The sequence below is a fragment of the Heterodontus francisci genome, chromosome 29 (assembly GCF_036365525.1).
Source record: "Heterodontus francisci isolate sHetFra1 chromosome 29, sHetFra1.hap1, whole genome shotgun sequence".
Taxonomy (NCBI): Eukaryota; Metazoa; Chordata; class Chondrichthyes; order Heterodontiformes; family Heterodontidae; genus Heterodontus; species Heterodontus francisci.
The window spans coordinates 68,365,464-68,437,552 of NC_090399.1; positions in this window are offsets into that span (position 1 = coordinate 68,365,464).

Consider the following 72,089-nt stretch of genomic DNA (forward strand, 5'->3'; position numbering starts at 1 on the left):
CAGACTTTAACCCAACAGGGTGAGAGTGCACTCTTCATGTTATACAGACTTTAACCCAACAGGGTGAGAGTGCACTCTTCATGTTATACAGACTTTAACCCAACAGGGTGAGTGCACTCTTCATGTTATACAGACTTTAACCCAACAGGGTGAGAGTGCACTCTTCATGTTGTTCAGACTATAACCCAACAGGGTGAGAGTACACTCTCCATGTTATACAGACAATAACCCAACAGGGTGAGAGTGCACTCTCCATGTTATACAGACTATAACCCAACAGGGTGAGAGTGCGCTCTTCTTGTTGCACAGATAATAACCCAACAAGGAGGTGCTGATCTGCAATTATTTACTTTTGGAGACATGGGTGATTTGGATACCAGAATTCTTCAAAAAAATGCATGACTTTTTTTTTACCTCAGCATCTATTTCTCTATCTGAGATCAACAATTTTATTTGCATTTTATTTTTCCCCGATCTTCTTTTGCCTCAGATGTCAATGCTGCCAATGACCATTTCTTTAAATTAACAATTACTTTTAATATTCAACGGTAAAACTCATTTTTACAGACTTTCTTCTTTGCCTTTAAATGGTTCTTTACAAAATGTTTTTGGGCCAGTGTCAAGGTAAATTTCTGTTTCCTACAGTTAACTTGGTGGCGATTATAATATTGTTTCGAGGCAAGTGCTCGATACATCTCCAAATGTATCACTCAGTATCTGGTGGCCATGGCAGTGGGGGATCTAATGGCGGTTATCATCCATGTGATATTACACCGGATCAATACCATGTACTTTCCAATTCTCTTCCTGTTTATAACTCCTGTGTGAATGGTAACCCCCACATGTACTGTAGCTTTCGACTGTTATGTCAGGTTTACTGTTGCCTTCACTTTTGATCGCTTTGTAAAAATTTGCTGTCAGAAGCTACAATCATAATATAACACAGAGAAAACAGTGACAGTGGCTGTTGCCACTATGTATGTGGTGAGCTGTCTTAGGAGTATTCCCTTTTACTACTCATGTATTTATAATTGACAACGTGCCTTGGTATTGTGTTCCTACAGCTAATTATCTCACCTGCCCCTTGTGGAGGGCATGCATTTATATCAACAACATCATAACACCTCCATCACCAATCCTTTTAACTCTGTTGTTCGATGCTCCGACCGGCAGAGACATTATCTGAAGCAACATTGAGAATCAGAAGGATCCAAAGCTGAAGAATCAGAGGAAATGTATGATTTTGCTTTTCACTAATTCTGCCAAGTTCATACTATTGTGGATGATGAATGTTGCCCATTCAGTGTAATCGATAAATGCTGAAGTGTTTCAGGGAACATCAACACAAGCTCAAGGAACAACACCTCATTTACTGATTCGGCATGTGACTGCCTACCGGGCTGAACATTGAGTTCAATCATTTCAGAGCATGATGGGCCCCCTTTTTATTTTTAGTTATTTTTATTTTTAGTTATATTTTCTTTTCTCTTTTTCATTTTTATTTAGTTAATTTTGTTTTATTTTAGTTTGTTTACTTTGCTTCGACTGTGCTGAACCATTGTTTTTTTTTCTCATGTTTGTTCAATGTTCGGTCAATTAAGACCCTATCTGTAATAGCGCTTTGTCTTTCACCACACCTTCAGCATACCGTTTGCCTTTGCTCCATGACCTTCTGGTCAGTTATTCTCTTTGACCTTGCCCTATCAACACCTTCTCTTTTGTTATCTCTTGCCCCACCCCCTCTTTACTTTCTTAAAACCTTTAACATTTCTGAGATTTGCCAGTTCTGATGAAGGGTCACTCAACTGAAAAATTAACTCTGCTTGTCTCTACACAGATGCTGTCAGACCCGCTGAGTATTTCCAGCATTTGTAGCTTTTATTTTATATTACTCAACAAGTTGGGTTTATGTTGCAGCTTCTCAGTTCCTGCACAAACACTTGTATCTATGGACTGACACAAAGGAAATTCAGAGAGGAGCTGAAGAATGGGGTGAAATATTTGTTTACACTGAATGGGAAATTGTGTCAATAACAAGTATTGAATATTGACCTGGAGCAGGGCTTATAAGTCACTTGCATTTCTATTCATGAACTCCGTGTGGGCAGGTGAAGGACAATGAGAAGACTGAATATATTTAACAGGATTTTGGATAGTGATGTATATAATAACTATAATACTAAAGATACATTTTAATGTGGGGAAATGAAATAATATAACATGAAATGTCCCAATGTCAATTAAGCTGCGGGATTCGTGGAGTTAGAGCAAACGTACACCATTAATTTACATCAAATTGATTCCCCATGAAGGAGCAGTAACACTAAATCACATATTTTGCACCCTAAGAACAACCTCAGACAAGGATGTTCTGACAATCATTACAATTCACCATTGGATCAATGCATGACAATTGACGTTTCTTCAAGAACAAACTCACATGGTTAGAAACGATATAAATGCAGAAGAAAATGTTCCGCAAAGAGGCAAAAATGGATTCAACTTTTAGAGAAACATCTCGTCTTTATCGGTCCCTTTACTATCTCCGTCACTCATCGGTTGTCCTGCTCTGGCCTCGTATCTGCTGTCCCAAGTCATTGGGATGCATTCTTGAGTGTTTCCGCTCCTCAACTGGTTCATGCTGATCAGATGAATCAGCCTCACTCTCCTCGATGTGTCTATTTCTCCAGGGTCACCCTGGAAGGCACAGCTATTCCCCTGTGTCTCTTCTTCATGACCTACCACCTTTATACACCCCTCTCCCTTACATCCTCCTCCCGCATCTCCAACAACTTGTGAAAAACTCAGCAACGCCTTCGCCTCTAACTCTGAGAGCAACTGTTCACCTGCTCCTGTTGAAATCAACCTTCGATTGTCCGACAAAACATCCCTTTCTGTCCTGAACCAACTGCTTTCACCAATCTCCCTCCTGTCTCCCCTCAATCTCTATGTAAATTTGTCTAGTCCTTGAAAGCCACCTCCTGCAGCCTTGAGCTTATTTCCACTTGACTAATGACCGTTTCTGTTCCTTGACCCATATTAGTTAATATTTGACATATGGCCCAATTCTCACCTTCTTCCCCATCACTTTCAAAACCACAATTGTCACTCCTTCCTCAAATGTCAAGGTCCAATGAAGGTGTTCTCTGAAAGCTACAATCCCATCTCACACCTCCCTTTCCTTTCCAAATCCCTTCAGCATGTTGCTGCCTCCCAAATCCGAGCACAGCCTTCCGACAATATTGTATTTGTATCTCTTCAATCAGGTTTTCACCCCTGTCACAAATTCGAACGGTTCCAAACAAAGTGAAACATCACACCTTCTGTGACTGTTACTGTGGTGCACAATCTCTCCACAAGATCTCCTCAGTCTCTCTGTAATCTTTGACATGGTTGACCATACAGTTCTCCTTCAATGTCTCTGATCCATTCGCCAGATAACTGGTACTGTTCTCGTGTGGTTCTACTCTTACCTGCTGTCCAATAGTAACCACTTTTTGCCTTGGCACCTTCAAACATCTATTCTAACCCTCCAAATGTTCTTTCCCAACTCCATGCTGCCGTTTGAACATATTATCATAACACATCGGGTCAGCTTCCACATGTATACTGACGACACTTATTTCGACATTTCCTTTACCACACTTAACCCTTACACTGCCACTGAGTTTCACATTGATTGAATGATGTGCACTATTTATGATTCACAGTTTCCTCCAGTTAAACATTGGGAGGACGGGAGCCACCATCTTCATGTCCACAGCACAAACTCTGTACCTTCCACTCTCTACGACTACTCCTTGGCCTTTATCCCAGTTGGACGCATAATGTTTGCAACCTTGATTTCCTGCTCGACCACACGATGAGCATCGGGAACTCATAGTCTGTATTTAAAAAGTTCACCTATTCCCATAACTTCAAAGTCCTCCGTTCACTCTGCAGTGCATGTGCTGTTGAAACTCTCATCCATGTTCTTGTCATTTGAAACTCACTTTATCCAATATCCTCCTGCTTGAGATCCCATTTAGAAGATTAACAAACCTCAGCTCCACTAAAACTCTGCTGCTCACATCCTATCCCATTTAAAACTCCTCTGGTCAGAAAAGCAGATTCTTGTTGAACTACATTAGATCCGAGGCCTTCAAAACATCGAATTTAAAGTTCTGATCCTTGTGTATAGACCCTTCCATATGATGAAATCTTTCGATATCTATAACATTCTCCAGTCTGACTAAACCCCACCCTCCACTTATAACTCTCATTTGCTCTAACATCTATGTTAATTTTTTTATCATTTTGCCCAACACTTCATGATGCCTTTAATGATCAAAGAACAAAGAACAAAGAACAGTACAGCATAGGAACAGGCCATTCGGCCCTCCAAGCCTGTGCCAATATTGATGCCTGCCGAAACTAAAATCTTCTGCACTTCCGGGGTACATATCCATCTAATCCCATCCTATTCATGTATTTGTCAAGATGTCTCTTAAACGTCTCTATGGTACCTGCTTCCACCACCTCCCCTGGCAACAAGTTCCAGGCACTCACCACCCTCTGTGTAAAGAACTTTCCTCGCACATCCTCTCTAAACTTTGCCCCTCGCACCTTAAACCTATGTCCCCTCGTAACTGACTCTTCCACCTTGGGAAAAAGCTTCTGACTATCCACTCTGTCCATGCCGCTTATAACTTTGTAAACCTCTATCATGTCGCCCCTCCACCTCCGTCGTTCCAGTGAAAACAATCCGAGTCTATCCAACCTCTCCTCATAGCTAATGCCCTCCAGACCAGGCAACATCCTGGTAAACCTCTTCTGTACCCTCTCCAAAGTGTCCACATCCTTCTGGTAGCATGGCGACCAGAATTGCACGCAATATTCTAAGTGTGGCCGAACTAAGGTTCAGTGCAGCTGCAACATGACTTGCCTATTTTTCTACTCTATGCCTCGACAGATGAAGACAAGCATGCCATATGCTTTCTTGACTACCTTATCCACCTGCGTTGCCACTTTCAGTGACCTGTGGACCTGTCGGCCCAGATCTCTCTGCCTGTCAATACTCCTAAGGGTTCTGCCATTTACTGTATACTTCCCACCTGCATTAGACCTTCCAAAATGCATTACCTCACATTTCTCAGAATTAAACTCCATCTGCCATTCTTCCGCACAAGTCTCCAACCGATCTATATCCTGCTGTATCCTCTGACAATCCTCATCACTGTCCGCAACTCCACCAGCTTTTGTGTCGTCCGCAAACTTACTGATCAGACAGCTACATTTTCCTCCAAATCATTAATATATACTCCAAACAGTCTCAATGTTCTGCAATTTCTTTCTTAAAAGTTTCCTTCTCTCTGTCTGCCCTCTTTCCTCTAAAACTTGCATTAATATTCACTTTCAGATAAACTCTATCCTTACCATCAAGCCAGTTGATCCACACTGTTTCAGTGAGTAGTTCAGGAGATCATGCCAGAAGCAACACGAAGCATACCGAAAGTGAGGCACCAAACCTGTGAAGTTACAACACATGGTAAACAATGGAAGCAGCATGTTGTAGACCAGAGTTGTCCAACATTATCACATTGGGGGCAAGTTACAAATGTTGTGTTCCATAATGGGCCACTGAGACAATTTCAGAAAGGGAAAGGCATTAAACATTTATCTTCCTATTAATCAAAACAAAAACAAACGTACATTTTTCTGAAGATGTTTGAAGTGAGATGACTAATTTATTGACTAACTTTCTCATCGTTATTAGCTCACAGATTTAATGAGATACCTGGCATATTTGTGCTTGCACAGTAGTCAGTGTTTGCCTGCACACTTGACATAGCATTGTGGAGTGTCCAGATCAATGTCATTCTGTCAGGAGTGATCTTGATGACTCTCTCTCTCTCTCCCTCTCTCTCTCAAAAGAACAAAGAACAAAGAACAAAGATAATTACAGCACAGGAACAGGCCCTTCGGCCCTCCAAGCCTGCGCCGATCCAGATCCTCTCTCTAAACATGTCGCCTATTTTCTAAGGTTCTGTATCTCTTTTCTTCCTGCCCATTCATGTATCTGTCTAGATACATCTTAAAAGACTCCATCGTGCCCGCGTCTACCACCTCCGCTGGCAACGCGTTCCAGGTGCCCACCACCCTCTGCGTAAAGAACTTTCCACGCATATCCCCCCTAAACATTTCCCCTTTCACTTTGAACTCGTGTCCTCTCGTAATTGAAACCCCCACTCTGGGAAAAAGCCTCTTACTGTCCACCCTGTCTATACCTCTCATGATTTTGTACACCTCAATCAGGTCCCCCCTCAACCTCCGTCTTTCTAATGAAAATAATCCTAATCTGCTCAACCTCTCTTCATAGCTAGCGCCCTCCATACCAGGCAACATCCTGGTGAACCTCCTCTGCACCCTCTCCAAAGCATCCACATCCTTTTGATAATGTGGCGACCAGAACTGTACGCAGTAAACCAAATGTGGCCGAACCAAAGTCCTATACAACTGTAACATGACCTGCCAACTCTTGTACTCAATGCCCCGTCCGATGAAGGAAAGCATGCCGTATGCCTTCTTGACCACTCTATTTACCTGCGTTGCCACCTTCAGGGAACAGTGGACCTGAACACCCAAATCTCTCTGGACATCAATTTTCCCCAGGACTTTTCCATTTACTGTATAGTTCACTCTTGAATTGGATCTTCCAAAATGCATCACCTCGCATTTGCCCTGATTGAACTCCATCTGCCATTTCTCTGCCCAACTCTCTAATCTATCTATATTCTGCTGTATTCTCTGACAGTCCCCTTCACTATCTGCTACTCCACCAATCTTAGTGTCGTCTGCAAACTTGCTAATCAGACCACCTATACTTTCCTCCAAATCATTAATGTATATCACAAACAACAGTGGTCCCAGCACGGATCCCTGTGGAACACCACTGGTCACACGTCTCCATTTTGAGAAACTCCCCTCTACTGCTACTCTCTGTCTCCTGTTGCCCAGCCAGTTCTTTATCCATCTAGCTAGTACACCTTGGACCCCAAGCGCCTTCACTTTCTCCATCAGCCTGCCATGGGGAACCTTATCAAACGCCTTACTGAAGTCCATGTATATGACATCGACAGCCCTTCCCTCATCAATCAACTTTGTCACTTCCTCAAAGAATTCTATTAAGTTGGTAAGACATGACCTTCCCTGCACAAAACCATGTTGCCTATCACTGATGAGCCCATTTTCTTCCAAATGGGAATAGATCCTATCCCTCAGTATCTTCTCCAGCAGCTTCCCTACCACTGACGTCAGGCTCACCGGTCTATAATTACCTGGATTATCCCTGCTACCCTTCTTAAACAAGGGGACAACATTAGCAATTCTCCAGTCCTCCGGGACCTCACCCGTGTTTAAGGATGCTGCAAAGATATCTGTTAAGGCCCCAGCTATTTCCTCTCTCGCTTCCCTCTGTAACCTGGGATAGATCCCATCCGGACCTGGGGACTTGTCCACCTTAATGCCCTTTAGAATACCCAACACTTCCTCCCTCCTTATGCCGACTTGACCTAGAGTAATCAAACATCTGTTCCTAACCTCAACATCCGTCATGTCCCTCTCCTCGGTGAATACCGATGCAAAGTACTCGTTTAGAATCTCACCCATTTTCTCTGAGTCCAAGCATAACATTCCTCCTTTGTCCTTTAGTGGGCCAATCCTTTCTCTAGTTACCCTTTTTCTCCTTATATATGAATAAAAGGCTTTGGGATTTTCCTTAACCCTGTTTGCTAAAGATATTTCATGACCCCTTTTAGCCCTCTTAATTCCTCGTTTCAGATTGGTCCTACATTCCCGATATTCTTTCAAAGCTTCGTCTTTCATCAGCCGCCTAGACCTTATGTATGCTTCCTTTTTCCTCTTAGCTAGTCTCACAATTTCACCTGTCATCCATGGTTCCCTAATCTTGCCATTTCTATCCCTCATTTTCACAGGAACATGTCTCTCCTGAACGCTAATCAACCTCTCTTTAAAAGCCTCCCACATATCACATGTGGATTTACCTTCAAACAGCTGCTCCCAATCTACATTTCCCAGCTCCTGCCGAATTTTGGTATAGTTGGCCTTCCCCCAATTTAGCACTCTTCCTTTAGGACCACTCTCGTCTTTGTCCATGAGTATTTTAAAGCTTACGGAATTGTGATCACTATTCCCAAAGTAGTCCCTTACTGAAACTTCAACAACCTGGCCGGGCTCATTCCCCAACACCAGGTCCAGTATGGCCCCTTCCCGAGTTGGACTATTTACATACTGCTCCAGAAAACCTTCCTGGATGCTCCTTACAAATTCTGCTCCATCTGGACCTCTAACACTAAGCGAATCCCAGTCAATGTTGGGAAAATTAAAATCTCCTATCACCACCACCCTGTTGCTCCTACATCTTTCCATAATCTGTTTACATATTTGTACCTCTATCTCACGCTCGCTGTTGGGAGGCCTGTAGTACAGCCCCAACATTGCTACCGCACCCTTCCTATTTCTGAGTTCTGTCCATATTGCCTCACTGCTCGAGTCCTCCATAGTGCCCTCCTTCAGCACAGCTGTGATATACTCTTTGACCAGTAATGTAACTCCTCCACCCCTTTTACCTCCCTCTCTATCCCGCCTGAAGCATCGATATCCTGGGATATTTAGTTGCCAATCATGCCCTTCCCTCAACCAAGTCTCAGTAATAGCAATAACATCATACTCCCAGGTACTAATCCAAGCCCTAAGTTCATCTGCCTTACCTACTACACTTCTTGCATTAAAACAAATGCACCTCAGACCACCAGTCCCTTTATATTCATCATCTGCTCCCTGCCTGTTCTTCCCCTTAGTCACATTGACTTCATTATCTAGTTCCTTACAGTTCTCCCTCCCTCTATCTCTCTCTCTCTCTCTGTGTTCCCTCCCACTCTGTGTTGTTCTCTCCTCTCAGTGCTGTCCTCGCTCTCAGTGTCCCCACCCCATCCCACTTTCTCTCTCTGTCCCCCTTCTCTCTCTGCCCCCTTTCTCTCTCTATCTTTCCCTTTCTCTCCCCAATTGTCCCTCTTTCTCTCCCACTGTCCCCTTTCTCTCTTTCTCTCTGTTACCCCCTCTCTCTCCCCCTTCTCACTGTCCCACTTTCTCTCTCTGTCTCTCTGTTTATTCCTCTTTCTCTCCCTCTGTCCACCTTGTTCTCTTTCCGTCTCTGTTCCTCCTCTCTTTCCCCCTATCTCACTGTCCGTCTCTCACTCTCTCTCTCTCTGTTTCATCCACTCTCTATTCCCCCTCTCTTTGTCCCCCTTTCTTTCTCTCTGTCCTCCTATCTCTCTCTCTCTCTCTGACAATTGCAGACAGCATCAACACTCAGCAGATGGTTGCTCATTTTATTTTTAAAGATCGCAAATATGTTTCACAGATGTCAGTTCCTAACATTGGGAACAGTGGTTTCTGACCCTCGGACAGTTTCAGTGTTTTCCAGCAGGCTTTTAACAGAAGACAAAACTGGCCAGAAATCCCCAAATCTATCCAAAGTTCAGAAGCTGCTGTTCCCGATACAGCGGCTGTCAGCTGTGAAGCTGACTTGCCATCTTTTTGAAAGCTGGTCTGACAATGGGAAATTTCTCGTCTCCAGTTATGGAGCCCTGGCGAGGATGAGGAATGACTCCGGGTACAGTTTAAACCACGGGTCAGATGTAAACCTTTGGCGGGCCAGATGCTGTCTCATGGGCCATATGTTGGACAACCCTGCTACAGACAAAGCGAAACGATGCAAAAACTAATAGATCAGATCAAAGCTCTGTGATCCTGCTGTACCCATTCATGAAAGTATTTTGGAGAATTAAACAACTAATGGGAGGAGGAGGCTCCACTTCACTGATGACAGAGCACAGAACAAAGTAAGTTTCCCAACAATGTCCTGTGCAGAAAAAGCAGGACAAATCCATTCTGGTTAAAAACCACCTCATTAGTCTGTATACAATCTTCAACAAGTGATGGAAGTTGTCATCAACAGAGCAATCAAACATCGATTACTGAGCAAAACCCTGATCATTGATGCACAGTTTTGTTTCGGCCTCGATCACTCAGCTCCAGATATCTTATTCCAGGAATCTTTCCCAGATGCATTCTATAAACTCATCTTCTCGACGACCTTTACCAATGTGATTTGCCCAGTCTGAATAAAGATTCCATTTCCCCACAATTATTACATTGGTTTTGTTACAAGCTCCAATATTTCTTGTTTATTGCTTTGTGAATTGGTACAACTACTGTTTGGAGCCGATAAAAAACTCCCACCAGTGTTTTCCGACACATTATTCTGAACCAACATTCTTACTAACTACTGCTCTAATTCATCCTTTATTATCAGGGCTATTCCTCCTCCTTTTCCATTCCACCTGTCTTAATCAAATGATATGTATCCTGTTATATGTGTTTCCCAACCTTAGTCACCTTGTAGCCATGTGCCCAAACATGGGAAAGGAAACCTCCTGCTGATTTCCACCTACCGCCCTCCCTCAGCTGATGAATCAGCACTCCTCCATGTTGAGCATCACTCGGTGCAAGCACTGAGGGTGGCAAGGTCGCAAAATGTACTCTGGTTGGGGGACTTCAATGTCCATCACCAAGTGTGGTATGTTAGCACCACTACTGACCGAGCTGGCCAAGTCCTAAAGGACATAACTGCTAGACTGGGTCTGCAGCAGGTGGTGAGGGAACCAACAAGAGGGAAAAACATACTTGACCTCGTCCTCACCAATCTGCCTGCTACAGTTGCATCTGTCAATAAAAGCAAGAAATGTCACCCTCTCAAATTCTAAATATGTCTGACCAGCCAATCTCCATAATTTCCTAAACTTCTGAAGATAAACTTCAGGGAATAACTCAGATGCAGTGAGAATAGCCTTTTTTACCATCTAATAATCTGCAGAAACCACTTCAGGAAGCATGGAATAAATTTCAAGAGCTCTGCCTACCAGCTTACCCTGTGTAAGCAGTGTCCAGCTTCCTTTCAAAAGATATGAAAATGCCTCTACGTCCCTTTCCTCTAACTGAGGAAGAGCCTGTATATGTTTAAACAACTTTTCATTGAGTCCTGAGCTGAATTCAAATGCCTCATGACCTGAATTTTCCCTGGATTCAAGATTACCCTTTTGTGTTAATTCCATCTCTTTTAAATTAAATTCCCTTTCTTTTTCCCTGTCTTCCAATTCAAATTTTATTTTTGCTATTGCTGTTTCTATTTCTGCTTCAAGTTTTTTTTTGTTTCTAATTGAATCCTAACCAATACCACTGCATCACTCTCTGACCTACAAACCTTGTTGTTCCTCGTATTTCCTTTCATCATCGTCATCATTATCATCTTCTACTACTAATTCCAGATGTTAGACTATTATGTCAATGATCTCTGTTTTTTTGGCAAATTACTTTTGACTGTTGGATATGGGCATTAAAGATAGAAACCACATATGAGAACCATCGAGAATTGATTCTGTTAGAAGAGTTTAAAAACTCAATTCCTTCAGTAGTGAGAACTCATACAGATAACCTGAAAGTTTTGAAAGCTAGGCAAGCAGCAGAGATTGCTGATGATTTTGAGGTTGTGAATAAGCCAACCTAATTTGTCCATCACCACCATAAACCCGAGAAGGATAGAAAGGAGGAGAGTGAAAGGAAGGCAAGTAGCCGGGGACAAGAAGGAACAGCTGGGAATGCCCCAGGACAATGTCCCAAGACATAAAAGAAGGTGCTGAGGGTAGACGTGAGGCCCACAAGCCAAAGTGTCATCACTGTCACAAAATGGGTCATCTTCTTTCAGAGTGTTGAAAATTGCGAGGTTAATCCATAGGGCTTGTTGGGATATACAAATATAGTGCAGAGGAAAGGACTGATTGAGAGTATAACAGACCAGGCTTTCCTTTAACTACAGCTCTGAAACCAGATACTGAAGGAATAATGTGAAATATGGATAAAGGGAGCCCGTTGATATTCGGTACTTGAATTTTCAGAAGACATTTGACAAGGCACAGATGCGCAGTGGTTCGCACCACAGCCTCACAGCTCCAGCGACCCGGGTTCAATTCTGGGTAATGCCTGTGTGGAGTTTGCAATTTCTCCATGTGTCTGAGTGGGTTTCCCCCGGGTGCTCCGGTTTCCTCCCATAGCCAAAAGACTTGCAGGTTGATAGGTAAATTGGCCATTATCAATTGCCCCTAGTATAAGTAGGTGGTAAGGGAATATAGGGACAGGTGAAGATGTGGTAGGAATATGGGATTGGTGTAGTATTAGTATAAATGTGTGGTTAATGGTCGGCACAGACTCGGTGGGCCGAAGGGCCAGTTTCAGTGCTGTATCTCTAAATCTAAAAAAAAAAGGTAGCTCATAAACTGTTAGTGCACAAAGTAGGAGGTTCTGATGTAGTGTGGAAGCTGTTAGCATGCGTAGAAGATTAGCTGGCTGGCAGAAAACAGAGAGTATGCATAAATGGGTCCTTTTCTGATTGGCAGGATGTGACGAGTCGAGACCCACAGGGGTCTGTGCTGGAGCCTCAACTTTTTACAATTTATTTCAGTGACTTAGTTAGTTAGTTAGTTAGAGATACAGCACTGAAACAGGCCCTTCGGCTGCGCCACTGTGCCTTGTCAAATGACTTAGATGAGAGGAGAGATGGCATGGTAGCTAAATTTGCAGATGACACAAAGATAAGTAGGAAAGTATGTTGTGACGAGGACATAAGGAACTTGCAGAACGATTTAGATAGGTTGAGTGCGTGGGCAAAAATCTGGCAGATGGAGTATAATGTGGGAAAATGTGAAGTTGTTCACTTTGGCAGGAAGAATAAAAAAGCAGAGTATTACTGAAACAGAGGATGACTAGAACTCTGAGGAACAGAGGTATCTAGGTGTTCGAGTGCATGAGTTCACAAAAAAGTTAGTATGCAGGTACAGCAAGTAATAAAGAAGACGAATGGAATGCTATCCATTATTGTGATAGGAATCGAAACTAAAAGTAAGAATGCTATACTTCAGTTATAAAGGACATTGGTGAGACCAGACCTTGAATACTATGATCAGTTTTGGTCTCCTTATTTAAGGAAGGATGTGAATGCGTAGGACGCGGTCAGAGGAGGTTTGCTGGATTGAAATGTGGAATCAGTGGGTTTTTTAATGAAGAAAGGTTGGATAGACAGGGCTTGCATTCATTGGAGCTTCGAAGAGTGAGAGGAGATTTGATTGAAGTATGTAAGATCCTGAACGATCTTGACAAAGTGGATGTCGAAAGGATGTTTCCTCTTGTGGGTGAGTTCAGAACTTGGGGCACTGTTTTAAAATTAGGGGTCGCCCTTTTTCAAACAGAGATGAAGAAGTTTTGTTTTCTCTCAGAGCGTTCTGCGGCTTTGGAACACTATGCTTCAGAAGGTGGTGGCGGCAGGATCATGGAATATATTTAAGATGGGAGTAGATAGATTCTTATATAAAACCAAAATACTGCAGCTGCTGGAAATCTGAAATATAAACAAGAAATGCTGGAAAAACTCAGCAGGTCATCTGTGGAGAGAGAAGCAGAGTTAACGTTTCGGGTCAGTGACCCTTCATCATATCTGGCAAATATTAGAAATGTAAAAATTTTTAAGCAAGTAAAGAGGGGGGTGGGGCAAGAGATAACAAAAGTGAAAGTGTTGATAGGGCAAGGTCACAGAGAATAACTGACCAGAAGGTCATGGAGCAAAGGAAAATGGTATGTTAATAATGTGGTAAAAGACAAAGCATTATTACAGAGAGGGTATTAATGGACAGAGAACTGAACAACCTGGCACCAAGCACAAGCATGAATAAAAAGTGGGTAGGCACAGTAGAAACAAACTAAAATAAAATATATACATAAAAAAGAAAAAAAGAAAAAATAAAAATAAAAAGGGGGGCACGTCATGCACTGAAATTAACGCACTCAATGTTTCGTTTGACAGGCTGTAGTGTGCCTAATCGGTAAAAGAGATGCTGTTCCTCGAGCTTGCATTGATGTTCACTGGAGCACTGCAGCAATCCCAGGACAGAGATATGGGCATGAGAGCAGGGGGGAGTGTTGAAATGGCAAGCAACCGGAAGCTCAGGGTCATGCTTTCGTACTGAGCGGAGGTGTTCCACAAAGCAGTCTCCCAGTCTGCATTTGGTCTCCCCAATGTCGAGGAGACCACATTATGAGCAGCGAATACAGTATACAACATTGAAAGAAGTACAAGTAAATTGCTGCTTCACCTGAAAAGATAGATTCTTGTCAGACAAGGGAATCAAAGGTTATTGGGGGTAGATGGGAGTGTTCAATTCGGGACAAACAATCAGCCATGAACTTGTCGAATGGTGGAAAAGGCTAGAGGGGCCGAATGGCCTACTTCTGCTCCACATTCGTGCGTTAATACGCTTGCAATGGAGCAGCGGAGGGTACAGTGCAAATTGTTATGTGTGCATTTGTCAAGCCAATGCGAAGTAAAAATCTGAAGAAACATCAGTTTTCATTGGATCACAGGATGGTGAAATTTCTGTTACTTATTCTAATAGTCATCATACCACGACTGACAGACACCAACTGAATTGTTTCTTAGAAGACAGCCCAGAATGAGATTTTCATTGCCAAAGCTGCATTTAGCATCATCAGTAGAATAGAAGCAACCGAGACAGAAAGAGTCTGATGATTGGGGTATAATGAGAGAAAAAAAAATCTGAATTTGAACTAGAAGGTTAGAGTGAGGAATCATCATCACAACTGGTTGAAGTGGCTACCAGGAACAATGTTGAAAACCGTGTTACTCATACATATTTGCTCAAGATGTTTTGTTAATCTGGTACATTTAGGTTCATGAAAAATAAGGAAGTTGGAAAGAATGCAACATGTCTGATAATTCAGATAGTTTGGATACAAGTTGAGTATCAATACAAGTAACTCCAATACAAGTCACAAGAAAGTAGTGCAAGAGAAAGTTTGGTTTCAGACCCAAGTCCGAATCAGACAGACATGTCTGATGAAGTGAAAATTTCAATTCTAGCTCAAGGTGAAATTTATCCTTTGTTGGAGAAAACTTCTTCTCAAATTCAGTCCAACAGGCGTCAATCATTTTCCACAAGTTCTGAAAGTTTGGATCAGGAAAGGAGATATCCTCTTCGGAATAGAAAACAAATGGTTCAGTTTGATTTGTGAATAAAGCAAAACAAGAAATGTATTAAGATTGTGTGGATATCAAACATATTGTTGGTGTGGTATGTGTATTGATAAAAACAGAGTCAAATGAAACAGTTATACACTGAAATTATTGTCATGAGACATAATTATTGTCATATTTCACAACTAAGGCACTGGATAATGCAAAGGCTATGGGCCCTGACAATATTCCGGCAATAGTACTGAAAATTGTGCTCCAGAACTTGCCACGCCCCTAGCCAAGCTGTTCCAGTACAGCTACAACACTGGCATCTACCCTGCAATGTGGAAAATTGCCCAGGTATGTCCTGTACACAAAAAGCAGGACAAATCCAACCCGGCCAACTACCATCCCATTAGCCTCCTCTCAATCATCAGTAAAGTGATGGAAGGTGTCATCAACAGTGCCATCAAGCGGCACTTGCTAAGCGACAACCTGCTCAGTGATGCTCAGTTTGGGTTCCGCCAGGGCCACTCAGCTCCTGACCTCATTACAGTCTACCTTCAAACATGGACAAAAGAGCTAAACTCAAGAGGTGAGGTGAGAGTGACTGCGCTTGAGATCAAGGCAGCATTCGACCGAGTATGGCATCAAGGAGCCCTAGCAAAACTGAGGTCAATGGGAATCAGGGGAAAAACACTCCACTGGCTGGAGTCATACCTAGCGCAAAGGAATTGTTTGTGGTTGTTGGAGGTCAATCATCTGAGCTCCAGGACATCACTGCAGGAGTTCCTCAGGGTAGTGTCCTGGGCCCAACCATCTTCAGCTGCTTCATCAATGACCTTCCTTCAATCATAAGGTCAGAAGTGGGGATGTTCGCTGATGATTGTACAATGTTCAGCACCATTTGTGACTCCTCAGATACTGAAGCAGTCTGTGCAGAAATGCAGCAAGACCTGGACAATATCCAGGCTTGGGCTGATAAGTGGCAAGTAATATTCGCGCCACACAAGTGCCAGGCAATGATCATTTCCAACAAGAGAGAATCTAACCATCTCCCCTTGAAATTCAACGGCATTACCATCGCTGAAACCCCCACTATCAACATCCTAGGGGCTACCATTGACCAGAAACTGAACTGGAGTAGCCATATAAATACTGTGGCTCCAAGAGCAGGCCAGAGACTAGGAATCCTGAGACGAGCAACTCACCTCCTGACTCCCCAAAGCCTGTCCACCATCTACAAGACACAGGTCAGGAGTGTGATGGAATACTCTCCACTTGCCTGGATGGGTCCACCTCCAACAACACTCAAGAAGTTCGACACCATCCAGGACAAAGCAGCCCGCTTGATTGGCACCCCATCTTCAAACATTCACTCCCTCCACCACCGACGCACAGTGGCAGCAGTGTGTACCATCTACAAGATGCACTGCAGCAATGCACCAAGGCTCCTTAGACAGCACCTTCCAAACCCGCAACCTCGACCAACTAGAAGGACAAGGGCAGCACATACATGGGAACATCACCACCTACAAGTTCCCCTCCAAGTCACACACCATCCTGACTTGGAACCATATCGGCGTTCCTTCACTGTCGCTTGGTCAAAATCCTGGAACTCACTTCCGAACAGCACAGTGGGTATACCTACCCCACATGGACTGCAGCGGTTCAAGAAGGCAGCTCACCACCACCTTCTCGAGGGCAATTAGGGATGGGCAATAAATGCTGGCCTGGCTAGTGACGCCCACATCCCATGAAAGAATAAAAGAAAAACTGGACCATCTGTATTGTAAGTTCTGCATGAAGGAGGGAGAAGTGTCATCTCGCCATCTTGTGTCCATTCATGTGTATTTATGTCTATTAAACCAGTATCTTTTCCACCTCCATGTGGTACACCCAAGTGATGTTTTGTTAGCAAATATATGATAAATAGCATCTCTGAGCAAACCCAGGAGAAAATCAGCAGTTGCTGTGGAATATAGCCCAAACTGATGAAGTACGGGTCCCTGTTGATTTACAAAGCAGGTTCACTGGGTTCATCAGCGGAGGCTCCTCTAGAACACATTCACACATACTGCAACTTTCACTTTTCTGTACAGACAGAGTTGGCTATGGGTTCTAGCCCACGACTGGGTGGTTTGTATTTTACTTCTCACATTGGGTGACAGAGCTATTACACAAACAATGGACACAGCACATCTCCAAAACAATGTTCCAATATAAAACTGTGTGAAATAAAAACTGAGCATTGAAATAGAAATGAATCAGAAAAGAGGACTTTAGCCTATTCTAGATTGAGAGCTGGAAAGTGGGATTCGACTGGATAACTTAAGAGATCCATACCATGTAGGCTCAGACTGCTGCCACCATAGCTGTGGATCTCAGTGTTCAAAAGGACACACAGGCTCACACAACAGGTCAGTAATCTGTGTTCCAGCAGATTATTAGGATTACTGAGGTGTCTCCCTGTGGGAATTCCAGTGACTCCATGGAACATGAAGCTGGTGTCCTCTCTCAGGATGACAGCATGGTGCTGCCACCACTACCACCTTTCACCCAGCCAGCCCAGACGACTGCTGCCCATGCCGAGGTGGTGCAGTCCGAATCCAGACTGTCAAGGTCCAGAACTGCTCGAGGGTGTCCTGAAAGGCCATCTGCAGTCTCCCCCAGTGAAAGACAGTAGCCTTGCAGCAGCTATGCTGCAGTCACTGGGGCGGCACTGTGTAGGAGCACTAGGACAGGCAAAGGCACCCAAAAGACAGGCACTAAGAGGATGGACAAGGGTGAATAGCTCAGTTTATTTTTACAATAATGATGTGTTGCTGGATAAAGTTGATGAGTGAAAGTATTTGTTGTTGGTATTTATTGAATGATGTTGGCCCAGGGGACTTTGTGATAGGGGGTCTGATATGGATGTACTTTTAGGGAATGGTGGCTCCATGTTGGGATGGGGAAGTTCCTTTTAACTGAAGTGAAGCCTCAAAATGAGATCCTTCGCAATCCGTCCAGTTGCATGTGGTTGATGTGGTCTACCCTGCTACTCCTTCTCTTCCTCTTCACCCTCCTCCATCTCTTCCTCCTCTCCCTCCTCTCCCTACACCTCCACCCCTTCTCATCAAGTATGTTGAACATTCCCATAACATCCGACAAGACTGAAGAAACAATCTCTGGAATGCACTAGGTGGTGACGGAGACAATAGAACATTCTGCGGCACTCAAACACACCTTCAGGAGTAAGAAAACCTGTACAATATTGTCTTTCTGTTTCTGGAGGTATCTGAAGATAACTCCATCACATATCAAGTTTTCTGAAAACTGTGGAGTCATGAAATGATGCTGACAGTTCTTGAATTCTAGGAAGTGAATACTTGTCTGGTGTGATTGATTTGTTGACTGCCTTGAAATCAATTTATAGTCTAAGTTCCCCATGTTTTCATCGTGCAATGACTAGATTTGATATCTATGACGATGAGTTGATTTGTTCAATGATACTATTAGATTCGAGTTGTTTCAGCACCTGTGATACTTCAGCACGGTTTTCAAATGGCAACTGTCTGAAACCTTGTGAAAGTGGTGGAATTGATGTGTGTCACCGTGAGGAGAATGTCAGTACCTTTGATCACCACAAATCCAGTAAATAAGGATGGATACTGGTGTGTAGAATCTGTATTATCAATCCTATTAATGTGTGCTCTGGTGGGATCAGTGACTTTACATCCAAGCCTCTTGGAATGGTTTACCTACATAAGTCTATGGCCTTCAGCTACATAGGAAGTGGACCTGTCTAGAACCATAAAATCAGAGAAAGTTTAAGGCACAGAAGGAGACCATTTGGCCCATTGTGTCTGTGCTGGCCGAAAAAAGCTCCACCTATTCTAATCCCACCTTCCAGCATTGGATCCGTAGCCCTGCAGATTATAGCACTTTAGGAGCATATCCAGACTCCTTTTGAATGAATTGAGGGTCTCTGCCTCAACTACCCTTTCAGGCAGTGAGTTCCAGACCATCACCAACCTCTGGGTAAAAAAGATTTTCCACATCTCCCCGCTAATCTTTCGACCAATCACTTTAAATCTATGTCCCCTCATCAGCGACCTCTGCTAAGGTGAATAGACCCTTCACTTCCATTTTATAGTGTACTGGAACTGTGATCATCCCAAAAACTTAAATGATTGCGTTGGCATAAACTTGAAGTGTGTCAGTTACAGGAGGAAGACAGAATTGTGAAAATACTGCTATTCGAGTTTTTCACAAATAGATACTTTCACATTAACATTGATAAGATGTGACACTAAGATGTCTGCGATCTCACTGAGCACTCCTTAAAGTGACCTGATGAAATCACTTTTGGTGATGAAATATACATGTTGTAGCTCACTCTCAGGAAGAAACTCCTCCACATGTCGAACTGATGAAGTTCTTTTCTTTGATGGCCTGCACATCTTTGCAAAATTGCTTCAGTTTGAACATGAGTTACACTTTTTCCCTCACGCGGGACATGGCGTAGTGACTTTATGAGCAGTTCCACAATTTGGACACAGTTTTGAAGGTAGCTGACCATGATGGGGCACATTTTGATGAGGTTGCTGAGGTGTCCTTGCTGTTAACCCTTGCACTGAAGCTGGTTCGACAAGCTGTGTCTGCAACCCTGAGTCAGGGGAGCTCGTCACCGGGGAGCGGAGGTAGAGCGGACCTGGAGGGGTGGAGTATCGGAGCTGTGGGTATAAATAACTTACCTGGGGGATTTCACGGCCTAGTCACCGGGGAGCGGAGGTAGAGTGGACCCAGAGGGGTGGAGCTCCTTTCACTGCTTCAGTGTTCCAACTGAAACTGAGAAAAATCTGAAAAATGTAACATCACAGGAAAGCTGGTAAGGAATCTGCACCAAATTTGAAAAACGAATTAACTGAAGTAAAGTAAAGATGGCAGGGCAGGCAATGTGCCATAGCTGCATGATGTGGGAGCTCGTCGATCCCATTGCGAGTCACAGTGACCACATCTGCAGCAAGTGCTTGCAGCTCGAAGAACTTCAGCTCAGAGCTGATGGGCTGGAGTCGAGCTTCAGATACTGCGGCACATCAGGGAGGGGGAGAGGTTCCTGGACACTGTGCTTAAGGCAGTCACACCCCGTAGATTAAGTATCTCAAATTCGGCCAGTGGTCAGGGACAGGAGGATGTGACTGCAGGTGAGGCAGGTAGAGGGACCCAGAATTCATCAATGGAGGAGCCTCAGCTTATGACCTTGTCTAACATGTACAAGGTAATTGCTCCTTGTGTGGATGAGGAAAAGGACTGTCGGGAGGATGAGCAAACTGACCACTGCACCATGGTACAGGAGGTCATTCAATAGGGGGGAGAAAAAAAGAAAGTGACAGTGGCAGGGGTCTCCATAATTAGGGATACTTATAACATACTTTGTCAGCAGGACCGAGAGTCCCACATGGCACATGGGTGAGGGACATCTCTAACCGGATTGAAAGGATATTGGAAAGGGAGGGGGAGGATCCAGTTGTTGTGGTCCACGTTGGGACAAATGACATCGGCAAGACTAGGCAAGAGGACCTGTTTGGGGACTATCAGGAACTAGGAACAAAATTAAAAAACAGGTCCTCAAGGGTTATAATCTCTGGATTATTACCCGATCCACGTGCAAATTAGCATAGGGATAAGAAAACTCGGGAAGAAAACACATGGATAAAGGAGTGGTGTGGGAAAGAGGGGTTCCATTTCATGGGGCACTAGCATCAGTATTGGGAGTGGAAGCAACTGGACCATTGGAATGGGCTCCACCTGAACCAATCTGGGACCAGTGTCCTTGAGGGAAGAATAAATAGGTGGTCACAGGGACTTAAAACTTGTAAATGGGGAGGAGGGGGAGGCCTCAGGGGAAGTGAATACAGTTTCAAAAACAAGGAACAGAGCAGAGAGTAAAGAAACAGTCAGGAATCCTACTTCAGGAACTGCAGGTAATGGCAAGTAATATAATGAGGGGAAAGCATCCAGTGGAGACATTATGGGTAGAATTGAGGAACAGAAAAGGATCTAAAACTGTAATGGGTGTTGTGTATAGACCCCCTGGTAGCAGTCCTGAGGTGTTAGATTGTATAAATGCACAAATTAGGCAAATGTGTAACAAAGGCAGTGTAGTATTTATGGGGGATTTTAACTTACACATAGATTGGGAGAGGCAGAGTAGCACCTGTCAGAAAGGTACTGAATTTCTGGAATGTGTCCGGGATAGTTTCCGACAGCAATATGTCCTAGATGTAACAAGGGGACAGGCAATATTAGATTTAGTTATGAGTAATGAGCCAAATTGAATTAGTAGCCTAACTGTGCGTGAACATTTATCGATTAGTGATCACAACATGATCGAATTCAAGGTAGTGTTTGGAAGTGAAAAGCACGAATCAGCGACTAGAATTTTAGACTTGGGTGAGGCTGACTTTACTGGGATAAGACAGAGACTGTCCACGGTAAACTGGGTCGATCTGTTAATGGGTCAAACGACTGAAGAACAGTGGAGAATATTTAAAAAAACATTTAACGAAATACAGAGCGAGTATATACCCCTGAGAGGAAACAGCTCCACTTCACAGAAAAAAAACAGCCATGGACAACGAAAGAGATTTGGGATAGCATAAAACAAAAAGAAAGAACTTACAAAAACGCAAAACACAGCACAGATCCGGCCGAATGGGATCGATACAAAGACCAGCAAAGGATCACAAAGCAGCTTATAAGAGCTACTAAAAGAGATTATGAAAGGAAATTTGCAAGGGACATCAAAATCACTAAGAAGAAATTTTATACTGACATAAATGGAAAATGAGTGGTTCAAAGGAATGTAGTCCCACTAAAAGCTGAAAATGGAGATATTGTCATTGATAATGGGGAAATGGCAGACATGTTGAACAATTACTTTACCTCAGTATTTACACTTGAAATGGAGGATAACTTGCCGGAAATCCTGAAAAAATTAATAACAGTTGGGGACAGGGACTTAATACAATTAACATAAGTAATTCATCAGAAACATGGAAATTAATGGAACTAAAGAGTAAGAAATCCCCAGGACCTGACGGTTTCCATCCGAGGGTGTTAAAGGAAGTAGGGGAGCACATTGTAGTTACCCTAACTATAGTCTTTCAGAGTTCCCTAGATTCAGGAGTGGTCCCTCTGGATTGGAAAGTTACACATGTCACTCCACTTTTTAAGAAGGGTGAAAGGGGGAACCAAGGAAATTACAGACCAGTTAGCCTGACATCTGTGGTGGGCAAGTTACTGGAGTCTATAATCAAGGATAGGGTGACTGAACACCGAGAAACATTTCAGTTAATCAGGGACAGCCAGCATGGATTCATGACGGGAAGGTCATGCCTGACAAATCTCATTGAATTTTTTGAAGAGGTGACCAAGGTAGTGGACAGGGGAATGTCTATGGATGTTATTTATTTTTTAAAAATTTATTTAAGAGATACAGCACTGAAACAAGCCCTTCGGCCCACCGAGTCTGTGCTGACCAAGAACCACCCATTTATACTAACCCTACAGTAATCCCATATTACCTACCACCTACCAACACTAGGGGCAATTTACAATGGCCAATTTACCTATCACCTGCTAGTCTTTGGCAGTGGAAGGAAACCGGATCACCCGGCGAAAACCCACGCAGTTACAGGAAGAACTTGAAAATTCCACACAGGCCGTATCCAGAATTGAACCCGGGTCCCTGGAGCTGTGAGGCTGCGGTGCTAACCACTGCACCACTGTGCCTCCCTTAGATGGACTTGCAGAAGGCATCTGATAAATTCCCACATAAGAGACTGTTAACTAAGGTAAAGCCACATGGTGTTGAGGATAAATTATTGACATGGTTGAGTGGTAGGCGACATTGAGAGGGAATAATGGGTAAGTACTCTGATTTTCAGGATGTAACTGGTGGTGTCCCACAGTGATCTGTGTTGGGGAACAATTATTCACGTTCTTCATCAACGACTTGGATGATGGCATAGTAAGTCATATATCCAAATTTGCTGATGATGCAAACTTAGGCGGCATTGTAGACAGTCTAGATCTTAGCAAAAAATTGCAAGGAGATATTGACAGAGTAGGTGAGTTGGCAAAACTGTGGCAGATGGATTTCAATGTGGGCAAGTGTGAGGTTATCCATTTTGGACCAAAAAAGGATAGAGCAGGGTACTTTCTAAATGGGAAGAGGTTAAGTACAGTGGATGTCCAAAGAGACTTGGGGGTTCAGGTGCATAGATCTTTAAAATGCCACGAGCAAGTGCAGAAAATAATCAAAAAGGCAAATGGAATGCTGGCCTTTATATCCAGAGGATTGGAGTATAAAGACACAGAGGTTATGCTGCAGCTGTACAAAACCCTGGTTAGACCCCACTTGGAGTACTGTGAGCAGTTCTGGGCACCACACCTTAGGAAGGAATGATTGGCCTTGGAGGGAGTGCAATGTAGGTTTACAAGAATGATACCTGGACAACAAGGGTTAAGTTACAAGGAGAGATTACACAAATTAGGCCTATTTTCACGAGAATTTAGAAGGTTAAGGGGTGATCTGATCGCAATGTTCAAGATATTAACGGGAGAAGACAGGCTAGATAAAAATAAACTATTTCCACTGGTTGGAGATTCAAAAACTCAGGGACATAGTCTAAAAATTAGGACCAGACCGTTCAGGAGAGGTGTCAGTAAGCATTTTTTCACGCAATGGGTAGTCGAGGTTTAGATCTCTCTCCCACAGACAGGAGTTGAAGCTAGAACAGTTGTTAATTTTAAATCTCAGATAGATTTTTGTTAAGCAAAGATATTAAGGGATATGAGCCAAAGGCAAGTACATGGAGTTAGGCCGCGGATCAGCCATGATCTCATCGAATGGTGGGACAGGCTCGAGGGGCTGAATGGCCTACTCCTGTTCCTATTTTCCTATGTTCCTATGTCTGAACCTTTCCTTAGAAAGTTATATGACCCCCGGGATGGATTAAATAAATCTTCCCTAACTGGGGCTCAGCGAGCGACCCAGTACTGAAAGACTTATCAGAGGCTGCCCAGTCTGAAATTAAAGCAGAGGGAGTCCCTAACTACTAATATTTAAAGAATGAGGTACTGGTGTGGAAGTGGAGTTCTCATCACAGATCTGAGGACAAAGAGTGGATAGTGGTTCACCAGCTGGTGGTGCTGCAGAGGTACCGGAGAGAAATATTAAGAATGGCCAGGAGATTATAGTGGCTGTACATATCAGTATATGAAAAACCAAAGCCCGCACAAGACAGCAGTTTGACTGACCAAAACTCCACAAAGATATAGTGGAGAACTGCAGGAGTTCCCACATGTGCCATGAGGGGAAACCCCAACCTGTAGTGAAATCTGCACTCCTAAGTCCTGTATCTGTATTTGGGAAATCCTCCAGCAGAGCACTGGGGAACTGTACGGGATCCCTGTGGAGAATAAAAAGGGCAGACAGGCACAAGGCTGGCCAGAAGTTAGAGAAGAAATGGGAAAAAGGGACAAAGAGGACAGGTTACAGGGGATCCGAGAGGAATCTCAGATGAAAACCCTTGCTGGCAGTCAGCCAACCCCAAAATGTTGGATTACTTAGAACTGACATCCTCCTATGTAAATGCAGACACCAGCAGCACCCTGCTGGAGTTGCTGACAGCATTTACACAAACCCACAGAGACAAAGATAGTCCTCTAGAGGGCAGAAAACCTGTGAGGGTGATGCTTCATCGAGTCGAAGTGCCACAGCGGATTGCAGTGGAATATGGACCAATACCTGAAGGCAGAGGTGTCCCAGAGGACAAAGGGAAGATTAGCAGAAAATCCTCTCCCACAGTCAGGCGACAAGTGAACCAACCGTTCCCTGAGGCGAAAAGCCCTTGCATGACTCATCAAAACACTCATCACAGAACACATCAGCATTTGTGGTACAAGTTGCCTCAGTTGCTTCTATCGGCTGCTCAGAGTCTGAGATTTTATATTTAATGTGATGAAAGGTTCTCAACAGTTTGATTGCCATGGTGATAAGTTCTTTCTTCCCAACACCACCAATTGCTTTCCCAGGATCTTTTCATTACCTTAGACCCTCTCCTTTAGAGGGTATGAAATCTCCTGAACAAAGTTTGTCTCAGATGGTCTTAAACAATGGCCAGGATTTTATTCTTTGCAGACGGGAGCCAGCCACTGACCAAAAACTCGGTGGCGAACCTGCTTCCACCTGGCCTGTGGATCCGACCCATATTTTGCGGATCCCTGGGCTTTTATTGCTCTGAGGCGGAGGTCCCTGCTTGAGGTAGGAAGTCCTGCCTAATTGAGCTGCTGACCAATCAGTGGGCCAGCAGCTCTCAGTCCCAGCAGCACCACAGGCAGTGGTGGTGGCTGCTGGGATTGCAGCCCAGCTTTGTGAGGAAGATGTCGGGGAAGCCTGGAATGCAGGCAAGCTTTTGTTACCTCGCCAGGTACCGGGCTCGTGTTGAGTATTGGGGGTCGTTGGGGAAGCGGGGGCAGCACTCCCTGCTTTTGTCAGGCGGCTTTTCTTGGTCCTGACTCGCAGGCAGCCACAGGTGAAATCCCCATGGAGATGGGCGGAGGTCCTTTAGTGGCCATTAAGTGGCCACTTAAGGGACCTGATTGGCATGGGGCGAGCGGGCAGATTTTAGTCACTGCCGCTCTGGGTAAAGTGGCGATGGGGGTGGGAGCCGGTCGCGAAGGCTTCTCCCCAAGCCTCCCGCTCCATTTTATGTCCCGCCCCCTCCACTATCTGGCTTTTTTGGGGGGTTTAAAATGGAGTGGTATGTTCGGGGGGGCCGTTCCTGACCGGATCCCACCTCTGCCGCCAATTTGCAACTGAGTGGCAGCAGCTAAAAACTGCCCGCTCTCCCCATTTTACACCCCACTGCCCCAATATCCAACACTTTGTGGGGGGGTGGGGGGGGGTGGGGTGTAAAATCCAGCCAATGTCTCAGTGCTCTTCGAATTTTGAATTATTTAATTGAACAGTGAAGTGGAGAGTATTAGGAAAAGCGGAAGATCGGAACAGGAATAGGCCATTCAGCCCCTCGAGCCTGTCCCACCATTCAATGAGATCATGGCTGATCCACGGCCTAACTCCTAATAACTGCCTTTGGCCCATATCCCTTAATATCTTTGCTTAACAAAAATCTATCTTTCTGCGATTTAAAATTAACAACTGTTCCAGCTTCAACTGCTGTTTGTGGGACAGAATTCCAAACCTCTACCACCCTTTGTGTGAAGAAGTGCTTCCGATCACCTCTCCTGAATGGTCTGGTCCTAATTTTTAGATTATGCCCCCGAGTTTTGGAATCTCCAACCAGTGGAAATAGTTTATCTTTATCTAGCCTGTTTTTTCCTGTTAATATCTTGAAGACTTCAATCAGATCACCCCTTAACCTTCTAAATTCTAGCGAAATCAGGCCTAATTTGTGTAATCTCTCCTCATAACTTAACCCCTGTAATCCAGGTATCATTCTTGTAAACCTACATTGCACTCCCTCCAAGGCAAATATATCCTTCCTAAGGTGTGGTGCCCAGAACTGCTCACAGTACTCCAAGTGGGGTCTAACCAGGGTTTTGTACAGCTGCAGCATAACCTCTGTGTCTTTATACTCCAATCCTCTAGATATAAAGGTTTGCATTCCATTAGCCTTTTTGATTATTTTCTGCACTTGGTCGTGGCATTTTAAAGATCTATGCACCTGAACCCCCAAGTCTCTTTGGACATCCACTGTACTTAACCTCTTCCCATTTAGAAAGTACCCTGCTCTATCCTTTTTTGGTCCAAAATGGATAACCTCACACTTGCCCACATTGAAATCCATCTGCCACAGTTTTGCCAACTCACTTACTCTGTCAATATTTCTTTTCAATTTTATGCTGTCAACTAGACTGTCTACAATGCCGCTTAACTTTGTATCATCAGCAAATGTGGATATATGACTTACTATGCCATCATCCAAGTCGTTAATGAATAATGTGAATAATTGAGGCCCCAACACAGATCCCTGTGGGACACCACTAGTCACATCCTGCCAATCAGAGTACTTACCCATTATCCTCACTCTCTGTCACCTACCACTCAACCAACTTTCTAACCATGTCAATAATTTGCCCTCAACTCCATCGAATTCTACCTTAGTTAACATCTCTTATGTGGGACTTTATCAATTGCCTTCTGGAAGTCCATACAAATAGCATCCATAGACACTCCCCTGTCCACTACCTTCGTCACCTCTTCAAAAAATTCAATGAGATTTCGTTTAGTTTCGTTTAGTTTTGGAGATACAGCACTGAAACCCTTCGGCCCACCAAGTCTGTGCCGTCCACCAACCACCCATTTTTACTAATCCTACATGTCTTACCAACTTAATAGAATTCTTTGAGGAAGTGACAAAGTTGATTGATGAGGGAAGGGTTGTAGATGTCATATACATGGACTTCAGTAAGGCGTTTGATCAGGTTCCCCATGCTAGGCTGATGGAGAAAGTGAAGTCGCATGGGATCCAGGGTGTACTAGCTAGATGGATAAAGAACTGGCTGGGCAACAGGAGACAGAGAGTAGCAGTGGAAGGGAGTTTCTCAAAATGGAGACGTGTGACAAGTGGTGTTCCACAGGGATCCGTGCTGGGACCACTGTTGTTTGTGATATACATAAATGATTTGGAGGAAAGTATAGGTGGACTGATTAGCAAGTTTTCAGAGGACACTAAGATTGGTGGAGTAGCAGATACTGAAGGGGAATGTCAGAGAATACAGCAGAATATAGATAGAACATAGAACATAGAACATTACAGCGCAGTGCAGGCCCTTCAGCCCTCGATGTTGCGCCGACCTGTGAAACCATCTGACCTACACTATTCCATTTTCATCCATATGTCTATCCAATGACCACTTAAATGCCCTTAAAGTTGGCGAGTCTACTACTGTTGCAGGCAGGGCGTTCCACGACCCTACTACTCTCTGTGTAAAGAAACTACCTCTGACATCTGTCCTATATCTATCCCCCCTCAACTTAAAGCTATGTCCCTTCGTGTTTGCCATCACCATCCGAGGAAAAAGGCTCTCACCATCCACCCTGTCCAACCCTCTGATTATCTTATATGTCTCTATTAAGTCACCTCTTCTCCTCCTTCTCTCTAACGAAAACAACCTCAAGTCCCTCAGCCTTTCCTCGTAAGACCTTCCCTCCAAACCAGGCAACATCCTAGTAAATCTTCTCTGCACCTTTTCCAAAGCTTCCACATCCTTCCTGTAATGCGGTGACCAGAACTGCAAGCAATACTCCAGGTGCGGCCGCACCAGAGTTCTGTACAGCTGCAGCATGACCTCGTGGCTCCTAAACCCGATCCCCCTACTAATAAAAGCTAGCACACCATATGCCTTCTTAACAGCCCTATTAACCTGGGTGGCAACTTTCAGGGATTTATGTACCTGGACACCAAGATCTCTCTGCTCATCTACACTACCAAGAATCTTCCCATTAGCCCAGTATTCTGCAATCCTGTTACTCCTTCCGAAGTGAATCACCTCACACTTTTCCGCATTAAACTCCATTTGCCATCTCTCAGCCCAGCTCTGCAGCCTATCTATGTCCCTCTGTAACCTACAACATCCTTCGGCACTATCCACAACTCCACCGACCTTCGCGTCATCTGCAAATTTCCTAACCCACCCTTCTACACCCTCATCCAGGTCATTTATAAAAATGACAAACAGCAGTGGCCCCAAAACAGATCCTTGTGGTACACCACTGGTAACTAAACTCCAGGATGAACATTTGCCATCAACCACCACCCTCTGTCATCTTTCAGCTAGCCAATTTCTGATCCAAAGCACTAATTAACCTTCAATCCCATACTTCTGTATTTTCTGCAATAGCCTACCATGGGGAACTTTATCAAACGCCTTACTGAAATTCATATAGACCACATCCATGGCTTTCCCCTCATCCACCTGCTTGGTCACCTAGTCAAAAATAGATAGATTGGAGAGTTGGGCAGAGAAATGGCAGATGGAGTTCAATCAGGGTAAATGCGAGGTGATGCATTTTGGAAGATGCAATTCAAGAGTGAACTATACAGTAAATGGAAAAGTCCTGGGGAAAATTAATGTACAGAGAGATTTGGGTGTTCAGGTCCATTGTTCCCTGAAGGTGGCAACGCAGGTCAATAGCGTGGTCAAGGAGGCATACGGCATGCTTTCCTTCATCGGACGGGGTATTGAGTACAAGAGTTGGCAGGTCATGTTACAGTTGTATAGGACTTTGGTTCAGCCAATTTTGGAATACTGCGTGCAGTTCTGGTCGCCACATTACCAAAAGGATGTGGATGCTTTGGAGAGGGTGCAGAGGAGGTTCACCAGGATGTTGCCTGGTATGGAGGGCGCTAGCTATGAAGAGAGGTTGAGTAGATTAGGATTATTTTCATTAGAAAGACGGAGGTTGAGGGGGGCATTGATTGAGGTGTACAAAATCATGAGAGGTATAGACAGGGTGGATAGCAAGAAGCTTTTCCCCAGAGTGGGGGATTCAAATACTTGTGGTCACGAGTTCAAAGTGAGAGGGGAAATGTTTAGGGGGGAAATGTGTGGAAAGTTCTTTACGCAGAGGGTGGTGGGTGCCTGGAACGCGTTGCCAGTGGAGGTGGTAGACGTGGGCACGATAGCGTCTTTTAAGATGTATCTAAACAGATACATGAATGACAGGAAGTAAAGGGATACAGACCCTGAGAAAATAGGCGACATGTTTAGACAGAGGATCTGGATCGGCGCAGGCTTGGCGCGCCGAAGGGCTTGTCCCTGTGCTGTAATTTTCTTTGTTCTTTGTTCTTAGTACACTAATCCCATATTCGTGCCACATCCCCACATGTCCCTATATTTCCCTTCCACCTACCTATACTAGGGGCAATTTATAATGGCCAATTTACCTTTCAAACTGCAAGTCTTTTGGCTGTGGGAGGAAACAAGAGCACCCAGAGAAAGCCCACGCAGACACAGGGAGAACTTACAAACTCCACATAGGCAGCATCCAGAATTGAACCCGGGTCGCTGGAACTTTGAGGCTGCGGTGCTAACCACTGCACCACTGTGCACTGCGCCACATGCGTCAGGCATGACCTTCCCGTCATGAATCCATGCTGGCTGTCCCTGATTAACTGAAATGTTTCGAGGTGTTCGGTCACCCGATCCTTGATTCTCGACTCCAGCAACTTGCCCACCACAGATGTCAGGCTAAATGGTATTGTGGTATCTTCTAGCACAGGAGGACTATTACACAGAACAGAATGCGATTTGGGGTTTTGCCCAGAGACTAAATGATAAGGACTATAACCTCCAACTATCTGGAGTGAATTCTTTGTGTGAACTGCCCATGCCAGGTGGTTGTCAACGTTCTGTTTGGCTGATCAGTTACAACATTTTGAAACATTTCAGTGATCACCACCTGATTCCTTTTCACAGAGTCCATTGCTAAAAGGCCATCCAGCTGTGATATTCATGCTTATGATGTTCATATTTTTACACATGACATTGAACTCGTTATCAGCAAATTCCCCTCCATTATCAGTCAGAAACGTTGCTGGTGTTCCAAGTCTGTAACTGTCCAAACCTGTAACTTGCTATTACTTTACTAAATTAGTAACCAGTTAAATAATCAAATAAATAAATAATGTTAGACAGACATGGCTGAGCAAATGATGTACTGTAACTACAACATGTGGGAGATAGTGGAGAGCATTGTGATGCTGGACAAGCAGATCTGTGGTAAGTGTCTGCAGCTCAATTAATTTCATCTTTGAGTTGTTGGAGTGGAGTCCGAGCTGCATAATTGTGCAACATCAGAGAGGGGGCGAGAAACATGGACGCAATGTTCCAGGACGCAATCACACCCATTAGGTTAAGTTGTAGTTCAGAGTTAGTCAATAGTCAGGGAAAGGAGGATGTGACTGTGAGTCCGACAGGTCTGGAGATCCAGCATTTAATGATGGAGGAGCCTTGGCCCTTGACTTTAACCAGCAGGCCTGAGGTACTTGCTAACTGTGTGGATGAGAACAAGGACTGCAGGGTGGATGGGCAAACTGACCATAACACCATGGTGCAAGAAACCATTGAAGTGGGGCAATGATGCAGAATATCACAATGATAGAGGACAGTATAGTCAGGGGATAGATACTTGTAGATGCAGGCGTGGCCTCAAGTTCCAAAGGTTATGTGCCTTCCCTGTACAAGGGTGAAAGACACCTCCTCGCAGCTGAAGATGAACTTGGAGTGGGAGGGGGAGGGTCCAGTTGTAATGGTCCATGTAGGAGCAAATGACATATGTAGAAATAGGAATGATGTTCTGCTGAGAGAATTTGAGGATTTCGGGTCCATATTAAAATAACACCTCATTGGTAATAATCTCTGATTACATTGTTATCTCAGTCACACACGGATTGGCAATGGTTCAAGAAGATTAGAGAATTAAATGTGTGGCTCAATGAGTGATTTGCAAAGGAGGGGCTTTGATTCATGGGGCACTGGGGAAAGAGGGAGCTGTTCCATTGGAATGGGCTCCAGTAAATCCAGGCTGGGATCAATATCCTGGGGAATCGTATAACTAGGGGTCTGAGCAGAGCATTAACGTAAAAGGGTGGGGGAGGATTTAGCTGAAGGGAAATTTAGATATCTAAGGTGAAAAGTCGAGGCAACAGAACAGTGTCGGGATTTGGTTACAGACAGCAGAGAGGAACAGAAAGGGACAGAGGGTTTAACAGTATTCGCTCATCAGGGAATACGTTCCATGTAAAGATAAAGACTAAAACAATAAAATGAAAAGCCCTTTCTCTGAATACGTGAAGCTTTCATAATAAAATAGATGAACAAGTGGCACAAATAAAGTTTAATTATTCAGATCTAATTGTGCTTTATCTCCCTCGATAGAGCCTCAGTGGTTGAAGGTATCACCAGGCACAATAAGGCAAAGGGATGGACCATTAACATGGGTGTTCGAGCAAAAGAGAGTTGTGAGTGAAGGGTGGGTATTAGTGGGGCTGGAGAATTTTACTGATATCGAAAGTCATATGGAAGGATCTCCAAGGACCAGAACTTTAAATTTAATGTTTTGCATGCCCAGGAGTAAATGAAGTTCAACAAATATTTGCTTGTCACAGCAGCGGATCTTGGATGTGACAGGATGTGGGCAGTAGAGTTTTAGCAGAGCTGTGGTTTGTTAATCTTGTAAATGGGATGTCAACCGGGAAGACATTGGATAAAGTGAGTCTGGAGTTGACAAGAACATGGATGAGAGTTTCAACAACACTTGGAATGCAGAGTGAATGGAGAACTTTGACATTACGGAAGTAGGTGGTCTTTGTGATGAGAGAATATGAGTTCCTGATGCTCATCGTGGAGTCGCAAAGGAAACTAAAATTGTAATCATTATGGGTTCGGCTGAGACAATGGCCAAAGAGTAGTAACAGAGAGTGGAAGATGCAGAGTTTGTGCTGTGGACTCGAAGATGGTGACTCCTGTCCTCCCAATGTTTAATTGGAGGAAACTGAATTATAAATACTGCATGTCCTTCAAGCAATCTGAAACCCAGTGGCAGTGTAAGAGTTGAGTGTGGTAATGTAGAGGTAGAAATAGATGTCATCAATATACATGTGGAAGCTGATCCTATGTCTTCTGACCCTGTATGTTCTGAAAATATCTTCAAAGGGCAGCATGGAGATGGGCATATACAGCTGGAGGGTGAGAGTAGATCCTTGGAGGCTCCAAGGAAATGTGAGGTTATTGGACAGCAGGTAAGAGTGGAACTACACGAGGACAGCACCAGTTAATGGATCAGAGACATTGAAGGAGAATTGAATGGTCAATCATGTCAAAGATTACAGAGAGACTGAGGAGATCTTGTGGAGAGATTGTGCACCACAGTAACAGTCACGGAAGGTGAGATGTTTCACTTTGCTTGCGACAATTGAATATCATAACAAGGGTGGAAACCCTGATTGAAGAGATACAAATATGATATTGTCAGAAGGATGTACATTGATTTGGGAGACAATAGCATGTTGAAGAGATTTGGAGAGGAAAGGGAAGTCAGAGATGGGTTTGTTGCTTTGTAAAAACAGTGGGGTTGTGTTGACTTTTGAGGAATGCGTGCCAGTAGTGTTTTTGAAAGGGATGGGAAGAAGGTGACAATAGAGACACATTTCAAATATCAACTAATATGGGGACCAGGAACAGAAGCGGCTGCTATTCGGGTGGAAATAAGGCCCAGGCTGCAGGAAGTGGATTTCACGTACTTGACAATTTGCATAGAGACATTCTATGAGTGAAGGAGACAGTAAAGGTACCTGCAAAAATTACATGTTTCCCAACAGTTGATCCATTTTTGGCCTCTTTTAAAGGAACATATTCTCTGTGTTGATAACTTTCCTAACAATGTCAATTTGTTCTTGACAAAATAAAGTTTTCATGCATTGATCCAATGGTGAATTGTAATGATTGTCAGAACATCCTTGCCTGAGGTTGTTGTTCGTGTGCAGAATATGTAATATAGTGTCACTGTTCCTTTATGAAAAATTAATTTCATGATGTTTCATGTTGTACAGTTGCAGTAACTCCCTAAATCCAGCAGTTAAATTGACTTTGGATATTTCATGTTTTATAATTTAATTTACGCACATTAAAATCCATCTTTAATATTCTGGTAATTATACATCAGTATCTAAAATCATGTTCAAGATAATCAGTCTTCTCATAGTCCTTCACTTACACACAAGAATTTCAGGAATATAAAAACAAGTGACCTATAAACCTATAAACCCTGCGCCAGATCGATGTTTGTTCCTTGTTATTGACACAATTTCCCATTCAATGTAAACAAATATTTCACTCCATTCTTCAGTTCCTCTCTGAATTTCCTCTGTGTCAGTCCATAGATACAAGTGTTTGTGCAGGAACTGAGAAGCATCAACATGTATCCAACCTGTTGCATAATATATATCGAATTACTGTAATATTTGTCTGTGTATCTCAAGTTTATCACCGGCCAGTTTAGCGAATAGACAATAAATGTCATCCACAATAGTATGAAATTGGCAGAAATAGCAAAAAGCAAAATCATAGAGTTCCTCCGATTCTTCACCTCTGGATCATTCTGATTCTCACTGTTTCTCCGGAGTCCCCTGCGAACTCTATTTGCCATTAGAATGTGTCTGATGGTCAAAGCATTGAACAGCAGAATTAAAAGGATTGGTAATATAGCTTTTATGATGCTGTTGATACACATATAAACCCTCCACAAGGGGGAGGTGAGATAATCATCTGTTTCAACACAATACCAAGGCACGTTGTCAATTATAAATACAGGTTCACCTGCAAAGTAAAAGGGAAAACTCCAAATGCAGCTCACCACAAACACGGTTGCAATAACCACCGTTGCTGTTTTTTCATTGTTATATTTTGATTGTAGCTTCTGGCAGCAAATTTTTACAAAGCGATCAAAAGTGAAGGCAACAGTAAACCAGACTGAACAGTCTACAGCTACAGTAAATGTAACAATGTTTACCATACACACAGGAGTTATAAACAGGAAACTAACTGGAAAGTACATGATATTAATCCGGTGTAATATCACATGGATGATAATCACCATTAGATCCGCCACGGCCATGGCCACCAGATAGTGAGTGATACATTTGGAGAGACCGCACTTTCCTCGAGACAAAATCACAATCGCCAGCAAGTTAACTGGAGGAAGCAGAAAACATGAAATTTACCTTGACAGTGCCACAAAATATTTGTTAAGAACCATTTAGAGACAAAGAAGAAAACATGCATTTTACAGTTCTGAATTAAATGTAACTGAATTTAAAGAACTGCTTATTGGTGGCATTGAAATCTGCGGCAAAAGATGATAAAATGTGAAAGGAATTGTTGATCTCAGACAGAGAAATGGATGCTGAGGTTCAAAAAAAAAGTACGGACTTTTTTTTCTGGAGAATTTTGACATCCAAAACACCAGTGTCAACTAAAATAATAATCTGCAGACCAACTCTTCCCTTTTGGGTTATGATCTGGACAACAGGGAGAGTGCACTCTCACCCTGTTGGGTTATGGTCTGTACAATATGGAGAGTGCACTCTCGCCCTGTTGGGTTATAGTCTTTACAACATGGAGCGTGCACCCTCACCCTGTTGGGTTATAGTCTGTACAACATGGAGAGTGCACCCTCACCCTGTTGGGTTATAGTCTGGACAACATGGAGAGTGCACTCTCACCCTGTTGGGTTACGGTCTGTACAACATGGAGAGTGCACTCTCACCCTGTTGGGTTACGGTCTGTACAACATGGAGAGTGCACTCTCACCCTGTTGGGTTATAGTCTGTACAATATGGAGAGTGCACCCTCACCCTGTTGGGTTATCGTCTGAACAACATGGAGAGTGCACTTTCACCCTGTTGGGTTATAGTCTGTACAATATGGAGAGTGCACTCTCACCCTGTTGGGTTATAGTCTGTACAACATGGAGAGTGCACCCTCACCCTGTTGGGTTACAGTCTGTACAACATGGAGAGTGCACCCTCACCCTGTTGGGTTACAGTCTGTCCAACATGGAGAGTGCACCCTCACCCTGTTGGGTTAAAGTCTGTACAACATGGAGAGTGCACTCTCACCCTGTTGGGTTACGGTCTGTACAACATGGAGAGTGCACTCTCACCCTGTTGGGTTATAGTCTGTACAACATGGAGAGTGCACTCTCACCCTGTTGGGTTATAGTCTGTACAACATGGAGAGTGCACTCTCACCCTGTTGGGTTACGGTCTGTACAACATGGAGAGTGCACTCTCACCCTGTTGGGTTACGGTCTGTACAACATGGAGAGTGCACTCTCACCCTGTTGGGTTACGGTCTGTACAACATGGAGAGTGCACTCTCACCCTGTTGGGTTATAGTCTGTACAACATGGAGAGTGCACTCTCACCCTGTTGGGTTATAGTCTGTCCAACATGGAGAATGCACTCTCACCCTGTTGGGTTACGGTCTGTACAACATGGAGAGTGCACTCTCGCCCTGTTGGATTACGGTCTGTACAACATGGAGAGTGCACTCTCACCCTGTTGGGTTTGGTCTGTACAACATGGAGAGTGCACTCTCACCCTGTTGGGTTTGGTCTGTACAACATGGAGAGTGCACTCTCACTCTGTTGGGTTATAGTCTGTGAGAGTGAGATCCTGCCCTCTTTTTAAACATTGACTGGGTAAAGTGAAGAATGGAAAAGTCTGATGGGGTGGGTCATGCACCAGTAACAGAAATCACCAGGTTTACCTTCAACTTACATTCAGAAACATAAACAAAGCTGGATTCAAATCCATGCAAACAAGAGAAACATCTGCAGTAACACCATACGGTTTTATGAAATACAATAATACAATACAATAACACTACGAATCCTTCCGATACATGTGTAACGCACTTAACATCATCAGCACATTTAAAACAGCTAATTTATTTCTTATCTGAAGTTTGTGCCGTGTCTGCGATGAATTTCTATTACAACCATTAAAGGAAATTGATTTTCTGGTATTTTTTGTCGTTAGAATTCAAGAAGAGTTATCATTTTAGTTCAGTTATCACATCAGGAAAACAAAACAATCAATTGACACTTAACTGACGACAGCAAATAGGAAAATGTAACATGAACAGTCACACATGGATCTTCAACTTTCACCATGTCACTTTACAGCTTACCAGGAATACTGGCAGCTGCAAGAATCGGGTAGTAAATGAGCTCGATGCGATATATTACAGGGTATTCCATTTCTTGTGCAAAACACCAATGCAGAGACTTCTTCAGAGGAGCCCTTATTAATAGCACAGAGCAACCTCCAGGGGGACAGTCATCTCAGGAATGTGAGCAGTGATATTATGGACCATCGCGGTCCACCACGTGGACTCCGGCAGCTGGGGGCAGTGGCTCACCACCACCTTGGGGTAATTAGGGATGGACAAGGAATGCTGACATTGCCAACAATGCTCAAATCTCATGAAAGAATAAAAACAACTATTCATAATTAATAGGGGCATATCGTAGAGATACAAGGAACTTATATTGAACCTGTGTAGAATACTGGTCCAGCCTCGACTGGAGTATTGTGTCCAGTTCTGGGTGTCACACATTGGGAAACATGGGAAGAGAGAAAGTGTGGAATAAATTTATGAGAATGGTCCCAGGGATGAGGAATTTCCTTGTCGTGGATAGATTGGAGAAGTTGGGAATGCTTCGCTTAGAGAGGAGAATTGATAAAGGTGTTCAAAATCATGAGGGGTCTGGACAGAGTAGATAGGGCAGAACTGTTCCCATTGGTGGAAGGATCAGAAACAAGAGGGCACAGATTTAAGGTAATTGACAAAAGAAGCAATAATGACATGAGGAAAAACATTTTCACACAGCGAGTGGTGAGGATATGGAATGTACTGCCTGAGAGTGTAGTGGAAGCAGGTTCAATTGAACCATTCAAGAGGAAATTGGAATATTCTATGAAAAGGAAGAATGTGCAGGGCTACGGGGAGAAGGTGGGGTAGTGGCACAAGGTAAATTGCTCCTTGGGAGAGCCTACACAGGCGTGAAGGGCCAATGGCCTCCTTCTGTGCTGTAAGATTCTATTACTCTGATTGTCTTCTGAGCTGCAAGTTGCTTCTATTCACTGACAGTTGTATCAAGTCCACATCCTTCAGGTCTCTTCAGCTGCTTGGAGCAGATGGTTTTTCGCCCAGTAATTTAATGGTCTCAGTGGTGGAGCTTGTTGTCAACAGTGTCAAAGTCTGCAGTTAATTTAAGAAAATATTTGGGAACCGTGCACCATGGTCACAGACACACAGGATGTCATTCGTGACTTCCGTTATGACTTTGGTTTTGTGACAAGGAAGGAAAGATAATTCAACAAATTCAAACCTGGAGTGAGTGGAAAGAAGGACACAGTTTTTGTGAAAACAACACATTGAAGGAATTTGCAAAAGAGGCAGTAATTTTCAAGATCAGCAAGTGTAGAGCCTGTTTTTTTTGCTCATCTCTGACTCTGAGTAATTGTGCTTTCAAAAGTCTCTTCGGAGGCATAAACTGGAGAGGCCCCGTGAACCAAAGCTGACACTGGAAATTGTGAGTGTATAGATCAGTTTCCACCCAACCAGCCTCCATATCCAAAGGATCATCCTCCACCATCTCCGTCACCTCCAGCGTGACATCACCACCAAATACATCATCCCCTCTCCTCCCCTCCCCTGTCAGCATTCCAAAGTGAACACTCCCTCTGTGACACCCTGGTCTACTCCTCCATCAACCTGACACCACGTCCCCTTCCCATGGCACCTTCCCATGTAATCTCAGGAGGTGTAATACCTGCCCTCTTGCCTCCTCTCTCCTCACCATCCAAGACCCCAAGCACTCCTTCCAGGTGAAGCGATTTACTTGTACTTCTTTCAACTTAGTATACTGTATTCACTGCTCACAGTGCGGTTGCCTCTACACTGGGGAGACCAAACACAGTTTGAGTGACCACTTTGCAGAACATCTCTGCTCTGTCCGTAAGCATGATCCTGAGCTTCTGGTTCTTTACCATTTTAAATCACCACCTTGTTTCCATGCTCACATTTCTGTGCTCGGCCTGCTGCAGTGTTCCAGTGAACATCAACGCCTGCTCGAGGAACAACACCTCATCTTCCAATGAGGCACTCTACAGTCTTCTGGACTCAATATTGATTTATGTATTTGTTTATGGGATGTGGGCATCGCTGGTTAGGACAACATTTATTGCCCATCCTTAATTGCCCTTTAATTCAATAATTTCAGACCATCAGTCACATTATTCTTTGTTTATTAATTATTTTTATTTTATTTGTATATATTATATATATTCTTTATTTATGTATTTATTTCTTCAGCATGAGCTTGTCTTAAACTTGTTTTTAGTGATTTTATTTTCGTACAGAGCTGTTGATTATTCTGTCATTAACACTCTCACTGGACTCGTGCATTATCTTTCACTATCACTCTTTAGCACTTCATTTGCATTCTGTTCCATGACATTTGCCATTTAACCTCTCCCCCTCTGTTGTATCACAGTCCTTCCTTCTTGTTCTTCTTATTCCTCCCTCCTTTCACTTGCTCAAAGACTGTTACATTTCTAACTTTTGCCAGTTCTGATGAAGGGTCACAGACCTGAAACGTTAACTCTGTTTCTCTCTACACAGAAACATAAAATGTTTCTGACCTGCAAATCCAAACCTGATGGTAAATACGGGAATGAGCACAATGGAAAGCATTATTGCGACTTCAGTGGTTAGGAGAGCCAACACATCTTGGTGAAGTGATCTTTGAATATAAAATCCAACCAACAAAATGTTCTGGTTCCATCTTTTGTGAAACGAGACACGATGACCTGTACGTATCATGTTGCCTTCTCTACAGTTCAAAGATTGGAAATATTCGGCCTATTGAAGCACAAATTACAGCTCAGCAAAACTTTGGAAGACTTTAGAAAGGCTTTGAAATGGAAGTGTACCCGAGGGGAGAGAACCATTAACAATGTCAGCTCGTAAGGGGAAGGAAGGGAAACTGGGATGTGTGAAGTGCTATGTGAGAAAAGACCCAGAGAGCAGATGCTGGGTCCCACATACATGAGGACACAGGAGATAATGTGAAGGGAAGGTGAGATGGATGTTAGGTCAGAACTCGAGTAGGACTAAGGGAGAAGGCTGGAATTAGGTTGTGTTTCCTGGACAACGAGAATGTGTCTGTGTCAGAGGCTCATGAGATGATAGTCTGATCAACCTGGACTTGATGGTGTGAAACTAGAAGCTGTTACTAAATAATGGGCATTAGTAAAGATTTTACTAGGGGCAAGCAAATTAAAGTTCAAAATGAAACAACAAGGAACAGGGATAAGATGATTAAACAGAGTCTAATATTACTTGTCACAAGAACATAACAAGTAGGAGTAGGAGTAAGACATACAACCCCACAAGTCTACTCCGTCATTGAAGAGAATCATGGCTGATCGTTGAAATTAATTCCACATTACATCTGATCTCCATATCCCTGTCTTCCTAAAGTCCAAAAATCTTTCGACTTCATCCTTTGACTAAACTCAACAACTGAGCATCCATCACACTCTGGGGTAGAGAATTCCAAAGATTTACAAAGGTTTGATTTAAGATATTACATACTTTATTCACAGTGCTAAGCCTTCCCACCATTTTTTTTCTGTAATTTCAAATATCAACTACCTTGGAATATTTAGTTCCCAACCATGGTCACCATGTAACCACATCTCTGTAAGTGCATCTCTGTAATGACAAATAGATTATATCCATTTCTCTCTATTTGTGCCATTAATTTACCCACCTTGTTACCAGCACTTCATGCATTCACAAAAAAGCCTTCAATTTTAACATTTCACCATGTTCCGTCAGTTGACTTTATTTGCCGATGCTCCATTACTGTTCAACTCTCTGTCTCTTCCTGTCACACTCTGTATACCATGACCCCCATTGCTACTCTGCTCGATGTCCTTGACTTTTCTCGTAGAATTTAAAATTTTACCCTCACCTAAACCTTCACTTGACCTCGACCTTTGCTCTTTCGTGTGGATCTTGTGTCTATTGTGTTATCCGAACAAATGTGGTGAGAGTAACTACACAAACACAGTATCATATCAATATATGTCTGTGAGCTGCAATGCATTTGCTTAGAAACTTGAAGCGTACTTTACTGAACAATAGAAAAATCTGTTTATATAGCATCCTTCATCACCTCAAGACATCCCAAAACACTCATCCAAAAAGGCAGCACTCTTCACTACTGCATTAGAGAGCCAGCCTGGATTATTGTGCTCAAGCTGGACTTCCAATCTGACCTAGAAATGGGGGATGTGCCAGAGGATTGCAGAGTGGTAAATGTGACACATTTATTCAGGAAGGGTTATAAGGACAGTCCGAGCAACTGCAGGCCAGTTAGTTTAACATCAGTGGTGATAAGTTTTTAGAAGCAATAATCAGGAAAAAAGCAACAGACACTTGGAAAGGTTTGAGTTAATTATGGATAGTCAGCACAGATTTGTAAAATGAAGATCACGCTTGACGAATCTCATTTAAATTTTTGATGAAGTAATCGAGTCGGTTGATGAAGGCAATGTGGTGGATATTATCAACATGGATTTTAAGAAAGTGTTTGATAAAGTATTGCAAATAAAGACTGGTTAACAAAACAGAGGCTCATGGAATAGAAGGGTTAGTATTGAATTGGATTAATAAAAATGGCTCAAGCACAGAACGGAGATAGTAAGTTATATTAAATGATTGTTTTTCTGACTGGAGAATACTAGACAGTGGTGTTCCTCATGTGTCACTACGAGGATCACTGTTTTCTTTTAAGAGGAATTAAGAGGGCTAAAAGGGGTGATGAAATATCTTTAGCAAACAGGGTTAAGGAAAATCACAAAGCCTTTTATTCATAAATAAGGAGCAAGAGGGTAAATAGAGAAAGGATTGGCCCACTCAAGGACAAAGGAGGAAAGTTATGCGTGGAGTCAGAGGAAATGGGTGAGATTCTAAATGAGTACTTTGCATCGGTATTCACCGAGGAGAGGGACATGACGGATGTTGAGGTTAGGGACAGATGTTTGATTACTGGAGGTCAAGTCGGCATAAGGAGGGAGGAAGTGTTGGGTATTCTAAAAAGCATTAAGGTGGACAAGTCCCCAGGTCCGGATGGGATCTATCCCAGGTTATGAGGGAAGCGAGACAGGAAATAGCTGGGGCCTTAATAGATATCTTTGCAGCATCCTTAAACACGGGTGCTAATGTTGTCCCCTTGTTTAAGAAGGGTAGCAGGGAAAATACAGGTAATTATAGACTGGTGAGCCTGACGTCAGTGGTAGGGAAGCTGCTGGAGAAGATACTGAGGGATAGGATCTATTCCCATTTGGAAGAAAATGGGCTTATCAGTGATAGGCAACATGGTTTTGTGCAGGGAAGGTCATGTCTTACCAACTTAATAGAATTCTTTGAGGAAGTGACGAAGTTGATTGATGAGGGAAGGGCTGTAGATGTCATATACATGGACTTCAGTAAGGCGTTTGATAAGGTTCCCCATGGTAGGCTGATGGAGAAAGTGAAGTCGCATGGGGTCCAGGGTGTACTAGCTAGATGGATAAAGAACTGGCTGGGCAACAGGAGACAGAGAGTAGCAGTGGAAGGGAGTTTCTCAAAATGGAGACGTGTGACCAGTGGTGTTCCACAGGGATCCGTGCTGGGACCACTGTTGTTTGTGAAATACATAAATGATTTGGAGCAAAGTAAGGTGGTCTGATTAGCAAGTTTGCAGACGACACGAAGATTGGTGGAGTCACAGATAGTGAAGGGGACTGTCAGAGAATATAGCAGAATATAAATAGATTGGAGAGTTGGGCAGAGAAATGGCAGATGGAGTTCAATAAGGGCAAATGCGAGGTGATGCATTTTGGAAGATCCAATTCAAGAGTGAATTATACAGTAAATGGAAAAGTCTTGGGGAAAATTGATGTACAGAGAGATTTGGGTGTTCAGGTCCATTGTTCCCTGAAGGTGGCAACGCAGGTCAATAGAGTGGTCAAGAAGGCATACGGCATGCTTTCCTTCATCGGACGGGGTATTGAGTACAAGGGTTGGCAGGTCATGTGACAGTTGTATAAGACTTTGGTTCGGCCACATTTGGAATACTGCGTGCAGTTCTGGTCGCCACATTACCAAAAGGATGTAGATGCTTTGGAGAGGGTGCAGAGGAGGTTCACCAGGATGTTGCCTGGTATGGAGGGCGCTAGCTATGAACAGATGTTGAGCAGATTAGGATTATTTTCATCAGAAAGACGGAGGTCGAGTGGGAACCTGATTGAGGTGTACAAAATCATGAGAGATATAGACAGGGTGGATAGCAAGAAGCTTTTTCCCAGAGTGGAGGATTCAATTACAAGGGGTCACGAGTTCAAAGTGAGAGGGGAAAAGTTTAGGGGGGATATGCGTGGAAAGTTCTTTACGCAGAGGGTGGTTGGTGCCTGGAACACGTTGCCAGCGGAGGTGGTAGACGCGGGCACGATAGCGTCTTTTAAGATGTATCTAGACAGATACATGAATGGGCAGGAAGCAAAGAGATACAGACCCTTAGAAAATAGGCGACATGTTTAGATAGAGGATCTGGATCGGCGCAGGCTTGGAGGGCTGAAGGGCCTGTTCCCGTGCTGTAATTTTCTTTGTTCTTTGTTCTTTGTTATGTATAAATGACTTTGATCTTTGAATCCAGAGTAGAATTTTAAAATTTGCTCATGATACCGAACTTGGAGGAGTAGCAAACAGTGAGGATCACACAAACCCCTGCAACAGGACAGAGATAGGGTAGCAGAATGGACAGACAAGTGGCAGGTGGAATTTAATATGGACAATTGTGAGGTGATGCACTTTGGTAGAAGGTATAGGGTGAGATAATATAGACTTAATGGTGCAGTTACGAAGAGTGTGCAGGAACATAGGGCCATGGGGGTGGATGTGCATCGATGTTTGAAGGTGGTGGGGTATTTTGAGAGAGTGGTGAGAAAAACATTTGGAAACATGGGCTTCAGGAATAGAGGCATAGAGTACAAATTCAGGAAGTTATGCTGAGCCTTTATAAAGCTCTGTTTATGCCCCAACTAGAGAACTACATCCAGTTCCAGTCAGCACACTTCAGGAAGGATATGAGGGTCCTTCAGAGTCCGCAGAGGAGATTTACCAGAATGGTTCCAGGGACTGGGGATTTAAGTTACAAGGTTAGGTTGGAGAAGCTGGGGTTATTCTCCATGGAGCATAGGAGATTGATGGAGAATTGATAGAGATGTACAAGATTATGACATTCTCAGATAAGATAGACCAGGATAATCTTATCCCATTAACTGAAGGTAAAATGACTTTGGGAAATGGATTGAAGATTTTGGACAAGAGATGAAGGTGAATGTGAGGAATGACATAGGAATATAATAACATAGGAAACAGGTGCAGGATTAGGCCATTCGGCCCATCCAGCCTACTCCACCATTCAACTAGATCATGACTGATCTTCTAACTCAATGACATTTTCCCGCAGTATCCCCATATCCCTTGTTATATTTAATACCTAGAAATCTATCCACCTCTGTCTTGAATATACTCAATGACTGAGCCTGCACAGGCCTCTGGTATAGAGAATTCCAAAGATTCACCACCCTCTGAATGAAAACACTCCTCCTCATCTCAGTCCAAAATGATCTACCTCTATTTCTGAAACTGTTTCCCTGTTTCTAGATCCCCCAGTCAAGGGAAACATCCTCCCTGCATCTACCCTGTCGAGCCCTGAAAGAAATGTACATTCCTCAATAAGATTACCTCTCATTCTTCTAAACTCTAGAGAATATAGGCCCAGTCTCCTCAATCTCTCTTCATAGGACAATCACATCATCCTTCATTGTTCTCCCTCTATGGCAACTATATCCTTCCTTAGGTAAAGAGACCAAAACTGTACACAATACTCCAGATGTGGTCTCTCCAAGGCTCTAACTACTGCAACAAGACTTCTTTACTCCTGAAGTCAAATCTTCCTGCAATAAACGCCAACATACCAGGCTGAACCTTTTCAACTTGACCCTGAGATCGAAGGCGAGTTTCAAAAATGACCTGACACATACACAAGATGTGTGCCACTGAGCCACTGTTATATTTCGTGCTGCAGCTTATTTACATGTCCCGGGCGGACCGCCCACTCCCGATGACGTAGACGGGGCGGGCGTTCCGTCCCCAGCAATGGTGCCCAACGCCACCTTACGGGTACCGGCGCCATTTTAAAGGTCCTCAGACCTTTCAGAAGCATTTAAATTTTTACAGTGGCAGTTTTTTAAAAAATTACTTTTAAAATGTTATTCAAAGTTCCAATCCCCTCTCCCACCCCCGCCCCCAAATGACCAGGTTATTATTTTCTCTCTTCCTCCAAAAAACTTTTCTCCCAAAGCTGACTTTGCCCCCGCAAATTTAATTAACTTTGACCTTCAACCTCTTAACACCATCCCCTCAACCAATAACAACCACAGGAAATATTCCTGGAACTTGTTTCTGTAATTGTTTCAACAAGCACAACCATCTTCCTTTGTGCCAGGTATGACACCAATCAGTGGAGAGTTTTCTCCCAGATTCCCATTAACTCCATTGTTACTCGGGCCCCTTGATGCCATACTTGGTTAAATTTGAATTGAATTAAAATTTGTCATTTCTGGTTTCTAGGTCGATGCCGCTGGTCCATCCGGTTTCATTCTATTTTATTTACTTCATAGCGGTTCGATACAACTGAGTGGCTTATTAGGCCATTTCAGAAGGCATTTAGGAGTCAACCACAATTCTGTTGGTCTGGAGTCACATATAGACCAGGTAAGGACAGTAGATTTCCTTCCCTAAAGGACATTATTGAACCAGATGCGTTTTTACAACAATCGACAATGGTTTCATGGCCATCATTAGATGCATTTAGTATCATTAGTGTAGATCAGTGTAAATAAGGTTTAATCATAGTGGTAAGGTTTACTAGTCATGGTAAAAGTTTATTCGCAGTGGTCAGGTTTATTAGCATTAGTAAGGTTTATTCACAGTCGCAAGGTTATTAACTAACAGATAAAGGAATAGCAGGGTTGCTTCAGACCTCTAGAGTGCACATCCTGTGCTGTGTGGGAACTCCAGTATACATCATGTAGCCTGGATAACAATATATGCAGGAAGTATCATCAGCTTGAGCTCCGGGTTTCAGAACTTGAGAAGCAGCTGATGTCACTGCAGTACATCTGTGAGGTTGAGAGCTTTGTCGATAACATGCTTATAGATCTGGTCAACCCACAGCTTAAGAGTATGTAGGAAGAGAGGGAATGGATGACCACCAGACAGTCAAGAAAAAATAGGCAGTTTGTGCAGGGGACCCCTGAACACATCTCACTCTCCAACAGGTATTCAGTACTGAATACTGAGGAAGGTGATGGTTCATCTGGGGAGTGCAGCCAGAACAAAGACCATGGCACCACAGCTGCACAGAGACCACAAAGAGTACTGGAAGAGTGATAGTGTTAGGGAATTCGATAGTCAGGGGAACAGACAGGCACTTCTGTGGCTGCAGACATGAATCCAGGATGTTGTGTTGCCTCCCTCATGCCAGGGTCAAAGATGTCACTGAACGGCTGCAGAACACCCTGAGTGGGGAGTCGTGTTCCACATTGGTATCAATGATGTAGGTAGGAAGAGGAATGTGTTCTGACAGAAAGAGTTTAGTGAGCTAGGTAGCCTGTGGGTGAAATGTTCATTATAGGGTAGTTGTTCAGAATTTTGACCGAGATGTTGGGAGTGTAAATAGAGAAAGGTTTCTGTGTGATAACAGTGTATCATGTTAAGCCAGTAAGGTTTTTGAAGACCTTGGATGCTCTGTTTCCTTATCTCCGTGCAACCCAGATTAGATTTGGCAGAATCCACTGTTATCCGGAGTCTTGCCATGCTGCAGAGCCATTTCTCATCCAATGATCACACAGAGAATGCGGGTGTTGATTTGGTTTTCTTCCCCTGAAATATAAATGGAGGACGGAGCTTGTTGTGAAGTACAGATGATCAGTTGCTGCAGGGAAACTCTTTTACTGTCTATGAAATCACTGCTCCACTCTTAGACAGTGTAACTTCTTTTGCCTCAACTTATTATTGAAGGTTAAAGATCCCTGTGAAGTGCAGCCAACACTGAATATTGTGAACACAGCCTCATGTCTGAGTAGCTGCCTGTTGCTGAGACAGGAAGAAATCCTTTTGTATTGCTGGTAATTCTAATTGTGGATGTAACTCAATGGTACAGTGCCTACTTTTCCTTTATTAGACCTTTGTTTAAAGCCTCGGTACAATTCGAATCATCGAATGTTAAAGCACAGAATGAGTCTATTCAGCTCATGGTGCCTCTGCTGAGACTTTGATAGATTCATGTAATTAATCTCACTTCCCAGCTGAACTGCCTTTGTCCTGTAAATGTTTAATTTTGAAATATATATATCCAATTCCCTGCTGAAATTTACTGTTGAATTGACTATCCCAGGCCTTTGAGGGAGTGTATTCCAGGGTTGGAACAATGGAGAATGGTGAGATGCTTAACTTTTATAATTCATTGGTTAGGCCTCAGCTGAAATAATTCTGGGCGCCACACTTTAGGATAGATATGAAAGTCTGAGAGATTTACCAGAATTATACAAGACATGATCTCCTTCTGTTCTGTAGATGGACTCGGATTGCTGGGAAGGATAAGTGGAGGTTTCAAAGAGGTATTAAATTTGATGAGAGTTTTTAAACAAAATCAGTGTGGTCTTGGTTCGACTGTGTTCAGAGAATCCTGCATTGTTTTCATCTTCATAGCACAAAAAGGTTTGTAAAAGCATTGTGGGAAGTATGAAAAATGTGTAAGAATGAAATCAGAACTAAGATGGTAAAACTTTCATAAAAGATTGGACAGTCTGGGACTCGTTTCTACACAGAAGTTAAGTTTGAGAGGTGAGCAGTTTATGGGATTTAAAGCTGATCAGGTAGACATAGGGAAGATGTTTTCACTTGTGGAGCCAATTCAACATTAGAATCATAAAACCATGGAATCATAAAATGGTTACAGCACAGAAGGAGTCTTGAACCAATCGTGTTCATGCTTGCTCTCTACAAGAACATCAGAGCTACTCCCACTGACGGATATTTCCCCCATTAGCTTGCATTTGTATTTCTATTACAGATTATTATCCAATTTCCCTTTAAAAGTCACGATTGAATCTCCCTCCACCACACTCTCAGGCAGTGTATTCCAGATCCTAAACACAAGCTGCATATTAAAAGCTTATTTCCCCATGTTACCGTTGGTTCTTTTGCCAATCATCTTCAATCAGTGTTCTCCGGTTCTTGACCTTTCCATCAATGGGAACCATTTCTCTAACGGGAGGCAGTGGTGTTCTGGTAATATCACTGGACTAGTAACCCGGAGACCCAGGCTACTGATCTGGAGCCCTGGGTTTGAATCTCACCATGGCAGATGGTGAAATTTGAATTCAATTAATCTGTAATTAAGAAGCTTGTCTAATATTGACTATGAAACCATAATCGATTGTTGTAAAAACACATGTGGCTCACTCATGTCCATTAGGGAATGAAATCTGCTGTCCTTACCTGGTCTACCTTACATGTACCAACAGCAGTGTGGTCTGAAATGGCCTAGCAAGTCACTCAGTTATATCAAGTCAAAACACAGTGTCAGAAAAGGAATGAAACTGTGTGGATCACCTGGCATCGACCTAGGCTCTGGAAACGACAATGGCAAAGCCAGCCCTGCAGATCTTGCAAAGTCCTTCTTAGGAACATCTGGGGGCCCAAATTCAGAGAGCGTTCCTGCAGGCTAGTCAGGCAACAGCCTTAAATAGCTGTACTTCCAGAATCATACCTTGCAGTTAATGTCCTAGACACCACCATCACCATCGCTGGACGCGTCCTGTCCCACTGGCAGGGCAGACACAGTGGTGGCACAGTGGTATACTGTTGGGAAGGAATGGTCCTGGGAGTCCCCAACATTGACTCCGGACATCATGAAGTCACGAAGTTAAACGTGGGTAAGGAAACCTCCTGCTGATTACTACCTACAGTTTCTCCACCTCTGGCCTCAGCTGATGAATCAGTGCTTCTTCATGGTGAACATCAATTGGAAGAAGCACCAAGAGTATAGAATGTACTCTGGGTGGGGGACTTCAATGTCCAGCACCAAGAGTGGCTCAGTAGCACCACTACTGAAAGAGATGGTCGAGTGCGAAAGGACATAACTGCTGAACTGTATCTGTGGTAGGTGGCGAGGGAACCAACAAGAGAGAAAAACCTACTTGACATCATCGTCACCAATCTACCTGTTGCAGAAGCATCTGTTTGTAACAACAGTGGTAGGAGTGACCACCGGACAGTCCTCGTGGAGACAAAGTCCTGGCCTCACATTGAGGATACCCTCCATCGTGTTTTATGGCACTACCACCATGCTAAACAGGATAGCTTTCAAACAGATCTAGCAAGTGGGCATCCATGAGGCACTGTGGGACATCAGTATCAGTAGTGGATTGGTAGTCAACCACAATCCGTAACCTCATGGCCCATCATATCCCCCACTCTACCATTACCATCAAGCTGGGGGATCAACCCTGGTTCAATGAAGAGTGCAGGAGGGCATGCCAGGAACAGCATCAGGCATATCTCAAAATGATGTGTCAGCCTGGTGAAGCTACAACACAGGACTATATCCACGGCAAACAGTTGAAGCAGCATGCGATGGACAGAGCTAAGTGATCCCATAACCAACAGATCAGATCAAAGCCCTACAGACCTGTCACATGCAGTTGTGGACGATTAGATTAGATTAGAGATACAGCACTGAAACAGGCCCTTCGGCCCACCGAGTCTGTGCCGAACATCAACCACCCATTTATACTAATCCTACGCTAATCCCATATTCGTACCAAACATCCCCACCTGTCCCTATATTTCCCTACCACCTACCTATACTAGTGACAATTTATAATGGCCAATTTACCTATCAACCTGCAAGTCTTTAAACAAGTAACAAAATTAGAATCCAAAAATATCCCCATTCTGCCCCAATGATGGGGAGCCCAGCACTTCAGGGCAAAAGACAAGGCTAAAGCATTTGCACCATCTTCAGCCAGAAGTGCCAAAGGGATGATCCGTCATGGCCTTCTCCTGAGGTCCCCAGCATCACAGTCTTAAACCAATCTGATTCACTCCGCATGATATCAAGAAACGGCTGAAGATCCTGAAGACAAGAAAGGCTATGGGCCCTGACAATATTCCAACAATAATACTGAACACTTGTGCTCCAGAACTAGCTGCACCCCGAGTCAACCTGTTCCACTACAGCTGCACCTCTGTCATCAATTGCCCAAGTATGTCCTGTACACAGGACAAAACCAACCCGGCCAATTACCGCCCCATCAGTCTACTCTTGATCATTGTTATGAACAGGTTTTGTTTTTGAATCTGTTTTTTTTTTCTCTGAAAAATATTCCCTTTTTTTCCAACCACCTGTCCATAAATAGATTCGTGATTGAATTTTGTTCCATCCCTAAAACCCTGACAAGAAATGACCGCAACAACAACTCGATTGTCAGAGTTAAATCAAAGAAGTTAGATTTATTTACACACTCTTAAACTCGGGAAGGGGTTTCACTTCGCATTGACTGCTTACAACCATTCAGGGAAAGGTTAAAGGCGTAAAAAGACAAGGACATTTCGTGGATAGAACTATAAACTGTTGAATTTCAATTGAAACTAATTACCAATTAAATTATCAAAAGGAGTCCAAAAACAGGAGATCACCGATTGGGAATGCCGAATTGGGAAGAAGCTGTTGGAAATATCTCTGCTCTTACAAATTTCTTCTTCTTTGCACTCTCAGATATAAATGGAGGTAGCTTATTTTGGCTGAATCCACCTTTTAGTTGGACAGGAACATAGTAGAAGACATTTTTCTTGTTGTTTTTGCAGACTGTGTCTTTAATTTTCTTCGCTGTGTGCATTCTGTGCCTTCTTTAATTTTTCTGTGCTTTGCAGACTGTCTTAGAGAGAGATGTGCAGGTTTAAGCAGCTGGGCTAATCTGACCAAAGGCAGCTGCGGACTGAAACAGGCTGAACCCGCACACTGTTAGAGTTTCAAATCCAGGCAGGTTAGATTTGATCCTTTGGATACGGCAGCAGCTGGTAGGTCAGATGCTGCTTCTGGTTTGTAAAGCTGGCCGGCAGGTGGCTGGATTGAGACTGACTGTTGACTCCTTCCCAGCCCGATGACCCACTTCGTGTGATTAAGACCCAGGACAGTGGTTTCTAATGGAGTGCTGCGACTGTGTGTGTGGTGGTATTTAGAAGGCTGGAGAGTTGGAAAAGTTGCTATTTGTCATCTGGGAAAAGCTTTGATTGTGTTATATTTGTAGGAGTGGCTTCACACGTCTCTGGAAAATGATGGACAATGGATACTGGTTCCACTTTCTGACTGACCATTAATGTTGTATTTACTGTATGAACACTAGTCTGATAACTGGTCAGATGTGCACCTTGGACAGTCGACACGTGCTCTGCAGGGTGGTAAGGAGTCTGTAGGGGAATAGCAGGCTGAATGGATCCATTCGGACTCAGGACCAGGGCAACAGGAAAGCTTCAATCACTTTGCCCAGGCTGAACTACATCCTTATCCAATATGCACTGGATATCCTGTCTAACCTGAGCTATCTTGTGGGGCTTTAGCCAGCAGGGGTCCTGCCTGACTGATGGCATGTCTCCCACATCCATGTCACAACCCATTAGGGTGGTACACCCTGGCTGATCTTTACAGATCTCTTTGAATTTCATTAGCAGAGTGGTCACATCCTCCCATTGCTTGTGTGTCAGCTGGCTGGTTAAGTCTTTTAAGACTTCCGTGTTTGTCAGTTTGGTAGCCGGGGATTCAGCTGGGGTCTCCTCCTCCTCAACTGATCCTCCTGGCTGTCCTCAAGTATTTCCATCTTTTGGTTGACTGGGCTTGGTTTTCGACAGTTGTTCTACTCAGTCTATCAATATTTGGTCAAAGGGTTCACCGAATGTCGAAATGGGTTTGAGGGAGGTTGGGGGGGCGGGGTGGGGGTTGGTGGGGGCAGTTAAATTGTGGCCTGGGGTTTGTCTGCAACCTGGCAAACATGGCAGATTTGGCAATATTCAGCCACATTGAACCAGCGGTGAGGCCAGAAGAAGTGTTTCCTTACTCGGGTTAAGGTTTTCCGAGTACCCACATGTCCAGCCATCGGGATCGCATGGACTATCCTTAAAATCTATGGCCAGTATTTTGGGGGCACGACATTCTGGTGAAACGCTGTTCACTCATCCTCCCGGAAGGTCTCCACTTTCATATACTACCCCATCTTACAAGTAGTAACATTCAGGGATCGGAGTGGCCTCTGCCTCAGAACAAGCAGTCTGTGCTATCCGCTATATTACAGAAATCTGCCTGCTGGGCATTAATCAGGGAGGCTCAGCTGAGCACCTCCTCACCTTCAGATAGGGCCTTAAAGAATGTTTCAGCTAGCCAGACCTCCGGCTCATTCAGCTGGGGAATTGGTTCCCTTCCAACTAATCTGGGTCTATCTGCTTTGGGACCAAGTCACTGCACAATCAGGGAAGATCCCTGGTACTTCCTACTGTAGTTGTTCAGTTTCCCTGGTTTCACTGGGCTGGTCTTAGATTATAGGGATTTTTATTATCTTGCTACCAGCCAAAACATTTCCCAGTGGGAACTCTATCCCTGCTACCAGTAGCTCTGGGACAATTTCTATGGTTATGGGACATGAGACTAGCTCGCAGTGCAGGTGGATTCGACGGAAGGGAACAGACAGGCAAACTCCCCCACTGCACTGATAACTGAGGCTGTTCACTAACATGAGGTACTGAGTTTCCCCTGTATCCCTGAGCATTACAATGGACTTGCTCATCTCCTGGCAAGGGTAGGGGGACACAGTTCCTTCAAGGGTAAAACACCAGTAGCTCTTGGGGATTTTGTCCGGTCTAGTAGTACAGAGAGTAATTCCCTTCGAGGGTATAGGCTCAACCGTGAGGACCTCTGCCCGTCCTGCTACTCTCTTTACTGGGCGATGCTCCTTGGTACTGCACTTGCAGAGACCTATTAAACCCACTGATTTTCCATTTACTCTCCAGCATTCTAGCCTGGTGTCACCCACTTTGTTGGACTGGGAGCACACCGGTCTCCGGGGTTTCTATTTGGGGATTTAGGGTGGACTCTTTGCACTCTCGTTTCTACTCCCCTTTCCAGGCTTGTCTCTCTTTCTATCCCACTCTCCCTTCTTATCCTCCCACTGTTTTTGGGGGTGGTTTTGTAAGGATCTGCCTGAGTAGCCAGTCCTATGTGTGAGGACATCGCTATCAGTGACAACTATGGCCTCTCTAGCTGTGCGAACTCTCTGCTTCTCCAAGTGCACTCTCAAGTTGGACTGTAGGCAATTTTTGAATTCCTTCTGCAATATTAGCACACATAATTGATCATAGGTGTGTTGTATTTTGACAGATCGGGGCCACCGATTTGCTTTCACCTTTCAAATTCCTGATAACTCTGCTTTCAAGCTTTCCTGAATTGCTGTCGAAATGCTTCTGGGACCAACTCATAAGCTCGAAGGATGGCAACTTTGGTATTCTCGTAATTAGCAGACATTTCAGAGGACAGTATAGAATAGATCTCTTGAGCCTACCCAGTGAACTGGCCTTGAATTATGAGGGCCCAAATTTCTCGTTATTCTGCCACTTCCTTCTCAAAAGTGGCAAACAAGGATTCCACCTCACTGTCTTCAAATTTTGTTACGAACTTAACCCCAAAACATTATTCTTGGTGAGAGAGATTTGGGTGGTTACCGGGTGATGAGAGATTTTCCCTGGTCGTCTCACTCTCTCTGCTTGAGCCTTCAGCTCCATTTCCAATGTTTGTAACTGGAAAGTCATTTCTATTTCTCTCTCTCTCTCTCTCTCTCTCTCTCTTTCTTTTTCTCTTTCCTCCTTCTCTCTTTCCTTCTCTCTTACCTTTTCTCTTTCCTGAAACTCCCTGTTACATCCTGAATTAGCCTGTTCCATTCTGGCCATGGGAGATGGGACAGTTTCAGGAGTTAATTCCTCATCTACCTGTTACGAAATGGGACTGTGTCATAAGTGCTCAGCCAGCACTTTAAGGACCTCTGTTCATTTCACCTTGCTGGGTAGTTTCACTTGTATCTCCCTCGCTATAGTTTTCAACTACTCTGTACTCAGGTTTGCCAGAATTTCAGCAGTTACATCACCTTGCTCAAAAAACATCTTTGAATTAAAATGTGCCATTTTCTAATGTTAGAGTAAGAGGGTTTTGCTACGGTATTTTATGTGTCTTAAAAAGCTTTTCGGGTACCAGAGTTTTCCCTTTTGGTTTCTAATCGTGTTATCTTAAATTTCTGATTCACCTCATTCCTTAAAATTGGTCTTTCGTGGATTTATTGTTGACTTGAAATCCAAAGTTCTGTGTTACAAACAGATAGTTAATTTTTTTTTCTCTGAACAAACTTCCCTGATTTTCCAATCACCTGTCCATAAATAAATCAGTGATTGAATTTATTTCCTTCCCTTAAACTTTGATAATAAATGACCTGGAACATTCTGCCTACGAGGGTATTGGAAGCAGAGGCAATGATTTCAAAAGGAAGTTGGATTGACACTTGAAGTATATAAACTTGCTGGGCTACGGGGATCGAGCAGGTGAATGGGACTGACTGGATAACTCTACAGAGAGCCAGCATGGACTCAATGGGCCAAATGGCCTCCTTCTGTACTGTAAATGATTCGATGATTCTGTATCTCTGTGTTACAAATGTGCCCAGGAATTCAGGAAATTCTTTGGGTCTCAAACATCAAATCTACAAAGTTATTGTCACTGCTGCTGTGCAGGATTAAAGGAAGGGATTGAACCAGAATGGTTTTAAATGTTTACTGAGAAATCAGGGTAAAAGACAGCACTGACTCCTCTCCAAAATACTGCTCAAAGCTTTCAGTTTTAAGGAGGGTGTGAAAGGAGGTGACAGAGTGTTAGAGGTTTCGGCAGGGAATTCCAGAACATGAGGCTCACATAAATATTGCATCATTTTCTCATAGTCCTGTTCTGACAATGCAGTGTTTTACAAAATTATACATCAACATAAATAAAGCTATCAGAAAATATCATTATAATGGTCCAACGTGTTCTCAACTGCTTTCCCAAATACCAGCTGTACAATAGTCACAAATTAAATGCACACAGTGGGATTGTGTGTTTTCAGTTCTATATCAGCACTTCTAACCCAATAAATTAATCTATTACTAATGGGTTGGCAGGAGGTACATGATCTTCCAAGCACTTTAGCATTTTATTCACAATGACTGCACGGAGAAGCAGTCGGGAGTGATTTACTGGATAACAGTGTAGTTGGTAATATTTGGGGAATTTTCTCTTGAAGCCAAAGCACATATTAACAATCAGAAACTGTGTGACAATGAATCCTAAATGGTGAAAGTAGACTCTGTCCTTGTCACTGGGTGGGCTCAAACCACGGACCCTACGGGTATTTGCCGAACACACTAATCGATTGACTGACAGTGACTGCTGTTAGTAGCTATCACTAGATAGACTAAACCAGGGTGTCAATGAGTTAAGACTTCAGGTTACTGTGACCACAAAAGAAGTGTCCATTATCAGCATTACCTTACCATAATAATGGGTGGGACATTCATTGTGGATACATGGAAGCAGTCTGGTCCCACACATAGAAGACACATCCATGTCACTGACAACATGCTCTCCTACAACTGGTCTGGTGTCCCTTTGAGCCTTTCAGCACCTTGTCTGTTACTAATTATTCTGAATGTCCCACAGCTGAAGTTAGGTTTTAATTCCTGATCCGCAGTGATGAGAATCCTTTACATGGATCAGATCAGTTAATCACACCGATAACATCAGAGTAAATGTTCCAGAATCTTCCATAAGGGAAAGGTGCCTTGACCCCTCTAAACAATCGGACAGTTTACCTTCATTCTCCTCTGATTCCATTTCCCAAAGTGGATCTAAAGATTCACAAACATGGTGACTGCACGCTCATTTCTGGTTCCTTTCGATTTTTCCCATTCCCAACTGGCAATATTTCCCAAATCTCATCGCAATCCTTCACATTGCAGAATGTCCAGGGATGAGGAAATTCAGTGATGTGGAGAGACTATAGAAACTGAGATTGTTCTCCTGACAGGAAAGAAACTGAAGTAGACATTTAATGGAGTGTTGAATATTATGGGGTGGAGGTGGTTTGATCGAGCTGATAGGGAGAAACTGTTTCCACTGACAAGAAGCTCAGTAACCAGAGGAAACAGATTTAAGATCATTGTTAAAAATGAAGTTGGGGGGAGGGGTGCGTGTGGTGGAGGTGATGAGGTTGTATTACTCAGCAAGTTATTACAATCTGGAATACACTCTCTGAAAGCGTGGTGGAAGCAGATTTAATAGTAACTTTCAGAAGTATATTTAAAAATAAACAGGACAGTGGGACTAATTGGATACCAACATCAAAGAACCAGCACAGGCTCGATGGGTCAAATGGCCTCCCTGTGTGCTGCATGGTTCTATGTTTGACAGCAGCTCCTACCTGAGGGAAGTGTTTTCCCACCTCTCCCATGTTTCTATCATTACCTGAACAGCAGTAACCTTGGCCAGGACACTGGAAGTGTAACTGGAGAAAGCCATTCGAACTCAATGGGATTTTCAACAATAATCGAGGCAGTATGCAGAATTTCAATGATGTTAAACACAGTCTAAAACATGTATTTAACAAGGATAAAATCTGATGTCCTGTAGGGAAGAATGACTGCCGTCCTTACTCAGTCTGGAGGAAATGTCATTCCAGACCCACAGTTTAATCTTAACTGCTCTCTGAAATGACCTCGCAAGGCAATCATACTGTGGATTCTGGAAATGTGAAATCAAAACAGAAAATGCTGGAAATACTCAGCAGGTTTAGCAGCATCTGTGGAGAGAAACAGAGTTAACGTTTCAGTTCTGTGACCTTTTATCAGAATGGATGAAAGGAACAGATCTGATGAAAGGTCACAACCTGAAATATTAACTCTGTTTCTCTCCACAAATGCTGCCAGACCTGCTGAATATTTCCAGCACTTTCTGTTTTTATTATCATAAGTCACTCAGTTATATTGAACCGTTATACTATGGAGAATAAGAATTAAACAGAACGGATCACCCAGTATTGACCTGGGCTCTGGATACAATGACGACACACTCTGCCCGGTCGACCCTGCAAAGTTCTCATTACTAATATCTGGGGATTGTTCCAAAATTTTGAAAGTTGTCCCATAGACTAGTCAGGAAACAGGATGTTATAGATGGACCAGATGGTCAGTTCCTCTCTGTTATAAATATGTTTCTGTGTCTGTGTACGCTATTTCTCATTGTATTTTTGTGTGACTGTGTTGTGTGTAAATGTATTTGTGCGTAATTTAAAAGTAGCTTGTTGCAAAATAAACACATCCAAAATCCGCTTTGAATGAAGAAAGATGTGCCCAATAAATGAATCAATATTACTAATAACATGTGAATATATTTATCAACAGCAGGATCATGAAACACAGTTACATGTAAACCAATCAGAAGAGCAGCTGTAGAGAACAAATTTGCAGGGCTACGGGATGTGTTGCAGAGAGCCAGCACAGACACAATGGACCGAATGGCCTATTTCTGCTCTGTATCCATTCTATATGATTCTATAATTTGATATCCACAATGGATAGACTCAATGACATAAAGATTTATGCAGATATTTTTACAGTGTTCTCTGCTTATCGAGAGCTTAGATTTCTGTGCTTTCACAATACAGACCAGGTGCAATTTCTCATCAGAATCTTTAATTAGCGGACATGCTCAGTAGGAGCAGAGCACCAGGGCTGGGCAGAGAACTGACAAGTTGTCACTCTGTGTGTGTGTGTGCATGCGTGTGTGTGTGTGTGCTTTACCTTCTGCATGGAGATTAAGTCAAGTCTGCTGAAGTGTCAAAGAAGGAGCAAAGAAAACAACCCAGCTCATCTTCCAGCAATTTTATGAAAGACCACGTGAAGTCCACTGTATCGATTCATCTCATCTCCTGTTTCTGAGGAGGGCCTGCTAGAGTTGCTTCTCAGCACCACCTGAAGAGAGCTTTTTTAGGGGAATCTAGGTGGCCTACCTGCACTTGCTCGGCGGTTGGACTGTGTGCCAGCTTTGGTGCAACATGTCTCATCTGTTTTATTCAGGGGTGGGAAAGTGATCAGCCTGGGTTTTTTGTTTTTTTGTCTGTAATGGAGCTCTGGTCCAAAAATACTTCTTTATTCTTTCAGTTAACTGGTATACATATATGTGCATGTGTGAGTGTGAGATGCACTGGTTATGAAGGGGTCTTTAAAATTTAATGTTGGGACTTTAACATTTTAATCTGTGTGTTTGTATTTTATTTTGTTACTAGTTCTGACTTGTTTTGTAATAAATTGTTATTTCTGTTGTTCAATAATGAAATCTGGTTCGTGTGTTGAAACCTGGTTAGTGTGTTCAATTCTGGGAGAAATAGTTATATTATTGCCGATATTAGTAAGTGGGGTAACTTGAAATAATACATTGTGACCTGTGGAAAAGTGGGACTGAATTCACAGTGCACTCCTCCCGTCCTGGTCATAACATCCAGTCCTGACCATGTCACATTCAGGAGCTGCTCACCCAGACCCCGCCCTCTTCAACACTGAACATTGTTACTGAAACCCTTTAGATATTGTTTATATAATGAGAAAAAGGTTCAAAGTTCATTGCAGCTGGATGCAAAGTTTAATATACTTTTTATTTTACCATCACTCAGCAACCACGTTACAATTGGTAGCACAAATTATCAATATTGAACTGTTTTCACGTGGGAACATTGGCTACACTTGAGTCATTCATCTTTGAAACCTTGCAGGGGCACTTTTTTTGCCCGAATGGCATCACTCGGTACGGACAATGATTGTCTAGTGTGACAAAAGCAGGTATTTCTTTAGCTGGAGGTGTCAAAGGAAATTGTCAGTATCCCTTTAACAAATCTATCTTTCTGAGAAACAAAGCACAGCCCACTCCATCAATACAATCTTCTAAATGAGGAATTGGGTAGGAGTCTGTCTTTGTTACCACATTGACGTTTCTGTAGTCTGTACAAAGTCGAGTTGCCCTATCAGGTGCAGGTACTGTTGGTAAAATCCAGCTGCTTTTCAATTAAGTTGTTTTCCAGCATGTACTGGATTTCTGCTTTTACTTGAACCTGTTTGTCTGGACTTAAGCTGTAAGGATGTTGTTTTAAAGGCAGGGATTCTCCAATAGCCACATCATGTGTGACCAATTTTTTCACATCCTGGCTTATCACAACAAATTCTTTGAAAGGTTGTGAAAAGCCTGGTTAGGTCTTCACATTGTTCAGCATCTAATTTTCCTCGTTATTCTGTATTCGCGACCCAGATAGTAGGAGGTTAAATCTGAGAATTGTCTAGGCCTCCTTCTGCCTCATCTTCACTATCCTTTTCCTTCTCAACAGTCCCCATTATCTGACATGTCTGTACTGACCGATCCTCCTCCCTGCAATAATATTGCTTTAACATATTGCTATGACAGCGCCAATTCTTTTACTGGTGATCAGGTGTGTCAGTCAAGTAATCAATCTTCCCCACTCTTTTATAAAAAGCAAAATACTTCAGATGCTGGAATTCTGAAATTGAAAAAAAAAACAAGAGATGCTGGAAATACTCAGCAGGTCCGGCAGCATCTGTGGAGAGAGAAGCAGAGTTAACGTTACAGCTCAGTGACCCTACATCACTGATCTGAAATCTTAAATATTCTTCTCTCTCCACAGATGCTCCAATCCAACTGAGTATTTCCAACAATTCTTGTTTTTATTACCCACTCTTTTGATCACTTTATATGTCCCACTGAATCGTGTATTTAATGGTTCACCCTGTAAAGGTAAAAATATCAATACTTCATCGCCTGGTTGAAAATTTTGGGTCTTTGCGTTCTTGTCTGTCCATTTTTTGCATATGTTTTGTCAGTCATCCGATTCGAAAGGTCTAAAACCTGTAGACTCATTCGGTGAATCTCTAGCTGCAAATAAAGACAGTCTTGCCCTTTATCCCAATCATGCAGATATTTGTGACAGTATGGTCTGATCATTGTTTTGAGAGTTTGAATGTACCTGTCTAAAGCCCCCTGTGTCTGTGGGTGATATGCCGAAGATTTTAACTCTCTGATACCCAAATTGCTCATAACTTCTTGAAAAGTTTTTGATGTGAAATTATAACTTTGATAAGCTTGATCTTCAAGTAGTAATTCATATCTCATAATGAATTGGGTTAACTTCTCTACTACTACTTTATCAGTAATTGTCCTCAAATGAATGGTCAATGGAAATCGAGTAGCCATATCAATGATAGTAAGTATATATTGATGTCCTGCTTTTTTTGGAAAGCGTCCTGCACAGTCTACCAATACTCTACTACCTGGTTCCTCGATAACTGCTGTGGGAATTAATGGTGCTGGTTTTATGGTAGGTTGGGGTTTTCCCACCATTTGGTATGAATGACATGTCCTTCAAAATTGCCTCACGTTCTTTGTAAGGTCTGGATAGTAATAATGTTGACTTATACGTGATTTAGTCTTCTGAATCCGTCTATGTCCTGTTCGAGAAATACAATGTGATAACGTTAATAATTTCTGGTGATACTAAGGTGGTACCATTATCTGTTGAATAACTTTCCAGTCTTCATCCACAGATCTGTGAGGTGGTCTCCACTTCCTTCTCAGAACACCGTCTTCGACATAATAGCCTTCCGGATCTCCTTTTGCCTCAGATTCTGTCAGAGCCGACTGTGCTATTCTATATAACTCTGGATCAGCTTGCAGAAATGCACTGTTAATTCAGTCCCAATACTCCAGGGTCACAGCATATTAGTAAAGTTTCCCACCTACTGACAAATAGTTAAATTAATCACTTTATTTCTCTCCAGGATACAGCATGCCAAACCAGGTTTCTTTAAACTATAACAAAATTAATTATTTATTAATAAACAAAGTTTTAAATGATATTGAGATGAATCTATATGTATGAAAATATTTTATAACTGCCTAAACATCCTAACCCTCGTGAACACGCATACATTAGATTACCAACAGTTAACCAGGGAAAGGGAAATTAATTTTACAAGAGTCTCTTATGAATAAATAAATAACTGGGTTGTAACATTTGGTTGTATTTTCCTGGATCGATGAGGTCCCAGAGTTCAATAATCAGATGCCACTCAATGTCTCTCCGGGTGAACTTAATGAACATTCGATGATGGTTCGACATGCAAGGTAGTTCATCTGCAGCAGGCATCACACAGATCTTTCAGCAACCAGTTGTAGCAACAGGACTATTTACACATTTAAAGTAGCAGTCTCATGGTAGAAACTTTCGTGAGATTTCAGGAACTTCAAAAAATACAAAAAAATGCAACAGGATTCACATTTGAAGCTGAGATTTTACAGAGACGGTCGACTACCTTCAACACTGCAGGCTTCCTCTCAGCAATGCAGTCTCTCTCTATAGAGCAGTGTTCTTCCAGTGTATAGCAACTCCTCTTCCTCGGAGTCTTTTCTCTCTCTTCAAGCATAAACAGTATCAGGGTTTTCGCTTGCATACATTAGATTCTTTTTCCCAAGGGTTTCAAAGGTCTTTTAACTTCATTGAGCAATCAGAATTTCGCTTTATCCAGGAGTTATTTCCGAGAGACAGAGTTTTCTGGGCTGTAATCCTGCCAGTTCCAGCAGTAACTGAAACTAAAAAGCTTTCTTCAGTGAAATAACAACAAAGAATAAAGAACAGTACAGCACAGGAACAGGCCATTCGGCCCTCCAAGCCTGCGCCGATCTTGATGCCTGCCTCAAGTAAAACCTTCTGCAATTCCTGGGTCCGTATCCCTCTATTCCCTCCCTGTTCATGTATTTGTCAAGATGCCTCTTAAACGTCGCTATCGTATCTGCTTCCACCACCTACCCCGGTAGCAAGTTCCAGGCACTCACCACCCTCTGTGTAAAGAACTTGCCTCACACATCCCCTCTAAACATTCCCCTTGCACCTTGAACCTATGTCCCTAGTAACTGACTCTTCCACCCTGGGAAAAAGCTTCTGACTATCCACTCTGTCCATGCTGCTCATAACTTTGTAAACCTTGATTATGTCACCCCTCCACCTCCGTCGTTCCAGTGAAAACAATCCGAGTTTTTCCAACCTCTCCTCATAGCTAATACCCTCCAGACCAGGCAACATCCTGGTAAACCTCTTCTGTACCCTCTCCAAAGCCTCCACATCCTTCTGGTAGTGTGGCGACCAGAATTGCACGCAATATTCGAAGTGTGGTCTAACTAAGGTTCTGTACAGCTGCAACATGACTTGCCAATGTTTATACTCTATGCCTCGACCGATGAAGACAAGCATGCCGTATGCCTTCTTGACTATCTTATCCACCTGCGTTGCCACTTTCAGTGACCTGTGGACCTGAACGCCCAGATCTCTCTGCCTGTCAATACTCCGAAGGGTTCTGCCATTTACTGTATACCACCCAGCTGCATTAGACCTTCCAAAATGCATTACCTCACATTTGTCCGGATTAAACTCCATCTGCCATTTCTCCGCCCAAGTCTCCAACCGATCTATATCCTGCTGTATCCTCTGACAATCCTCATCACTATCTGCAACTCCTCCAACCTTTGTGTCATACCTATAGAAACATTTACAGTCAGTTTTTATGTTCCCTGCAATCTTGCTTTTGTACTCCATATTGCCCTTCTTAATCAATCCCTTGATCCTCCTTTGCTGAATTCTAAACTGCTCCCAATCCTCAGGTCTGCTGTTTTTCCTGGCAAATTTATATCCCTCTTCCTTGGATCTAATGCTATCTCTAATTTCCCTTGTAAGCCATGGTTTGGCTACCTTTCCCGTTTTACTTTTGCTCCAGACAGGGATAAACAATTGTTGCAGTTCATCCATGTGCTCTATCAATGTTTGCCATAGCCCATGCACTGTTAATTCAGTCCCACTGAATTCAGGGTCACAATGTATTAGTAAAGTTTCCCACCTACCAACAAATACCCAAATCAATCACATAATTTATCTCCAGAATTGAGAACGCCAAACCCAGTTTCTTTGAACAATAACAAAATTATGTATTGATTAAGAAATAACGTTTTAAACGATACTGGGATGAAACTATATGTATAAAAATATGTTATAACTCCCAAATCTTCCTAAACCTCAAGCACACACATACATTCAATTACCAATGGTTAACCGGGGAAATGGAAATTGATATTACAAGAGTCTCTTAAGAATAAATAAATAACTGGGTCATCACGTTAGGTTGTATTTTCCAGGTTCGATGAGGTCCCAGAGTTCAACAGTCAGATGCCACTCAATGTCTCTCTGGGTGAACTTAATGACCAGTCGATGATGGTTAGGCGTGCAAGGTAGTTCATCTGCAGCAGGCGTCACACAGATCTTTCAGCAACCAGTTGTAGGAACAGGACTATTTACATTTTCAAAGTAGCAGCCCAGGAGACAGAGTTTTCTGGGCAGTAATCCTGCCCAGTTCCAGCAGTCTTCTTCTCTTCTTTGGCCTCTTTGTCTCGAGAGACAATGGGTAAGTGCCTAGAGATGGTCAGTGGATTGTGGAGCAGTGCCTGGAGTGGCTATCAAGACCAATTCTAGAGTGACAGACTCTTCCACAGGTGCTGCAGAAAAATTTGTTGATCGGGGCTGTTACACAGTTGGCTCTCCCCTTGCGCTTCTGTCTTTTTTCCTGCCAACTGCTAAGTCTCTTCGACTAGCCACACTTTAGCCCCGCCTTTGTGGCTGCCCGCCAGCTGTGGCGATCGCTGGCAACTGACTCCCACGACTTGTGATCAATGTCACAGTACTCGCAGACATCTTTAAAGCGGAGACATGGACAGCCGGTGAGTCTGATACCATTGACGAGCTCGCTGTACAATGTGTCCTTGGGGATCCTGCCATCTTCCATGCGGCTCACATGACCAAGCCATCTCAAGCGCTGCTGGCTCAGTAGTGTGTATAAGCTGGGGATGTTGGCCGCCTCGAGGAATTCTGCATTGGAAATACGGTCCTGCCACATGATGCCAAGTATTCACTGGAGGCAGCGAAGATGGAATGAATTGAGACGTCGCTCTTGGCTGACATACGTTGTCCAGGCCTTGCTGCCATAGAGCCAGGTACTGAGGACACAGGCTTGACACACTCAGACTTGTGTGTACTGTGTCAGTGTGCCATTTTCTTGGCCAGTCTGGACATGGCAGTGGAAGTCTTTCCCATGCGCTTGTTGATTTCTGCATCTAGAGACAGGTTACTGATGATAGTTGAGCCTAGGTAGGTGAACTCTTGAATCATTTCCAGAGCGTGGTCGCCGATATTGATGGATGGAGCACTTCTGACGTCCTGCTCCATGATGTTCGTTTTCTTGGGGCTGATGGTTAGGCCAAATTCATTACAGGCAGCCGCAAACCTGTCGATGAGTCTCTGCAGACACTCTTCAGTGTGAGATGTTAAAGCAGCATCGTCAGCAATGAAGAGTTCCCTGATGAGGTCTTTCCGTACTTTGGTCTTTGCTCTTAGATGGGCAAGGTTGAACAACCTGCTCCCTGATCTAGTGTGGAGGAAACTTCCTTCTTCAGAGCACTTGAACGCATGTGAGAGCAGCAGGGAGAAGAAAATCCCTGTGTAGGTGCGAGAACACAGCCCTGTTTCACGCCACTCAGTATAGGAAAGGGGTCTGATGAGGTGCCGCTATGCTGAATTGTGCCTTTCATATTGTCATGGAATGAGGTGATGATACTTAATAGCTTTGGTGGACATCCAATCTTTTCTAGTAGTCTGAAGAGACCACGTCTGTTGACGATGTCAAAGGCTTTGGTGAGATCAATGAAAGCAATGTAGAGGGGCATCTGTTGTTCACGGCATTTCTCCTGTATCTGACTGAAACTAAAAAGCCTTCTTCAGTGGAATAACAAGACCATTGTAAATCCTTCTGTTGCTCAGATACCAGATTAACAGCCTGTTCTCTTCAAACCAAATTTCAACATTCAATGCACAGAAGGGTTTTATTCTCATCAGTCTTAAAGGCGCATAGATCTGTTAGTTAAAAATAAAATTTATGACAATATGAATGGATTGGAGAAGCTGTGGCTGTTCTCTTTTGAGAAGAAAAGTTTGAGAGGAATTTTGATAGTAGTTTTCAAAATTATGACGGGTTAAGACAGGGTAGTTAATGAGAAACAGTTCCCATTGGCAGAAAGGTCGAGAAGCAGAGGGCACCAATTTAGCATGAATGGCAAATGAACAAATGATGACGTAAGGAAAAAATATTTTTCGATGCAGCTGTTAGTTGGGATCTTGAATACACTGTCTGAGAGTGTGGTGGAGGGATATTCAATCATGGTGTTGAAAGGGGAATTAGATAATGATCTGAATATAAAGAATTGGTGAAATATCGGGAAAAGGTGGAGGAGTGGGATGAGTTGTGTTGTTCTTGTAGAGTCCAGCATAGACACGTTCAATGTCCTTCTGTGATTCCATGGTTCTTTGCTTCAATGTTAAATTTCCTCACCTCCAAGTGTAAACACCTCTATTTCTACCTGATTCAACCCCCTCATAATTATAAAGAACTCTGCTCTCAAACTTCACTTTGGAGAGAAAGGAGTCCCAGTCTGTCCAATACTTCATTAAAGTTCCACCATCTTACTGACAATGCCATTCTTACAATTTTTTCACACTTCCTCCAGTATTTTCATAATCTTATTTTACGATGAAGACAAAAACTATGCACAGTTCTCCAACCATAGTATATCTATGACCAAGCTGATTCTATGAAAAAATCTCATTGAGTTTAAAACCTTTATTAAACCTCCCCTCGCACGACCCAACAACTCCAGTCTGTCTACAGAACAGAAGTCACCCATGTCTTGTATAATTCTGCTAAATCTCTCAGACTTTAATATCAGTCCTAAAGTACAGTCCCAAACATTGCTTCAGCTGAGGCCTTACCAGTGATTTATACAAGTTAAACATCTCCTCATTGTTCAGTGTTAGAACCTGAAATAGACTCCTAAAAGGTGTGGGATAGTAAATATATATAAATTATGCATTTACAGGACAAATGGGATTCAGTAGGGAAGTGGGATTAATTACATTAATTTTTCAAAGTCCCAGCATAGAAACCATGGGCTGAAAAGAATCATTCTTTGTTTTAAGATTTGATGAATCTAATGGTACCGGGGCTTTAAACCAAGGGCTACACAGGCAAAGTCGGCACTGTACCACTGAGTTACACCCACGGCTGGGTTAATATCATCGCACATGGACTTCATTGTGTCTCAATAACAGGCAGCTACTCAGACATGAGGGTGTGTTCACAATATTCAGTGTTGGCTGCACTTCACAGCGCTCTTTAACCTTCCAAAATAAGTTGAGGCAAAAGCAGTGACACTGGCTATGAGTGGGGCAGGGATCTCATAGATAGTATAAGGTCTTTCCGGAAGCAACTGTTCATCTGCACAGCGTAACAAGCTCCACTTATACTTCAGGGGAAGAAAACCAATAGACAAGCAGATCACCCCCGTACTCTCTGTGTAATCATTGGATGTGAAATGGCTTTGCAGCATGGCAAGACTCCAGATAATAAATGGATTTGTCCAAATCTGATCTGGGCTGCACGGAGATAAGCAAACAGAACATCCAAGGCTGGAATTATAAAATCTCGCGTGGTTAACCTTTTTAGGCTGTTATCACACGGATGCCTTTCTCTATTCACACTCCCAATATATCTGTTAGAATTCTGGGAAACTACCCAAGAAATAACATTTCACTCTCAGGCTCTCCACTTAGCCTGAGAGCTCTGCTTGGACAGAATATGATTGAATACAATTTAACACTTACAACGAACACAAGGGCTACTGTAAATGAGACTGTTCATCCACATCAGCACTTGGTCTATTGTTCCTGAGACTGTTTATCCACATCAACGCCAGGCCTATTGTTCCTGAGACTGTTCATCAACATCAACACCAGGGCTATTGTTCCTGAGACTGTTCATCCACATCAACACCAGGGCCATTGTTCCTGAGACTGTTCATCCACATCAACACCAAGGCGATTGTTCCTGAGACTGTTCATCCACATCAACACCAGGGCTATTATTCCTGAGACTGTTCATCCACATCAACACCAGGGCTATTGTTCCTGAGACTGTTCATCCACATCAACACCAGGGCCATTGTTCCTGAGACTGTTCATCCACATCAACACCAAGGCGATTGTTCCTGAGACTGTTCATCCACATCAACACCAGGGCTATTGTTCCTAAGACTGTTCATTCACATCAACACCAAGGCGATTGTTCCTGAGACTGTTCATTCACATCAACACCAGGGCTATTGTTCCTGAGACTGTTCATCCACATCAACACCAAGGCGATTGTTCCTGAGATTGTTCATCCACATCAACACCAGGGTTATTGTTCATGAGACTGTTCATCCACATCAACACCAGGGCTATTGTTCCTGAGACTGTTCATTCACATCAACACCAGGGTTATTGTTCATGAGACTGTTCATCCACATCAACACCAGGGCTATTGTTCCTGAGACTGTTCATCCACATCAACACCAGGGTTATTGTTCATGAGACTGTTCATCCAAATCAACACCAGGGTTATTGTTCCTGAGACTGTTCATCCACATCAACACCAGGGTTATTGTTCATGAGACTGTTCATCAAAATCAACACCAGGGCTATTGTTCCTGAGATTGTTCATCCACATCAACACCAGGGTTATTGTTCATGAGACTGTTCATCCACATCAACACCAGGGTTATTGTTCATGAGACTGTTCATCCAAATCAACACCAGGGTTATTGTTCCTGAGACTGTTCATCCACATCAACACCAGGGTTATTGTTCATGAGACTGTTCATCCAAATCAACACCAGGGCTATTGTTCCTGAGATTGTTCATCCACATCAACACCAGGGTTATTGTTCATGAGACTGTTCATCCAAATCAACACCAGGGCTATTGTTCCTGAGACTGTTCATTCACATCAACACCAGGGCTATTGTTCCTGAGATTGTTCATCCACATCAACACCAAGGCGATTGTTCCTGAGACTGTTCATTCACATCAACACCAGGGCTATTGTTCCTGAGACTGTTCATCCACATCAACACCAGGGCTATTGTCCCTGAGATTGTTCATCCACATCAACACCAGGGCTATTGTTCCTGAGATTGTTCATCCACATCAACACCAAGGCGATTGTTCCTGAGACTGTTCATTCACATCAACACCAGGGCTATTGTTCCTGAGACTGTTCATCCACATCAACACCAGGGCTATTGTTCCTGAGATTGTTCATCCACATCAACACCAGGGCTATTGTTCCTGAGATTGTTCATCCAAATCAACACCAGGGCTATTGTTCCTGAGACTGTTCATTCACATCAACACCAGGGCTATTGTTCCTGAGATTGTTCATCCACATCAACACCAAGGCGATTGTTCCTGAGATTGTTCATCCACATCAACACCAAGGCGATTGTTCCTGAGATTGTTCATCCACATCAACACCAGGGCTATTGTTCCTGAGACTGTTCATTCACATCAACACCAGGGCGATTGTTCCTGAGATTGTTCATCCACATCAACACCAGGGTTATTGTTCATGAGACTGTTCATCCAAATCAACACCAGGGTTATTGTTCCTGAGACTGTTCATCCACATCAACACCAGGGCTATTGTTCCTAAGACTGTTTTTTTTTTAGAACATTACAGCGCAGTACAGGCCCGTCGGCCCTCGATGTTGCGCCGACATGTGAAACCATCTGACCTAACTATTCCATTTTCATCCATATGTCTTTCCAATGACCACTTAAATGCTCTTAAAGTTGGCGAGTCTACTACTGTTGCAGGCAGGGCGTTCCACACCCCTACTACTCTCTGCGTAAAGAAACTACCTCTCACATCTGTCCTATATCTTTCACCCCTCAACTTAAAGCTATGTCCCCTCGTGTTTGCCATCATCATCCGAGGAAAAAGACTCTCACTATCCACCCTATCTAATTATCTTATCTTATCTTATCTTATCTAATCACCCTCTGATTATCTTATATGTCTCTATTAAGTCACCTCTCCTCCTCCTTCTCTCCAACGAAAACAACCTCAAGTCCCTCAGCCTTTCCTCGTAAGACCTTCCCTTCCACACCAGGCAACATCCGAGTAAAACTCCTCTGCACCCTTTCCATAGCTTGCACATCCTTCCGACAATGCGGTGACCAGAACTGCATGCAATACTCCAGTTGCGGTCTCACCAGAGTTTTGTGCATGACATCGTGGCTCCGAAACTCGATCCCCCGACTAATAAAAGCTAACACACCATATGCCTTCTTAACAACCCTATTAACCTGGGTAGCAACCTTCAGGGATTTATGCACCTGGACATCAAGATCTCTCTGTTCATCGACACTACCAAGAATCTTCCCATTAGCCCAGTACTCTGCATTCCTGTTACTCCTTCCAAAGTGAATCACCTCGCACTTTTCCGCATTGAACTCCATTTGCCATCTCTCAGCCCAGCTCTGCAGCCTATCTATGTCCCTCTGTACCCTTCAACATCCTTCGGCACTATCCACAACTCCACCGACCTTAGTGTCATCCGCAAATTTACTAACCCACCCTTCTACACCCTCTTCCAGGTCATTTATAAAAATGACAAACAGCAGTGGTCCCAAAACAGATCCTTGCGGAACACCACTAGTAACTAAACTCCAGGATGAACATTTGCCATCAACCAGCACCCTCTGTCTTCTTTCAGCTAGCCAATTTCTGATCCAAAGCACTAAATCACCTTCAACCCCATACTTCCGTATTTTCTGCAATAGCCTACCGTGGGGAACCTTATCAAACGCCTTACTGAAATCCATATACACCACATCCACTGCTTTACCCTCATCCACCTGTTTGGTCACCTTCTCGAAAAACTCAATAAGGTTTGTGAGGCACGACCTACCCGTCACAAAACCGTGCTGACTATCGCTAATGAACTGATTCTTTTCAAGATGATTATAAATCCTGTCTCTGATAACCATTTCCAACATTTTACCCACAACCGAAGTAAGGCTCACAGGTCTATAATTACCAGGGCTGTCTCTACTCCCCTTCTTGCACAAGGGGACAACATTTGCTATCCTCCAGTCTTCCGGCACTATTCCTGTCGACAATGACGACATAAAGATCAAGGACAAAGGCTCTGCAATCTCCTTCCTGGCTTCCCAGAGAATCCTAGGATAAATCCCATCATTCACGTCAACACCAGGGCTATTGTTCCTGAGACTGTTCATCCACATCAACACCAGGGCTATTGTTCCTGTGACTGGTCATCCTTATGAACACCAGGGTTTTTGTTCCTGAGACTGTTCATCCACATCAACACCAGGGCTATTGTTCCTGAGACTGTTCATCCACATCAACACCAGGGCTATTGTTCCTGTGACTGGTCATCCTTATGAACACCAGGGTTATTGTTCCTGAGACTGTTCATCCACATCAACACCAGGGCTATTGTTCCTGAGACTGTTCATCCACATCAACACCAGGGCTATTGTTCCTGAGACTGTTCATCCAAATCAACACCAGGGCTATTATTCCTGAGACTGTTCATCCACATCAACACCAGGGCTATTGTTCCTGAGACTGTTCATCCACATCAACACCAGGGATTCTGTTCCTGAGACTGTTCATCCACATCAACACCAGGGCTATTGTTCCTGAGAATGTTTATCCACATCAACACCAGGACTGCTGTTCCTGTGACTGTTCATCCACATCAACACCAGGGTTATTGTTCCTGAGACTGTTCATCCACATCAACAACAGGGCTTTTGTTCCTGAGACTGTTCATCCACCTCAGCACCAGGAATGCTGTTCCTGAGACTGTTCATCCACATCAACAACAGGGCTTTTGTTCCTGAGACTGTTCATCCACCTCAGCACCAGGAATGCTGTTCCTGAGACTGTGCATCCACATTTACACCAGGACTATTGTTCCTGAGATTGTTCATCCACATCAACACCAGGGCCATTGTTCCTGAGACTGTTCATCCACATCAGCACCAGGGCTATTGTTCCTGAGACTTTTCATCCACATCAACACCAGGGCTATTGTTCCTGTGACTGTTCATTCAAATCAACACCAGGGCTATTGTTCCTGGGACTGTTCATCCACATCAACACCAGGGCTATTGTTCCTGTGACTGTTCATCCAGATGAACACCAGATCTATTGTTCCTGAGACTGTTCATCCACATCAACACCAGATCTATTGTTCCTGAGACTGTTCATCCACTTCAACACCAGGGCTACTGTTCCTGACACTGTTCATCCACATCAACAGCAGGGCTATTGTTCCTGAAACTGTTGGTCTACATCAACACCAGGGCTATTGTTCCTGAGACTGTTCATCCACATCAACACCAGGGCTATTGTTCCTGAGACTTTTCATCCACATCAACACCAGGGCTATTTTTCCTGTGACTGTTCATTCAAATCAACACCAGGGCTATTGTTCCTGTGACTGTTCATCCAGATGAACACCAGATCGATTGTTCCTGAGACTGTTCATCCACTTCAACACCAGGGATACTGTTCCTGAGACTGTTCATCCACATCAACAGCAGGGCTATTGTTCCTGAAACTGTTCCTCTACATCAACACCAGGGCTATTGTTCCTGAGACTGTTCATCCACTTCAACACCAGGGATACTGTTCCTGAGACTGTTCATCCACATCAACAGCAGGGCTATTGTTCCTGATACTGTTCCTCTACATCAACACCAGGGCTATTGTTCCTGAGACTGTTCATCCACATCAACACCAGGGCTTTTGTTCCTGAGACTGTTCATCCACATCAACACCAGGGCTATTGTTTTTGAGACTGTTCATCCTCATTAACACCAGGAATATTGTTCCTGAGACTGTTTTTCCACATCAACACTTGAAATCGTTACAAAAGAAGTTGCAAATCAGTTTATTAAAAACATTTCTAGGAATTTACAATTATGTTGTTTTCCATATTCTCTAATGACTTTATTGTGTGCATAAAACGGTTCATTAAATCAGTTTA